Source organism: Centroberyx gerrardi, chromosome 2 (assembly GCF_048128805.1).
Source record: "Centroberyx gerrardi isolate f3 chromosome 2, fCenGer3.hap1.cur.20231027, whole genome shotgun sequence".
Classification (NCBI taxonomy): Eukaryota; Metazoa; Chordata; class Actinopteri; order Beryciformes; family Berycidae; genus Centroberyx; species Centroberyx gerrardi.
The window spans coordinates 32154979-32227067 of NC_135998.1; the positions used below are offsets into that span (position 1 = coordinate 32154979).

The following is a 72089-nucleotide window of genomic DNA, read 5'->3' on the forward strand; positions in this document are numbered from 1 at the left end:
ACACGGAGATCCCGCCGATTACACCTTAAACCATCTGTTTTGCCCACTCTGCCTTTAGTGAACTGCTTAATCAGCGTAATGCACTCAACTTGTTTTGTAGAGAAGCCCTATCTGATCTTGTTTGCCTCACTGGAGCCCTTTTCTCCACTCGACCTCGCCATCCAGCTGGTATCAGGTTGGCATCCGTCCCATTCCAGGACAAAACATGACAGGAGTTAAACCAGGACAACTGCATACACTTTATCTGTTTTCACTTTCTGGCAATCATTCTGTTCCATTATAATACTTTAGTTGCGTCAAATTATGCTTATCATCAGTAACTCAAGTATACTTTATTATTGGATGCCTTAATTTTCGTAGGGAATATATTGTAAAAAGTACATGCATTGAGGGAAAATTCATTTACATGTTTTGAAGAAATTGTCACAGCTTGGCTAAATTAAATAATGTACTGTTTCATATCATCTCTTGTGCACTGCTGAGGAATTATATTTATTTTATATAAATGTGAACAAATAATTAGGGTGCAGTAGGGGCATCCACCTGTCTGGTGTTCCAAATCTCTTTGAAAAACCCAACATACTACATATTTATGTAGTGAGTTATACTGGTTATTAGGGCTTTTCATAGTGTGTTTATGGCCAAAAGGCCGACATGTAGTTATTACTGGTTGATATATGGTCAATGTCCTGTAATCAGTCTGCAATCAGGACCGTTAATTTAGTACCCATTAGAGCCATGGACCCCAATTTGATGAGATTTTGTCTCTCGCACCCAAATCTGAGAATATTTTTATCGTTAGATATGATTTTGTCCAGAATTCCATGACGATCTGTATTGTAGGTAGAGAGATAACAGAGAAACTATGATCAAAACAGTCATTCTTCTACATTCTCTAATTGTGTTAACTTCTTGTAAATTAAATAATGGTGAAGTTTAACACTTCATTAATTGCTGGGGACCGCCTGGAATCCCCTCAAGGACCCCTGGTGGTCCCCGGACCCTACCTTGAGAACCACTGCTATAGATTATACTCCTACTTGCATTCAAATTATTCTTTCATTTTTATAAATGTAGGTCTGTATGTCAATGAGTCTCTGAGTAAATACAGCTTTGGCAATATCAGTTCTTGTGAAATTATCATTTCTTTGCTCAGACCAATGGCAATTCTCTCTGTTGGGATTTATTTAAGTCTTGAGGTGCAGAACTAAAGAGTAGGCAACAACAACTGCATATCAAGAAGTTTATTGATTTCAATGCATCAAGAGAGAGAACAACCTTGTAACTAGCATCAGCCTTCTCAGCCTGGCCAAGGCCAACAAGACTATTCTCTTTCTATGACAACATTGAGTTGCTTTGGTTTTCTCTATCTGTGTCATGTTGGCCCTCCTGGCCCTATCCTGTACACAACCGGTGCACTTTAAGCTGTAAGACTAGGTCAGAGGTACAGAGTGATACAACGTATAGCCATGCCTATGCATCAGATGGCCTTTGCCCTGCATCCATCTCTGATGTCCTAGAGCCTTTATTCTCCCTTCTTCTTTATTCTCTCTCTGTCTTCTATAATTTGGACCTTCCCAAGCCTTAAAGGGTAAAACCTACACCTTCCAACAGCATGAAATATTTTTTTTGTCAGTTTGGTTTATAAAATGACCCCATACCAATATGTGTCCTGTAAAAGTATCTTTTTACTCAGTATAATTTCAACACAATACGATGCAATAAAATATTATACAATACGATACAATGCAACACGATATGATACAAAACAATACAATTGGATATGATACAAAACAATAGGCTACGACACGACACACAATATACAATATGGTAAGATACAAATAGATAGATTAAATTAGATTTGACTCAGAATGTCAACCATTTAACATACAAAGGAAAAAGCAAACACACGTGCATTTAATACACATATGTTGTAAAAATGTAATTGCCGTGCACTGACTCTCAAGTAATTAAATCTTGAAGGATGATATTTCCATAGATGAAATGCTAATAATCCATGTGGGGAAATTTGCAGCAGTAAGTATTAATAGTACTCAACTGACCTAAATTTCTTCCTATAAGGGTAAATGGCTTTGACTGATATTAACAGTATTCCATTTAAGCTGCCATTTATGTTAGTGTTATTAGAGTGTAAATGCTGCTGTAGACTGCTTTGACAATCTGAACCAAGTCTTATCATGCCATTAAAGCAACAGAGACAAATAGAGATGGATACACATTCACTATAATATTCCAAAGGGAAAGAGGTTGATAACAACAAAGACAACAGCTCCCCCTGATGTTTCATTAAGACATTGCAGCCTCTCAGGCCTCCTGTGTTTAGGTTGCTCCGTTGATGGTGAATGGGAGATCGGCATTGTGGACTCAGAACCCAAAGTGATTTAATATTGATATGGACCCATACACTTCATAACTGGTAGCACTACAATGAAATAGAGCTCCATGCATGTAAAATATGTTTTACACTGAATTCAGTCATTTTATGCTATTTTACTGTCCTCACTCAGTTGCTGCTTTTATTTCTGCTACGTTTCCTTTTATTACCTGCTTGTTAATCACTTTATAAATTCTGATTTGAAAAATGCTATTAGTATTAGTGTTAGTGACTTTACCAATGACACATGGCGTGACTTCTAGACAAGATGGCTGTGTAGCACATAGAGATTCACATAGGCTACTCTTGCCATTCTATGCTGTTAGTGGCAGCATAGAATCAAATTACAGATGCTCACTTCTAGCATTGTTCCCATCAGTAACCCCAAAGCTAAAGCGCCTCCAGCCTGTGCCCCATCTCCTTCCCCCTCACTGCTATTCCTGCCAGGTTGTTGCTGCAAAAAAGAAAAATGATCTCAGTCAACTGACCAGGTTAAATAAAGGTAAAACTAAAAAGAAATTGACTCACCCCTGAATCAATCTGCTGCACAAACTCAGCCAATGTCTGTCCAACGCTTGGTGTGTTGCGGTCTAAGGAATCAAAAAAGTCCTTTTGCAGGTTTGTGGTGGCTATATCTGTTGAACTCTGCAAACACTTACAACATAGATGTCAACATACCATGACAATTGGACTGGTGTAAAAAAAAAAAACATCTTGAAGCAGCAGGTTCAGCCATCATTGGTGACTCCCTATAACACTTTAAATTAATTTGGGCAAATAGAGCAAATCTAGGTGTATAGGATGTTCTTCTCTGTTATAGTTCTGAAATGAATAATTCACTATACTTTACTGAAGGTATTTCCTAGTATTTACCAGCTGAAAACTATGAATTTCTAGGTGAGGTGAACCTAACAGTATTTTTTTTTTTTTAGTAGAATTTACTCTCTGAAAGCTGAGGTGAATGGTAGGTAGGCAGCTCGTATTGGGCGTATTTCCCATGTCACTTGAATGCAGCATAAGGTACGAGAATTGCTGAGATGTGTGACGCTTAGAGGTGGAGAGCATGGACCCTGTGTCAACAGGTTATGGCGATATATGATATAAAATCTGCTGCTGCAGCACATATATTTGTAAAATAACATAGCATCTTCAAATAACTTTTGTTGGGGGATCTACATTTTTGTATTTGAATGCGCTACAATACGATTTATGAGTTATTTGGATTTACGAAGAGCACTTGAAGGCAGCATCTTCTGCCATATATCAGCTTGTTGCCTCACTTCCCGGAAACAAACATTCATTCAGCAAAATGGCGACGTTGTCAGTGAGCCAGCCACCAGTCGCGGGTTTCAGTTTCGAAAATTGCAAGAGGTAAGCGTTCAGAGAGGATTTAAATCAGGGCAGGATACACCTCTGTGTGAAACAAGCTTTCAAATGTGGGAAATATATAAAATAAATGTATTTTGCGGTAGTTCAAGTGATGATAACTCTGCCGGCTTCCACACAGTGACTCAGGGATTTGGCCACGCTAGCAGAGAGCAGCATCGTTATTGAGCATAGGACATGTAACGGTTAGCTAATTTGCTTCTTCTGATATTGTAAGAAATTGTTATTTTCTTTAACCTAGACGGGGGCTTCAAATCAGTTTTGACGGTGAAAACGCAACAACAAAGCAAAGGAGCTGTGCCCCGCTGGAAAAGGAGCCTGCTAACGGTTAAATTAGCCATGTTAACGTTAGCTGTTGCTAATAATATATGGCATGGATTTACATTGAGTAGACGTTTAAAATAACTATTTTTATGTGTGCGAGCTCATATAATGATATCTACTCAGATTTTCTAGCACGTCACATTATCAGTAATTCATATTTAATTACTGCTAACTATGGTGACGTGAAATTACATGAAGTCTATGTTAATGCTGCACTCTATCTAACAAGACAAATGTGTGTTTCCCAGTTGTTTTTTGCAATACAGTCAACAACAGCTTAATAAACTAAAAACCGTTACTGTATTCTCATGCTTTTGTGAACAGAAGTAGTTTAGCAGCCCTGTGCTGCAGTGTTTGGCTTTACGGTTGTTGTTGCCATTGAATTCTCCACTGAGGGCTTCAGAAAAACGTAATAAATATGCCACTGGTGCCATTAATATTTTCATTTGGTGCTAACAACGTATGGGTAATTCTCTAATTGTGGGCTATTTAATGTCTGTGTAGGCAAGTGTAGAGGAGAGTTTTTTCTTTCATTAAAACTTTTAAAATGCTTTCATATTTTTATACATTATCATGTTTGAGCAATCACCATCATTATGTATCATAGCAACTATCATCTATTCATAAAAATAAGATTGATATCACTGAAAACCCTGTTTTTCCCGTCTGATTTTAATCCCAACAACTCTCTAATTAGCCAAACAAGAATAAAATAAGTTTATTTATGAATTCTTTTAATCTTTTCCCTTTAATGAACATGAGATTATCATGACAGGCAGGCATTCATTGCCTATACACTAGGGATGGGACAATAACTGGTATTACTATGTATTGCTGTAAAAACAGATAGGCACCCATCTGCTTGATTTCACAATATAATTTGTACTAGCCTACCTTTTTTATTGCCAAAAAGAAAATGAGACAGAAGTATTGTCATTCCAGTATTGCATGGTGATATATTGCCTCTTGACTGGACAAACTTCATAGTCAATGTAGTGCAAGTATAGAGGATTTAAGTGTCGGAGACTTGAATGGTTGACCTGAATTTGACTCTTGTTAATAGAATTAGCTACACCACCTGCATATTACATGGATATTGTTAAATTGTAGACAAATGACTGTGAACTGAACTGTTTAACAGTCTGTTTTACAGTTATCTGCTGACTTCTGTTTCTCCTTTATCTTATCGTCTTATATTATCTTATCTTATCAAAATTCATTGCAACCCCGTTATAGGCTATATGTAAAGTTCCAAAAATTATTTATTGTGTTTATAGAACACAACATTTTTTTTTTTCAGTTACACTTATACGAGTGGCTTTTTTTTGTTTTGTTTTTCAGAAATGCAGCTTTGCAAACTGAAGTTAACAAATTGGGATGCAGCTTGCCTGCAGCTCGCAAAACAGGCACTACTATCTGTGGCATTGTTTTCAAGGTAAGTAGCTGAAACTCAGTCCAACTACTGGGAGTAATGAGGGAGAAAAAACTGTGATGTGAACATCTGAGGGGGTTAGGGTTGTGCAGAAGTCCATTTTCTCATGGTTGACTGTTCAGTGAGTGGTTTAAATTAATATTTGAATATACAGTGTGTGTGCTGAAATTTCCAAAAGCTATAGCAGATTATGGACAAAAAGCTCTACTTCCATCACTGTCTACGGTTCTGATTGGTTCATATCTTTACCCATCATGTTGTCAGTGAGAGGAGAGTTTGTCTCAGTTCAAAAGTTGTCATACTAGTTTGGCTCGCTCCATCTTCCTGGCTGGTAGAAAAAGCTGAATGGAGCCATGCTGCCTTCCACTGAAGCAGACTGGCCTTTCATTTTGAGAAGTTTGTGTTTTAATAAAAACATAACACTGCCAGTGAAAGCAGCTAGTGGAGGATGAGAACGAAACAACACCAGAGAGAGATGGAGGGGTTTTAAATGACACCAGACGCCCTCTAGTGGCTGCTCCACGCCATAGCTCTTACTCAGCAGTTTAAGACCTGCTAATATTTTTTTCATGACCCATCCCAAGAGGGGATTCTATTCATTATGCATAATGGTTACAATTTTAAGTCAACTACATTGGGCTGTCTCAAACCTTGTTTTTTGTTTTGATTTGTTTTCTCTTGTGTATCAACTGTTCCTAAAATGTATGGTCCGAGGGTCTCCTCTTTGTGGGAAAAAAAAACAAAAAAACACATTGTGATTTTGATCTGTTGAGTTGTGTCTGGCCTGAACCCAACAGCTCTCATATGTTGTTGCTTTGCCATTCACAAATAAAGCTAACTGCATAAATGGGGACTGTGATTGGCTGTGAGAGGAAAGAAAAACTGGATTTCTCATCTGTTTTTCGGAAAAAAGGAGAGTATTGGAAGTTGGCACTGAATGCATTTAGATTTATCAGTAGTATTGACGCAATTTGGTCGGTATCTGAAATGCACTGACTATTGATGCCCAGCCCTACTCAATATATATATTTTGTTGGGCTTAAATGGTACGTTTACTCTAATCGTCTTTGTCTTTCCTTCTGAAGGATGGCATCGTCCTTGGAGCCGACACAAGAGCGACTGAGGGCATGATAGTGGCAGACAAGAACTGCTCCAAGATCCACTACATTTCCCCCAACATTTAGTAAGTGACAGTTGCTCAGGTTTTACTGCAGTTGTTTTGTTATTTAGGGTGGTAGATACATGCCAATTCAGACCATAACAGGATAAAATGAACACATTACAAGCAACCAAGACATGTGTTGCAGCCAGTCATTTTGGATACAGCCTTAAAAAGCCATTTTTGGCAAACATGGTGAATATATGGCTTCTTGATATAAGGGATTGGGACACTCCTCACTGTTGCAGCTTTACTTTGTGATGTAGACCGATAAGATGGCTGGATATTTACATTTTTACTGGATTTTTGCATAGAAATTCATCTTGCGTAGTGCAGCTTTTATATCTTGAATAAGCTTTATTTGTTAGACCCAGGATGTTGCATGATTCAAACACTACTGTGATCTGTTTGTCTCCAGTTGTTGTGGAGCAGGCACAGCTGCAGATACAGAGATGACCACTCAGATTATCTCCTCCAACCTGGAGCTGCACTCTCTCTCCACGGGCAGACTGCCTCGTGTGGCCACCGCCAACCGCATGCTCAAGCAAATGCTCTTCAGGTAAGGTTTGCCTCGTGAGCCGTATGATCTCACAAGGTGGTCACTGTGCAAGAAACATCTGACTGCCCCATCTTATTGCAGTGTAAGAATAAAAGGGACACAGGTTCAAATGGCTGGCTGGGAAAATGTGGGTGGGGAAAAGTCAATAAGTAACTTTTATTACCTAGGTTCATTCAGAAATAGTCTGGTTTTGCCAGCTTTGTTTCTTTAATTTGGTTTTAATGTTTTAATGAAACATTGTGAAAATGTTAATTAACAGTAGTGTCCTCTGTATTTCCTCAGGTACCAAGGCTACATTGGTGCTGCTCTGGTTCTGGGTGGAGTGGACTGTGTGGGTCCACACCTTTACAGCATTTACCCTCACGGCTCCACTGACAAGTTGCCCTACGTCACCATGGGTGAGTCCGCTGTCTCACACCAAACAGTCAACACAAATCTCTCTACGTATCAGTGTTTTCTACAACTTTATCACATTTCAATTAGAGGTCAACTGATTATGGATTTGACTATGGCAATATTTAAGATTTCTTAAGCCTACAAATTGAGATGTGTACAATTGCCCTTCAGCCATGTTTGTAATACTTGGCACAGTCATGTCATGCGTCCTTCAGTCAAGACAAAAACTAGGTGAGACACGTCCCTCGCTCGCACCTACCTACTGGGTCGTCAGGTTTCTGACATTAGTTAGTTTTAATTAGTTTTTGCGGATTGATGATGTCTCCAGGCCAGTCACATTCCCTTTAAGAGAAGCACTCGTCTTTATTTTTGAGAAATTAAACTCTGAAGACCTAAAGAGAAGCATGGCATAGATCAAATGGGTCTAAAAGCTAATATGGTTTCAATATCAAGTGCTATCATTTGGAAATGGCATGAGGCCTAAGACTTTGCCTATATTGAATATAATGTCAGACTAAATAAAATGAAGCTGTTGTCTTTTTATAGTGCGTACTGAATGCAAGCCTAATCAAAAACACACACAGTGGCTGCTGTACGTATTGCATCTTTTCTCCAGAGCAGACGTCACGCAATAGAAAAGAACAACCATTGCAAGTCAGAATCCCGGAGATGTCGGGAACAGCTCGTTTTGGGGAAACTCCGCCCCACACACACATAGCTGCTCCAGAGGCACCTAGCGAGACCTGCGGTGTGCGGACAAGGCCGAAGTCCGCATGCCGATATACACAACTTTGCGGATAAATCCCCACTATGGGGCGCCCCGGTGGCTCACCGAGTAGAGCGCGTACCATAAGGCTCAGTCCTTTCCGCAGCGACCCGGGTTCGAATCCGTGTGTCACCTGACTAACTGAAAGGGAACACTGTGTTTAATGTAATGCCAGTAATCCAAGTAACCAGTTATTTTCTATTCTCTTGTAAAGGCTCTGGGTCCCTTGCTGCCATGGCAGTGTTTGAGGACCGCTACAAGCCTGACATGGAGGTGAGTTTACCTGCCACGCAAATACAATTACATTCCCTGTCAGCAGTGGTGTCAGTACTGAGTAACACCTGAATTGCTATGGTGTATTCCACTGGCTGCTGACATACTGAACCGAAACAGCTTCTCCTCCTTCCAGACTTTTACTAAATATTTGAGTTGAAACGCCTGTGTTTCTAGAATGATAAAACAGTTACTTAAAAAGCTCCAGTCAACACATCTCTTGGTGTTGGTATCTGAAATTGTAAATGTCCGTCGAGCACTGAAGCAACACTTCAACAAGCTGAATTTATACATTGAGGCAGTAGTACCATTGAGACTCTCTTGAAACTATTTTCACACATAATTACTTTAATTCCTACTGAACAATAGTGTATGTGCGTGTGTGTATGCTCTTAAGGCTATAAAGTGAGTGAAAAATTGGGATAAGTAATCGTAGACCTAAATGTTTAAGTAAGATGGCAGCGATAGGCCACATTAAGAATAGAGATGGCACTGTTTGTATTAAACTGACAGGTGATGCACAAACAGGCATGCTGAGTTTACATGATATTCACACAGAAACATAAGGCCTGACTCGAGTAAAAATTGAAATCCCTGAACAACTCAACAGTCCATGCGACTAGGACATGTTGGCACAAATCTGGGAAAAAGCCACAGTGTCATCTCACTGACTGAGAAATTTCCACTGATTTCACATTTCACACAGTCATTAAAAAAAGACTGATTCAATTATGTCATAGTATTAATGGCAGGGAATAGTTTGACTGTTTAATTACAGAATGTATTGGACTAGGCCTTCTTGTGATGCTTGTGTCACACTAAGGGCTCATTCACACCAAGCATGTTTGGGAAGCCTATTCAAACTCTGTAAGGTTTATAGTTGGGTTCATTTGGCCAGGTGAGAACAGTATAATTCATTTGAGAATTCGTCAATGACTGCTTTGTTTCTTTCCATCAAAGGAGGAAGACGCCAAGCGGCTCGTGCGTGATGCCATTGCGGCGGGTATCTTCAATGATCTGGGCTCTGGCAGCAACATCGACCTGTGTGTTATCACCAAGGGCAAGGTGGACTACCTCAGGCCCCATGACGAGGCCAACAAGAAGGGTGTCAGGTAAGGAACTAAGCCAGTGATGTTACCACAGTGTCTATCAGTAGTGTTTTCTTCTTTTGCTGGATCGTAATGCTCCACAATGTTTTGCTGTGGTTCCTAGCATGTTCCAGCGGTCTCAACGTGTTCTTGTGATTTGGTGTCCAAATGGTGATCTACTGAGTTTTGCAGAGAATGCATGAGAGCTTAGCCAGTTTTCAGACCACCACGCAGTGTTTTAACCTATATTTCTCAAAAGGGATTAATAGTCCTTATGTTAGTTGATTAAACAGAGCTATCCTCTGTTTATCTTTATCCTGCAAGTATATTAAAATTCTTACTTATAGGCATAAGTTTAAACTGTCTCTGGTTTTGCCTTGTTGAGGCATTCATTGAATGGAAAACCATATTGGTTCAGTTTGGTGTTCATATGTCAATGACTTGCTTCTGATAAGTTATTGTAGCCTATATTTTTACTGTGACAGATTATTTTGGCCTATATTCTAAACCATAACAGATCTCCTGACCTCCTAAGTACAATAATCTTCAAAGTTTAAATAATATTTTAGTAAAAATGTTGTGTTAATCATCAACATCGATATTCATTATGACAAAAAAATGTTTTTTGCAATATTGCACTTCCCTGTCAATTATCCATGGACATTACATTTTGATCAATTGAACATTTATGGACATATAATCTCACATAGTCACACCTCCCTCTCAAACGACATGGGTCTGGAGAAATTCTCATCAGAAAACGTGCAATAAGGAGACCTTGCTAAGTAAAACACAGCATACTGATTGGCTCTGAGGTTTGGACTTTTCTACCTAGGTAGAACAAGTTTCCACATTTGTATTCACATTTTCATTAATAAAGGCTCTTATCCTGTCCCATCATCTGGTACTTCCATAATATTTTATTAAAAGACTTGCCGCATTTGGTACACACCGCTGCATGCCAATCATAGTGGTAGACTTGCTTACCAATGAGTGTGACTCCCATCTTTTAGCTTGCTAAATGCTGATGTGAGCAGCTGTTTTTAACAGCTTCTTAAAGAAAAGCACTAACTAAACATTTTTGTGCTATTTACAAGTGCCGTAGCAGTTAAATTACTTTGTATAATTTGTATAATTCATTCTGCAGCACTGCCAGAAAGTGCCATATGCTCTGAAACCATCCCTGTTTTTGTTTAAAAACTAGTTCAGCTCAATTCAGAGGTGCTTTATTGGCATGAAATATAAAAGTACTTATTGTCAAAGCCAGAATGATAACGGATTATAACCAGATTCAGAAATCAACCATGACAATGTGACAAAAATGACAAACAGTTGTTTAATATACTAAACTATCACTAAATCAATAGACAAGTTTAGCGAAGGACATACAATATACATCTTATATCTTTTTAGTTAATGTCCTCTCTGTTTGAAGTTGTGACAGCTTAATACTTTGCTGCTAGTGAGGCACCCTCTGTTTCTCCTAGAATACATTGTCATTTTGCAATTGGGGGAAAGGTTTTCAAAATTAGTAAATATAAAGAATGTAAGTAGATAGGTTTCTCTCTTTTTTTTTTTTTCATAGCTATTACAGTGCAGTGGGAAGTCTCCATGATGGAGAGATGTCTTCGGGAGCAGAGTTCACCATCTCATCTCACATTTTTCCAGTGCATGTTGTGACGGCATGATCATGATCTCAAACTTGGAAAGACTTATTTACTTATCTTTATTAACTGAATGACCAATTAATGAAATGGTGGATGATGGGTTTTTTTTTTGTTTGTTTTGTTTGTTTTTTTTGGTCTTGTTGCCTGTTTTGATAGAAGAGTAAATGAACTTGAAGCCTTGCACCCGTGAGTAAAGAAGTGTGTTTGTAGAATGCAGACCTAACAGCAGTGTGACTTATTTGACTACTAACCCACTTAACTCAGTTGTTTTCTTGTTATTTTGGCTGATACATTTCTTTCTGCTGAATTTCACACCGCACAACTTACCTAAATTGCATGGCTGTTTCTGTTGTAAACGTGTCCAGACTGGCTTGCTGTGATAATGAAGTTGAATCTCTTAGACATGTGGAATCTGTTAACCAACAAGGGCTTGTTAAATCCCACCGGGCGACTCTCAGTTTAATTGAAACTTATGGTCTCATGTCTTATATTTCTCCCCTATGCAGAACTGGTGACTACAAGTACAAAAGAGGAACAACCGCAGTCTTGACGAAGGCTACAACCCCATTGAACCTGGAGGTGGTGGAGGAAACTGTACAGACCATGGATACTTCCTAAAGCACTGCATTTGTTGTTTTTTCCTCGCTGTAACTTTCCCCCCCCCCCAGCTCCCCCATAATTCCTTAGCAGAAATAGCATGTTTTTCCATGGTTTTCAATAAACAGTTTGAGTTGGTAAGCATGTTTTGTCAATGACCATTTTTAAGTTTGTGAAGATGCCTTAAAATGACATGTTGGTCTATGAATAGACAACAGTTCAATCAGGAAAATGTAATGGACCACTTTCGTAAAAGCTTTTTGCTGCCTGTCCCAGAGTAAATTTTATCTGGAAGGGTCGTTGAGGTGTTAGAGAGCCAAAAATTGGAATGAGAATCTATCAGAATGCATATGAGAGAAACTGGCTTTGAGATTTTGAGATTCTTGACTTAATTTTTAGTCACTAGGCAATGTCAAAGCAGGCGGGAAAGCTCTTGATGCACATCGCCCAATATCGCAACACTACATGGTTCAGTACAAATTGATGGCCAAGGCCGAAAAGCATTTTGGCATCAACAATATCTTTCTGTTGCTTAACAGTGCAATTCAGATGGGTATTAGTACTAAGGACTTATTTTTTGAATATACCGGTATTATTTGAATACATTTTATTCACTAAGTAGGTATTTTCTTGAATATTTCATGGATTCTGTGAACTCAAATTCTTTTTTAGCATCAAATGAAAGCAGATAGTAACGGTTTACACAAACTCCAGTTCATAACATGTCAACAAAACCTTTATGACAGCTTCATGGCACATATATGAATACTGACTGAATCCCTGTCTGCTTTCACTTAGTGTTCATTACATTTTTCTTGTGGGTGTGCCCCGGTGGCTCACGGAGTAGAGCACGTACCATAAGGCTCAGTCTGTCCCGCAGCGATCCGGGTTCGAATCCGGCCCGCGGTCCTTTGCTGTATGTCCTCATCTCTCTCTCTCCCATGTCTTCCTGTCTCTCTCTCACTAACTCTGTAGCATAAAAATAAATCTTTAAAAAGATTGACATAGAATACTTATTTGGAGATTTTCCCTCAACAAATTTAGACACCTATCTTGCCACTGCTATGCCACAAGTGAAATAACCTCTTGAACACAACTAACACCTGTTGAAAGATACAAACAACTGTGAACCAGGCATTTCCAGGTTCTGTTTGACAGAGACGATGGATGCTGTGAAGTTGAGAACGCTGCAAAATTAACTATACAATACAAAAAGTTGTGTTAGGCTGCAAGCAAAAGTTCTCCAAAGCTAACAGATTGGGGATCTTTCAGTTTCCGGCAAGATGAAGTGATGGACGGAGTATCAACTCAACCATATTTCAACTGACAAGCTGCAAGATGCTCTTCTCTGTATGCTGAGAGCAGTGTTTCCTTACAAAAACAAAAACAAGCATGACTTCTGCTTCTCATGTTGATTAATGATGAGTTTATTTGAATGTGATCTCGGCTCTCTTGCTCCCTAGTTGATCAGCTGTCAAATTTCACAGTAGCAAACATGGCTGGCTACTTAATATAAGCAACTGAACCTTGAGCAAACAGCTTGTAGCAGATTGCATAGAAGCATGACTTAACAACAATGTGTTTTATTACAAAATTATATCCGTTTCATTACATAAGAAGATTTAGCCATATAGGGGAGACTGGGTATAGTTGTAACACTTTCAATTCCCAGGCTCACATATGAAAAGAAGAAGATGAAGAAGAAGAAGATTTTGATGACGTGGTTTGGATCCAGTTTATGATTTTACAAAAGGTGTTACATTTTACTCCAAGTGTTGTTACAACGAACCCAGGATGTGGGGTAGAATAACTCTTTTTCCCACGGCGCGCCATGCGGCCGGGGGCAGAAAGTGGCAAATTCAGGACACTCACTCGCTCAGGGACAGTTTGCACGGAGCCTGCGCTTCGTCAGGCGGCCTCTAGAGGACAGGATCTGTGCTTGTTCTGTGTACCATGGAGCTGTTGAAACTCCTCAGTTTTGTAACAGAATATCCACAATTAAAATCATCATAACTCACTGAATTTTCGACCGATTTTCAAGCGGTTTGGTTTGTTACAAATGCCAGACATGTATTTATGATACAGGATACTTGGTTAAATTAAAATGCGGGTTTTCATACCAAAATTATCTTTTGTAGATGGTAACAGTAATATTTCTATAATATAATAGGCTATTTAAGATTAACTTACCCTACGTAGTTTGGTTTTAAGTATATTCTTTTTTTCTTACTGCATGTAAAATGGCTGCCACTATGTAATTTTGTTTATAATTTTGGAAATAAATGAAGACTTAATTCTTAAAAAAGACCCTGAAGTAAGTTTCTGGCAGGCTTCATAGCGTTGTGGACTTTTACACATTGACAGCAAAACATTAGAGATCTGCTTTTTCTGGAAAACTAAATCTAATTAGGCATATATTAGCTTTAGTTCAGTTAATGGGTGTTGCATCTCACCTACTACTGTAAATAACCTGCATGCTGTGTGTGTGTGTGTGTGTGTGTGTGTGTGTGTGTGTGTGTGTGTGTGTGTGTGTGTCTATTTGTCAGCCAGCCAGGTCAGTTAAAATGGCAGAGAAAAGAAAAACAGACATCCGATCATTTTTCAGTGCACCGAAACGCCAAGTAGAAAGACCCCAGTAATATCAAAGGCAATTTGATAAAATCTTCATAAGAAAGGAATGAAGTGCTTATGGAAATGTTTCATAATGGACCTCTATATACATTTAATACAACAGTACTTTTGGTGTCCCCTTCAGGAATTGCTCTTGAGAAATTTTTCTGTTTATTGTCCCCCCCAACAGTGAAATGAAATATCCGCCCTTGTTACAGACAAATGTAAAAAGTTTACACCAGATTTTGAAAAATCCATCTCAAATGAGCAAGGAGATATGGACAGAAATAAAAGTGTTACAATCATCCCCGGTCTCCCCTACTGTATATTGCTTGTTTATTGCCATCAGCCATTCATCATTGCAGCGCTTCATATCAACAAACAGATGAAGAACCCAGAAGTTCTGCTGTCGTGAATTTTCCCAAAACAGTACATGGCACAAGCCATGCCAAGAAACCTGCAGTTTTTCCCATGGCAAATCCAGGTCAGTCTGTCAGCAATGAGACACTAAACTCCTCTACACCTGCACACTATCAAACTACAACACAGTTTACAGCACTTAGAAAATCAGTTTTTACAAATCATGTCTTTATTGAGCAGCCGCTACTTAACAAAAGGAAGTAAAAGAGAAATATTGTGAAATTTAATCTGCAGTATGAATCTTCACATCTCCAACAATCTTGTCTTATTCCTAAAGAGCTGTAAATCAGTGCTACACATGTACCATCGGACTGGAAACAATCTGTACCTGTTGTTGTTTAACCTGCCACATCAAAGCAGTAAGACTTTTTATTACATTAAAGGATATTGAGAATATTCCAATACCTCTACCTCTAGAAATCTGTTTGCTGGAGATTCCCACAACAAAAACATGAGATACAACAAAACATAAATAGCCATTCTTATTATGACATTTGACATGAGGTACTGTGGTTATCTTTAGATTATAGACATGTCATCAAATACATTTTGTCATCATAATTGCCTTAATTTGACCTTTCTTGCCTTGAAGTCTTATACCAGGTCCTTTCAATACATCTAAACTGGATTTTAGATGGTATTATGTTTTCTGCTTCATAATGATGGAGCAAAGTGTGAAATAGATGATGTTTGATTCCAGTTCCTGTGGTCTTGAAGGAAAAAAAAACTCCCTCCATCACTATATACACACATAGGCTGCGCTTTTCAGCAGTTGTGTTTTCTGTCTAGTCTCTTCATTAATTTCCATTGTAAAGTGCACTGATACCCTACTTGTAGATATAATTATGGAAGGATCATACTGATCATACCCTCTGATAGAAAAGAGTATTTCTAATAGATTTTAGATTAAAAAAAAAAAATTGAACCAATTTTATAGCACAAGAAAAGTGTTTTACATCTGCTGATTATTGTTAAGTTTTGTGATGGAATAGATGGGCGTACCTGATGTATCCTGGAATTATCCTGTATGGTTGTAATATGACTATTAATGCTAATTGCACTGGCTGGCTATTCCAATTAGATGCATTGTAATCTAACAAGCCAGACCGCTTTTTCTTGGAAGTTTTGTCATTGATATGAAGTGATGGTTTTGGAAAAAAAAAAAAAAAATAGGAGGCTGGAATGCTTTTCTAATGTTTCTAATAATGGCCCTCTGTTATACAACGAAGAGAGATCCATGACACTCCAAAAATATATTAAAAAGCCTTTGGCTATTTGGCTATTTGGCTAGTTGTAATTGTAAATTAAAACTAAGTTTTTTCAAATGATGTGATGTTTTTCCTGTTGTGTATGTATACTCACCTGCTTTCCTTCAGTACCGTGCTGTGCCTTGGATTCAGGACACATCAGGGCAGGGCATCAGTAATGATACTGGTCTGATGATATTGGTTTTCCTTGAGCAGGTTTTTTTTTTTTTTTTTTTTGCTTGGCAATGTGTTTGTATGCTATGGTATATGTGCTAGTAGAACAGGTCTGGTTTATTGATTTTAGTCATTACTCTTTTGCATTACCTTCTTTTTTTAAAAAAATATTTTTTATTTATTTATTTATTTTTTACTTTTAGTGATTTTGGGGCTGGTGTTTTGTGATGAGAGAGTGTAAATCATTTAATACAGTGTGCTACATCATAATTTGAAAAACAAGGGAACAAGACTCATTTGATAAAAGAAGAGAGCTTCATCTGCATCCACGATTTTTTCAACTTTAATTTTATAAACAGTTTTTTTTTTTTTTTTACCTACTACAAATGCACTTGAACGTGATTCCACACAAATCACCAAAGTCCATTTTATTCAGCACAGTAAAGTACATTTGGTAAAAATATAATTGCACAATACTTTGGAGTCACAATGCAATAACTACAGTAGATGGAAGCTCTAGATATTTGTACAAGACAGTTAATTAGTCCCGATATCTTTTGCAGATTTGTCTAAACTAAATGTGAACTCATATCTTTCCCCCTTCCTGTGTATATAATCCGTTTACCTTAAACTTTGATTTTGTCAAGAGGATGGAATATAAGTTGCCATAAAAACACTGAAATAAGATAATGATCAAATATGCTGTGTGGCAAGGCACTGTGCCATCAGATATGCTGTGTACATGACAAGTTTTTCCTTTTTTAAAACATTTTTTTCATGTTTAGTACGCCACCATCTCATTTCTACGCCCGTTTACAATTTCACAGTAAAAACTTGTCTATATTTGCAAATATAAACTCAACACTTTGAACAAAATAAATGGACATAAGGTTTTTTACATCACAGAAAATTGCAATCATATGCAACAGCTTCAGAACAAACACTAAGCAACACCCACCACCATAACTACTTTTATCAATAGAGCGTAACATACACACTCACATTTTGGCTAAATCTAGCTTGCTGGTTCATTTCCACTTTGTGTGTGTGTGTGTGTAGATTATATATAACACACAGACTCAACAAAAGATATTGTTGGCACAAAATATCGTGGCATTTCTTGGGTTTTCCAGGAATATTGATGATGAATCAAGTTGTAAGTTCCTCTTTAACAGGATTGTCTGTGCATTTAGTACTGACTCATTCTCCTCGATTCAGCACTTGAAGTTACTTTTACAACCGAGAGCAAATGACACCCGAGATGGTTTATGAAACTCTCTTTCCTTCTTAAGGCCACAAATGACATTGAAAACAATGATATGCAAAATATAAGAAAGATATTTTAGGCAACATAAAGGTAAACACTAGTTCTAAATATGAGTTAACTAATGAGCTAAAAGAAAACAGCATGAAGTCATCAGCAGAGTGTGTGAGTATTATCCAGGAGCAAGGACACCGAGTTAGTCTGCACACACTTTACCTGAAACACAGGTTATCAATTTGGAATGCAATCCCTGTGAAATGACACAAAATAAACGTAGAAAAGTCTGTGACACCACCATAGTGAGACACAGTTCACTACCTCCAGCCAGTGAAGACGCCATAAATGCAGTCACCTGAATCACTGCGGTTTAATCAGCTCCACTTCCCACGATGCAACTCTTCAGATCCTCCACGCAAAACAACAAGTGGTCGTTTGAAGTTGAAACACCGCAGTCCACTTGTGCCAAAGTCTTTCCACAGTCTCCTCCTGACCTCTGTGTAATACAATCTCAAGATGAGAACTAATCAAACACTTTACTGCGAGACCTGGCAGAGCAGTGGCCTTGTGGTTTGAAGTCCTCAGACTCAGCAGAATGGGGTTTTTTGTTGACTGGAATCGGAGCTCAGGTGCTGGCAGTCCACATGTGCATCTGTTTGGCGATCTGCAGCACGAAGACGATGTCCGGGCGCTGGTCTGGGTCTGGGTTGATGCACATGCTAACCAGGTCCCGTAGCTACGATGGGATGAAGAGAAGTTTCGATTAGGCATCAGCATTGAAAAGTTTGCTTTTTTTTTTTGCTTTATCACTAAAAGCGCTTTGCTCGAGTCCCAAGTCAGTCTCAAGTCTTGAGGCACAAGTCTCAAGTCAAGTCTCAAGTCTAAATGTAGAACAGCAAGTCAAGTCAGAACAAATCAAGAGCCCAGTATCAATTTAATATCTTAAAGAAAACTAAATATCTAGGACTTTTCAATGCAATATGGTTTTAATAGGATAAAAACTTGGTAAGAGCATCATGGGTTTGATTTCTATAATCAGTTTCAACTTCAATAAATTCAATCATTCCATACAAATTCAGAAAACAGAATTTAAATTCAGTCGTCTGCTGGAACAAATCTCATCACTTTCAATCTAAGTCATTTACACAAACACAAGATCTCAAGTCAAGACTTTAGAAACCTTTTCAAGTCATCAAAGTACAAGTCAGAGTCAAGTCCCAAGTCACCAGAACCCAAGTCAAGTCAAGTCTCAAGTCTACTCTTCATGCATCAAGTCAAGTCTCAAGCGATTAAAACTGTGACTCTAGTCCCCACCTCTGTTACTACTTGGTCTGTTTATGTCACACAATGTAAGACATTTCACTCACAGAGAATGGGCCAACTGAGCACTCGTGACAAAAAGTGAGTGAGGACTTACATTATGTTGTTTGTGAATTATAACAAGAAACATGCTGCATGTAAAAAGAAATGCATACACACATTACGTATGCACAAACGCACGAGTTATGAATCTACACAAAGTGTCAGAGATATTCAGATGAGCTCTGATCCACCTACTGTTGTGTCCTGTGTTTAGTGTGCTACAGTGCATAGTTAATACTTCCAGCATAACACTGAGTTAGACTGTACTGTCAACTAGGCCTACACAGTGTGCTGCTGAAGTGTTGCCATGCACTGTAATGAACCCAATAAATACTCAATACAGAGATGTAAAACTGCTACCACTCTTCTCATTCCATAGTGACAAGTGATCAAAGAGCCTATTTGCCTTATTCACATGGCAGCCATACTTAGATGTACGTCATACTCAGGGTGGGAAACCCTGCCCGGAAAAGCAGATAGAAACTGGTAAATCTACACCAAAATTATCTTTGGATATGGTGAAGAAATGAGCAGAACCGGAGAAGGTTCAAATCAAAGGATAAGGCAACTGGATTGATGTCGATTCATAATGTTAGCTAATGTTAGTAGTCAGCTACTTCATGTTAACATCCAGTGACTGGTTGAGTCTGCTTCATTTGGTTTCTCACCCCGAGTATGACATAAATCAAATATGGCCACCGTGTGAATACAGCAATCATGCCAAAAAAAAGTAGGTTCTTCTGTTGATGTACCTTCTCAGAGTAATGGTCAGGTGGGAGGGGAGGGTAGTCACACTGCTCAATCTTGTGGCATAGAGAGAGGAGGTTCATCTTGTCCCCATAAAATGGACTCTGCAGCGCCGCCATCTGTAGATGGAGATGGAGAGAGATGATATCCAGCAGGTGAAAAAAATAATTGAGAGGAGATGAACAAACGAGCATAAGTGTTGGTGAAGATTTTGACCATTTGCAAAAAAAACAAAACGGGTATTGTTAAATAGATGGTGCTCATCAGCTATCCAGACAGCTGATCAGTAAGGTTGTGACACACACAAACACACACACACACACACACACACAGGACCACTGATCAGCAGTATGTTAGAATTTTTGTAAAATAAATCGATTCTGGAGCAGGATGTTTTTATATTTATTTAAATCTGCACTTTTCCAAACAATATAGAGAGCGTTAGCAAATGTTGGTCTTTTCATAATTTGGCCTTGGTTATAAACCTGGATCATCTGCTCAACACATGTGAAACCTCAAATGACACCACAGTCTGAAGTTTTTCCCGCAAGAAAAAAAACCTCTACCTACCACCACAGCGAATTTAAACAGCAAAACAACACCGACTACACATCCTGCACATTAACCCAACACTGAGAACCGTTGCCACTTTATGAAACAACTGCAACTGTGACACCAACATATTTCACGTTAAGAGAAAACAAAGAGCGAAAAGTGAAGAAATAGTTGAGATGAAAACGGGAAAGAGAGCAGGGAAGACGAGAAGAAGGTAGATAGACGGAGGAAGCGGCTGGCATTCCGTGTGGGGGATCTGGTGATGCGGCCGGGGAATAAATGAGCCTGAGACATAATGCTGCCGATTCAGTCTCTGTTGGCCTGTCCAAACCTCTCATATCAAGAGACAATATCCAGATCATATCAGACTGAAGGAGCATTGTCTCTGCAGATAAACGCCCCAACAATGACTCAGCCTTCCAGTGAAAAAGAGAAAAAAAGACAGCATGAATAAGGGTTTTTATGCTTGCAGCAGTGGCAAGCATCTACATGTAGGGATGTTGGGTAAGTGATTATGGGTTTCTGTTGAAGTCGGTGTTGAGCTGCACGTCTAAATTAACTGGTAGTAAGCTTTAGTGGCGCTGTTTGATTTATTTAAAGGTGCTATGATTAGCGTTTTGTGTTTTATCAAAATGAAGACCACATTTCTCATAAATTCCGCCGCTGCCTGGCGCAAAAATGATGTTGCGGCGGATGTTATGGCTAACAGCCGATATGCAGCGGTATAAAGTAGAAGAATGGAACTGGAATGAAGTTGTGTTTTACTTGCAAAGTAAAAAAACATGTACCGCTTTGTGCCGTAAAGCAATCCAGCAGATTTCCCGCCAAATCTAGGTAGGTTTTAGCAGTTGACATTTTGTTTGCATTCAGTAAAAGAAATCTCCATGTTGGGTGAACATACAGTAAATGAGTAAGATAATGGTGATATTGATAGTGTCATTGCTCTGCTATTTGCTTTCATAGTAGATTTTCCTGGGCGGGCAATGGAGGGAAGGGGGGGCGAAGTGCGTTCATCTTCCTGGTTTCCTTCAAACTTACCCATCGTGGCTTTAAGATGTAAAATTGGATGGTTTGTACAATGTCTTTTGATAATAAAAGTTGCTGTCTTATTTGCATGATTTCATGATAAATAAAATAAAAAGGAGTTATTTTTTATTCCAGGTACTGGTAAAGATTAGAGGCGTTGTCTATATTCATGATTGTCATATAAAACACACCAAGACACTCATAGCGGCCAAACATTTAAACTAGCACTAAGATAGTTTTTATTTTATTTATTTTTATTTATTTTTCATATTTATTGGATACCGGTGTAGCTCTTTTGGAAACATCTTGCAGGTTTATGAAGCTATTGTTAAATTGCATAATCTATTGGAGTTTAAATGAGCTTACCTCATACAGGAGACATCCCAGGGACCAGATGTCAGATTTAAAGTTGTATCCATTCTCGTGGATCCTCTCCGGTGACATGTAGTATGGTGTCCCCACTGGGACAGAAAGACAGACACATAAATGAATAAAAGTCTAATTTTGGTCAACATATCGTTGCTCAAGTCATTGTGTTTTTTAACTTGCTTGCTACAATCATTTAACCCGTGTGGTGACTTGTATTGTAGCAAGGAAAAGTATGTGGTCTCTCTGAAATAACAAAACTAAACACTGAAATTTGTGTTATTATCTGAGTAATAACAGTAGTTATAGTACTTATAGCACATAATAGAAACATGATAAAATATTATTGACCTTATTATGACTTCCAGTTTCTTTGGACGTGGTTTCCTCATCAAGAGAGAACTCTAGCACTTTGGGTTGCTTTCACATTGCACTGGTAATGAAGACTGAGCCAGTAAGACGTTTTGGAATCAGCACTTCATGGAACTTAAAAGATTGTTCCGGCATCATTCATTTTTCTCCTCATCTCCAATTAGGTTGGGATTTAATGTAAAATGCAAAATGTAGGTCTTGACTTGTGAGAACCTGAATAAAAACTGACTTACACTGAGCTCCATAAGGTTTTTAATAGCAAGACATTTTTCTTAGCACCAAAGTGCATGTACAATAATAACAATAAATAATATTTTTCCGACCTTGTGAAAACAAAAACGATCATCCTACTGCCGCAATATCTTGTGTTTTAAAAAATGATAATGTATTGACTTGATCATCACAAAATAATGAAAATAATGCAATTTTATCCATTATGTTGCATAATCCAGTATTTGAACCCGAGTGATAACTAAATAATCAAACATAATTTACTGTATATTCTAACTATTCTATTATAACTAACTGGTACTGAGTGATCAGTCAGTGGTCAATGCATAAAATAATGATGTGTATGTGTTCCCGCTGCATAATATACCAATATACTATTGCATGTATGGTTAACCATAAACATTTTAGAGTTTCTTTGCCAATTTTCCAGCTACGCCTGACAACATGCCTACACTAAAAATTGTTACCAAAGAAACAAGTGCAATATGTATTTAAAAGAAAAAGAAAAGAAAGACCGAAGGAAAAGGCAACCACCTTCTCTACCTGCACAACATTATGTGTGTGCATGTGTTTTACCTAAGGAGTGCGCTGCAGTGGTTTTGGAGCTGAAGAAGCGTCCCAATCCCAGGTCACCCAGCTTCACTTCCCCTGTGGCTGTTATGAACACGTTGGCTGGTTTGATATCTGTTTCTCACACACACACACACACACACATACACACACTTAAATGCGATATTTCATCATCATCACATGGGGCCTTGGACATGGATTATACTGCCACCTTTGACTGCAGTCCTGACTATGTCATGTATGTCCTGCCAATGTAGGGGAGAGTGGGGATGATTGTAACACTTTTCGCATTTCTGTCCCTATCTCCTTGCTCATTTGAGATAGATTTTTTCAAATCTGGTGTAAACTTTTTACATCTGTCTGTTACCAAACATTGTAACAAGCATTTTCAACATCTCCATGGTACACAGAAAAAGAGTCATTCTGTCTCAAAGACAGGGAGAGAAATGTTACATTCTACCCCACATCCTGGGTTAGTTGCAACAACACTTAGGGTAAAATGTAACACCTTTTGTAAAATCTGTCAAATTAAAATGTGAAATGTGAATTGAAATGTGTCTATAAAATTGTTTTCCTCAGAGCTTCTTTTCTTTCCATATGTGGGCCTGGGACTAAATGGATCATCTACACATGTGATCACTTGCTCATCCCGTGTTACAACAATACTCGGTCTCCCCTACTATATGCATGCGTGCATGAATATGCTCACTTGGCCTGGCCTGTGACTGTGTGACCCATAATAATCATAAAAGTAAAAAGGGATTAAGGGAAAGAAGGAGAAAACAAGGCAGAAAAAAGTGATGAGGGGAGGATAAATTATTGGATGGGACAGAGGAAAGAGATGGGAAAGACAATAAAATAAGTTCGCAGGAAGAATGGGTCTCTGAAAGTATGTAAATCGGGTTTAAAATGGAGAGGCTCGAGGAGGTTGAGTAAACGGTGAGTGGTTGTTTACCACGGTGCATTACTCTGCGTGAATGCATGTGCTCCAGGGCACTGCACAGCTGGACAAAATATTTCCATATTGTCCTCTCTGGGATGAGCCGCCTCTTCTTCTTGAAGTACTAAGTAGAGAAATGAGGGAAAGGGAATGGTTAAAGGTACAACTCCTTGATATACCTTGATATGATTACCGTAAACAAATGAGACTATGGACGAGATAAAGGTTAGCCTCCATCTGCTAGTGCTAGTGTTTCTCTACGCTACTTGTCCCCTACCCCCAGCGTCACTCCATTTGTTTTAAAGAGCCAGAAGAAGGATAAGAGTCAATAACAGTCCTCAATAACAGCCAATATGCATTCTGACCAGGTAAGCAAATATCAAGTTGAAACTATGCAGTTAGAATAGAGAGGAACTGGAATTAAGCTTTGGATTAGTGCAAGTAAAACACTTCCTCTTTTGTGCTGTAAAGCAATCTGTCTTTGTGTCACCAAGCAATCCAGCAGATCGCCTGCCGAATCCAAGCCAGTGGCACACAATGTAAAATGGTTTATAGCAGCCGGCAATGTTCTTACTTGCTAAGGAACTCTATACCAACACAGGGTAAACTCATATTATGTCTTTAACGTTAGCTTAAGTTGTACCAATAAGTTAACTTTAAGACGCCAATGTAATGCTCCCAAAATAATCTGCTCTTCACTGTTCGCAATGTTGCTCTTGGCCAGCAGATGTCACGGTTAGACTCTGTGTTGAACATGGCTTTGCTCTCAATGAAAATGGTCATACAAATAATGGAGATTATTTACAGTCAAGGCAGGCTGTTCTTTTGTTAAGGCAGCTATCTATGCTAGTAAAGCACTGCGGGAAACACTGTATGTCTTGCACTAGGCTACATTTTAAATTATGAAATATCGGCAAGGGAATTTCTACCCGGGATGGATTCAGTCCATCACAGCTTCCAGATGTATTCATCCAATCGTTGATTGATGGTAATTATACAAAATTAATAATTATTGGTAATGATTTACTGATGTTAAAATGCTACATGGTGCACCTTCAATTGTAATAACTCCTGACCTTTATCATCTGGGACAGATCTCCAGCGTCTGCCAGCTCCAGGACAATGTTGAGCTCGTTGTCCTCGATGAAGGAGTCTAGATACTTGATTACGTTGGGGTGATTCAGCTGCTGCAGGGGGGAACACAAGAGAAAAGATTCAGATCGTCTCCTGGTCTGAATCTGTCATTTGTTCATTTTAACATGGCAATCAAAAAGTACTGCAGCTGAAAACAAGTAATGGTGCAGGTCAAATACTAATCTTGCGTACTTTTATTAACAAATGTCAAGTACCCTTAATGCTCATTCAATTTAAATGATTCACGTTTCCTAATTTGCATTAAAAAAAAAATATTTTTAGCATTATTATTGGCATGACAGAGTATTATTGTATTTGAGGCAAGGCACCCTATCAGAATTAAATTTGATATGTCACATATGGAAACAAATAACTCTTTTGCATTGTGACTTTTATTTATGTTGTTATTCACATATTCAAATTAGCTCATATTTCATAAATGTACAAATCTGCAAATCAGAACACTTTCTCAGTGGATAAAGTCAGAGTTGATTTTCCTGTTTCATGCTGATGAAAAACTCTGGTAATTTACAGAGGGATTTGCAAACCTTTTGCGTTTTTGATTTATTATTTACAAAATACTACATGGCAGAAATGTCAGTTATTTTTCATGTAAAATACCCCATAAAGCTCTTTCTCCTGCATGAGAAAGAGCTTACAAGCTTGAAACCATTGCATAGCTACATGTATTATAAAAGCCTTTTGTGTTAATTTGTGCTACCTGATGCACTTCTGTCATATTATTTTTTGGCACATATGAAGCATGAATAAATTCTCATATTGAGTACTAAACATATATCACACTCCTATTTTTTTTTTAACACAGTGCAGCTTTAAACTGTGTGTGCACAAACAGGCCTAAACGTTATCATAATTCTTATTTTTGCCCTAAAATTTTTGAGAATCACAAGGAGGATCAGGCTTGAACCAGTGTGAATGAAGTTTGTTTGTTTGTATTAAGATTGTGTTCGTCAGGGACGGGGCCATGTATGTCAGTAGGCACACCCACTTCAAAAGTGTTTTGCATACAGGGAATATATCATTTTGAGAAAATGGCAATGTATATATATTTTTTTTAGCAAATGTTGTACTGGTTATACTTGATGCAGCTGGTACAACACATACATTAACTATTTATAGTTGTTTTTGATGATTGTTTTGCATATTTTATGAAATAGAAAAGTTAAAAAAAAAGTTAAAAAAAAAAAGTTATAAAAGTGAAATATCTCAAAATTGTTGAAAATCACCATTTTCATCTGTGGTGACTGAATGGAAAGTAACCTCCCATCGCTTTGAAACTCAACCTGCTCTACTACAGCACTCAAAGCCATAACAAGTTCTAACAAGTCGTTCTGTGGCTCTTTATGCTTGACTTCCCCATACATTAATGGGTCATCAGAGTCCCATGACAAGAGTTACTAGTTTTCAGACCAGTCTAATTTGAGAGAAAAGGAAACCTGACTTCTTACTAAAAGTAAAATCTTGTATTACATCCTCAAGAATATTTCAGGAAAAAAGGGGAAGTAGTTTTAGGTTTACTTCCCTCTAATTCCTTATGAGTCATATTGACTTCTGTATATGTTGGAACACAATGAAAGTTTGTCTTGCAAACTCCGATGACTTGAATGATTCAATGAAAAATATGGCTGTTGTTGAAAAACCTTACCTTAAGTAGATCTATCTCTTTGATACAGTCCTGACGAGCCTTGGCGTCCATCATCTCAAAGATCTACAACAAAGCAGTGAAAACGTGAAAAAAAAAAAAGAACATAAGTCCTGCTTATGGTCATTAGGGGTTTTCAGGTGGTCCTGAAACCACATGCAAAGAGAAAATCAATTTAATAACATATTGAATGATACAGTGACAAATTCACCAGTTAATGAATTTCTTTGCCAGTTTACAAGGAACATGAATATGTCAAAAAATCTGGACAGGCTTTACTGCATCTCATTCCACAAATATGGGATTTAACTCGTTTGAAGGTAAGAATATTAAATATTAGATACATATCCACTGACATGCAACCTCAAGAGGTGTCAGACATGCTGGTGCGTACCTGGACTTTCTTGAGTGCAACCAGCTGTCCCTCCAGCAGGTATGTGGCTTTATAGACCTCGCTGAACTGGCCCCGGCCGATCTTTTTCTCAATCCGGAAGTTTGCCAACGTGCAGCAGTACTGATAGCTTGGCATGTTTCTCTGTACAAGACAACACAGCATTAAAAGCTTTAGCAGAGCGTTATCTAATGAATCTCACTATCTAGCAAATGATTGCGGCATGATACGCCTCGAGAACCGTGGTTTTCGGTCATGAGTCATCGTGACCCAAGAGTCTGCAGGTTTACATTCCAGCCAAACACTACAGCAACGATTCATTTGTCTTCTCTGATTGAAGGTGCGCTAATCAGCAAACTCAGCTGCAGAGATGGAACTTGGGCTAACTGGCTCTACGTTTGCTAAGTTTGTACGAACTTCAATGGAGCTTTGATCGACATGGGGAGTAGATGATGAGTAGATAATGACAAAATTTTCCATTTTTGGGTGAACTATTCCTGTATGTGCTGAGAACATAGAAAGTAAAATCATCCATGTGTCCCTGCTAGATGATTGGCTCATGTGCTCCATGCTAACATTTTAGCATACACTATGTTGAGTGATAGTAGGCAACTAGCATTGAGAAAAGTGACCTTTTAGTAATAAAAAGTAGTCTGTGTGTTATATGGCCTGTAGATTCATACATTTTAAAAATGAAATATCATTAACTCAATATAGCTGATGTAGCTATTTCAGGTGAGTAACCACATATTCATCTTCTGCGCAGTGATTTTTAGCCGTCTAAGTCTCCCATCACCCACCATCTTCACTTCCTATGGAAAGAGAGAAAGAAGTTCTTCTGATAGTTCAAAACGGAACCAAATTTTTCTATCATATTTACCAATCTACACAGAACTGTAAGACTGAGCTGCATATGATTTAAAGGATAAGGCTGGTGTTTTTTAATGAATTTCTTACCGTCAACAAATCCTATGAAAATAACAAAATCAGCAATGAATTTATTTTGCTAACAAGTCTCGTCCATGTAGCCGGTGCCCACTAAAGCCATGTCTCAGTAGCCACAGAACTCCATTGTATTAAAAAACTATTAAAAACACGTCACAGAGCCATGCAGCTGCTCTGGGCAACATATTTCATCATTGCGATGCACCGGGCCAGCCTCAAACTCAACTTAATAAGCCAACCGTAAACACGTTTGTGATCTCAGGAAAGTAGTTCCGTAGCACCGAAAATAGTCCCCGGCGTAATGAAGAATCTGTTCCCATTTGAATTTGATTTGGTAATAACTACAACAGTCTGACTTTTCGTGGTAACAGCGATTTTTAAAATGGAAACTATGTCTTTGTGAGTTGTATTTCAAGGTTTTTAGCTTACAATTGGAGCCAATGACTTCCGGTTTGAAGGCTAAAAAAGGAACATGGGAAGTCGGAAAGTAATGGGAGTAGAGCAAACGCATTGTTGATTTTGTTATTTGTTGACGATAAGAAATGTATTTAAAAACACCAGCCGTATCCTTTAAGATTATTTACCATTCAGCTTTAGAGCTGCTATAGCTTCTCATTTTATCACGTTTGAGATAATGCTAACTACTTTCATTCATCATAGTGTATGCCAAATTGTTAGCTCATTCCTCCAGCTATTTCAGTTGTGTGCAAACCCTGGACTTCAGCTACTGTACTGTACTGTACATGGCCCCTCAACCATTAAGCACCTTGCAGCTAAATATAATATTGGGGAAAACTGAATGAAGCCAGCATAGCGGACATTCACTTTTTAAACTGTTATTTTTCACAGGAGGGTTGGAAACATTTTTTTTATCCCTCAAATTGAATAGCAGAAGTGCAGAAGACTGTGGGCAGCCAAAATAGAGCATGGCAGCAATTGTCTGGTGGTATCTTTGCTTATTATTGCTCCAAAACAGTGTGCTCTCTGTTTTCAAAGCCTCATACTGATCCCCGCCAAAATAGAAAATTGCATTTACCTGAGGCATTTTTATTTAGTATGGGATCATACAACATAAATATTACAAAAATTAGGATATGGTAGGCAGTAAATGGTTTAGAGCATGTCTGACATTTCCATTTCATTTTCATCTGACATTTTATCTTTTTTGCTTTTTCTGTAAAGCATTTTGAAGCCCTGTCTCAAAACATGCCATGCAAATAAAGTAAACTATTATTCATGTTTTTAAAGAAGAAATGAATGTTTACTATTCACTCATGAATGCATCAGGAAACGGCACCTTATGACGTATATGGCACCTTTTAAGAATGTGCTACTTAAACCCTCTATAAAGAATATGAAAACTCACATGCATGAACACACACAACACACACACACTGCAGGTTAGATGCCCCACCTGATCCTCTTGGCCAGGTGTCTTGTAGAGTTTGTTGTGGTTGTCTAGGGTGGGCTGGTGGTTGTCCTGTGCCTCCATATCACGCACCGCTCACCACTGTAACATAGAAAATAATAATAACAGTAATAATCTTCATTTGTATAGCACTTTTGAAAACACAGTTACTAAGAACTTTACAAAGGACAGAAAAAAAAACCCAAATCAACAGCGAAAGTGATAAAAAAGCAAGGCAAGAGTCATAAAAGGGAGTTCAAAAACAATCAATAAATGGTCATTACATAAAAGCAAGTCTATAAAAATGCCGAAACATTTTTAACTGTCCCAAAGTGGACTAGCCAGTGAAAAAAGGATTTTTAATAATTAATCACAAGAAGAGTTGCCTTGGTATTTTTCTTGAACATACATGTGCCGTTTTTTTTCCCAGCCAAATTTTGTGAATACCCACTGGAGCACTTTTTTTCATCACTGATGTCTAAAAATCAGTTTTAAGAAATTATTTTAAAGATGATACAGATTTAGTCTGCCTGAGCAGAACAGGTCAGCAGGAGGGCCGGCTCCATCTTGGACTGCCCTGATCATCCACTCCACAAGGAGTTTGAACTTGGGTTGACCTACTTTGTGTTGTGGTCCTCTTTTGCGATGGAGCCAAGGCTTTGACACAAACTAGATTCCTAAAAATGCACATCTATGTGTCCTAATATCACTGTCACATACTGTCAGGCCTTGTACCAAAAACCACAAATTAATCCAATGAATTCCAAACAAATCAAAACAGCAAAGCCAGTAGTGGGGCAACAATTTTTAACAGAGGACACTATAATGCTAGCCTGGTTCCAGACTCCTGAATCTCGTCCAATCAGCGCCTTTGTGGGCGGGACTAAAGTTTGAATAGTTTGTGCAACGGTGTTTCATTGGCGTTTCGGCAGAATAATATTTGTTGAAATCACCTCCTTAACCAACATATTGTCTTTGCAAAGACGATATTTTTGTCAAAAACGGCCAACATTCTTGGTAAAGTTGGTAAATATGCCCAGCATCAGTGTAACTGAAAATAACGTCAGAGTGGCCGAATACATCAGTCACTAATGATTGGTTTGGCGAAAATCAACCCCCCCACAACACAGAAAATGGCTAACAAGGAGACAATCTCAGACTGAATAATGGAGTGGGAACGAAATGGCCATTCAGTTTCTCTTAAAGGTCCCATATTCTACACGTTCCAGTGTTTTATTTTGTGTCTTGAGGTCCATTCAAAGCTGTGTGTGTGGTGTCATGTACCAAAAACACTCTCAATCCATTTTTACACGTTCATTTTCCAGCATCTCTCTGAGCCTTACCAAGAACAGGCTGTTTCTGTCACTGTGTCTTTAAGGCTCATTAATATTAACGACCCCTCTGTTCTGATTGGCTAACCGTTTCAAGAGTGAAACGTGAGACACTGCAGCCCGGGAGCTACAGGTAGGGAAAACTCTCCGGTAATAAACAATGACAACCGCTCAACCGCTTTGAAAAAAACACTTTGTTAGTCTATTATTTCTTACAAAAATGATAATGAGCGAACCTTTGTGACGCCACAAAGCTACGGAAGTCCAAACGGCTCGTTTAGAGGCTCGCTTTTCTAATATGGATTGTGTGGATTTAGTTGGCGACCGTGCGTTTTGATACTTTCACCATGTTTAGATAGACCATCCAACTCCTTTATGATCACAGAGGCAAGGGGAATCCTATTTTACATGATATGGGACCTTTAAATCTGGTCAAAACCATTTCAACTGTAATTGAAACCAATCCCCCTTTGTTGGCCCTGTAATGCAGACTATTTCTGAGAGAGAATACTGTAAAAGGTGCAATGTGCACGTGGCTCATGGTGTGTAATTTGAAAGAAGAGGAATTGAGCCGTTTTATTCAGCACTCTTATGAAAACTTCCTGCGCATATGACTAAAAGACCAAGACACAACAAGGCGGCACCAAACCACAAAGAAGGATGTGAGAAGTGTGTGACTCACCGAAGAACTCTCAGCTTTGTCCTATGGGCCCCGGGTCTTCTGCTCTTCCTTCTGGAAAAACGACAGTATGAAATTCAGTTTCGTGTCGACACCAACCGTATAACCCAGGAAATGAGAGTGATAGTCACAGGAAAACCTTCAAAGTGGTCCTCGTGTTAGAAGTTGAATAGTGAGTATCAAAGTCTGAGTGAATGCTGGCCTCACAAGAGTATCTCTGGTTAACCTAAACCCCAGGAAGCCGCTTCAGACAGGAGAAGTGGTGAAGCTCTCACTTAAGAACCAAACCATCTTCATTCACATAAGCCTTACACACACACACACACACACACACACACACACACACACACACACAAACATTACTCTCAGTTTACTAGTTCCTTTTTAGAACTGCGGGACTACACAAGCAGTACTTCATTTCGTACTTTAGAGATTTGTTAAACCAACTTTGCATGTTGGCGGCTCGAAATGGCAGCGAGAGGTAACTGAAAAATTTCAACTGCAATCATGAGAAATCCCGCAATGTGACGTCAGTGAACTGCACACAGCACGCTCGTGTTTACCAACCCGGCCGCTCTGTGACCAAAATGATACCAAAGAGACGAGGGATGATAAAGAACGTCGGTGAGTCCAGCTTCACGTGGACCCAGCGCTCATTCACTGCTGTATAGGAGATAGCTTGTATTTCACCCTTAAGTTTAGATTCATCACTTCCCGTGGGTGAGTCATCTCTTCCTGTGGGTGAGTCATCACTTCCTGTGTAAGTAAGTACGTAAACTTTATTTATAAAGCGCCTTTCGAAACCAGAGTTACAAGGTGCTGTACAATGAAAACATTAAAAATAGAAATAAAAAAGAAAGATTAGAAACAGAAAAGCAGAAAATAACAAATAAAAACAGTGAAACTGCACAGAAGGCAAACACGCATTACAAAACAAAGTGCTTACGAAACAAGTGAGTTTTTAAAAGCTTCTTAAAACTATCCACTGACTCTGCGTTATTTATGACTAAAGGAAGACGGTTCCAGAGAGTGGGAGCTACAACTGAAAAAGCTCTGGATTTTGGGACAGCCAGAAGGCCTTGGTCAGAAGACCTGAGAGATCTCAGGGACACAATAATTCTGAAATATAAAGTGGGGCCAGCCCATGTAGTGCTTTATATGTGATTAAGAGAATTTTAAAATCAATTCTGCAGTCGATGGGTAACCGATGTAGAGTGGCCAACACTGGTGTAATGTGTGACCTACGACGTGTATTGGTTAAAAGACTAGCGGCCGCATTTTGGACCACCTGGAGCCGAGACACAGAAGAGCGACTCAGGGTGGTGAACAATGAATTGCAATAATCAAGACGGGAGGAGACAAAAACATGAATGATTTTTTCACCCTGTGGGTATCTGTATGAATGTGAAGCAGGGTGTTGCAGGGAAAAGAGCACACTGCTTAGTCAACTTTCCTTGGATCACTAAAAGTAAAAAAAATAAATAAAGGCTAAATTCTTGAATAGTCTTTTAGTACAAAATGTCAGCTGAGTCAAATTCCTAGGGATCACCAACACCAATAAATGAGATTAGAACATAATTATCTTCTGCTTATTTAATAAGGCCCAGTAAAGATGTTTTTTTCTGCAGTAATTGAGCGATCTCAATATTATGCTGCTAATCTAAATCTACAGTTCAATTATTGAACTTTTCCCGGTATCCTCCATCACAGTCTGGCTCTCCAAGCCCACGCTGCAACATTGTCATCACGGCTGAGTGGATGATTGCCTGTCTTGAAGGAATGCAAAGAAGAAATGAAGAGGATGAGGATGTTGAAGAAGAGGGCAGCAAGGATTGCTGCCAATCTTTCAGATCTAGGCGACTACATCTTCCAACCATATTTGTTGTAATCCCACTACTCTTACGATTTGCTCCACTCAGTTTTCTTTGCACATGCTTGCACTATGTATAATAATGGATGGGTCATAAATTAAAAAGAAAAATGGTTGTTTGCAGGGATTAGCATTATGATTTGTAATTTGGCCGTTAACATATTTCTTAAATATTGAGGTACGTCATTAAAATAATTTCAATAGAGTGAACTATGTGGAGCTATGGCGTGCAGCAGCCACTAGAGGACGTCTGGTGTCATTTAAAACCCCTCCATCTCTCTCTGGTGTTGTTTCGTTCTCATCCTCCACTAGCTGCTTTCACTGGCAGTGTTATGTTTTTATTAAAACACAAACTTCTCAAAATGAAAGGCCAGTCTGCTTCAGTGGAAGGCAGCATGGCTCCATTCAGCTTTTTCTACCAGCCAGGAAGATGGAGCGAGCCAAACTAGTATGACAACTTTTGAACTGAGACAAACTCTCCTCTCACTGACAACATGATGGGTAAAGATATGAACCAATCAGAACCGTAGACAGTGATGGAAGTGGAGATTTTTGTCCATAATCTGCTATAGCCTTTGGAAATTTCAGCACGCACTGTATATTCAAATATTCATAAAGGCCACTCACTGAACAGTCAACCACGAGAAAATGGACTTGTGCACAGTTGTATTTGCCTGCCTTATTTTGTGCATTTCCATCCTACTCAGTACAGCTATATCATTTTTGCTGTCAGGTGTATGGCAGCCCATTTAGTAATTTATTCCCTAAAATGTACCAGTCACTAAAAATGTGCCACTAGTACTTAAAGCAATATTCCACTTAGTTTTAACATGGGGGTTATTTGGCTCTTGACCACCATGAAAACCAGAATATAAACTATTCACCAAGATCAGATGCAGCTGGACGAGTTTGTAGCGTTCAGATTTTTACTTCCCATTCATTTGAATGAGGCCACGAAAATAGACTGAAAACTGACATTTAACACGTTGGTGAACAGATTCAACAACAGATGCTGCTGCTGTGATTTTCAACTGACTGTGGGTCCAACGTTTTAGAACATAATTTCGCCAAATAGCATTTTTATTGATAGAAGAGAACATAGAGGAGGGATACCATTTAGGAGAGATAGTTCCTGTTTGGGAGACCGGATCTACTTTTTTGTATTTTTTCATGAGTCTGCACCGATGTCACCAAGGCAAATTCTTCTACAATTATTGTACTTGGCGAACACAGTGATTCTGCATCTTATTCGTTCCCAAATTTGGGTCTGAGCAATAACAATTCTGATATACGGATTTACTGTATTTTTAGTGTTGTTGTTTTTTTTTCATATATAGGCTATATACTGTATTAGTGAGCAATATATATTGTGAGTAAAAATATAGTGAGCAAAAAGCAAAAATGAACAAATAATGCTCAGGATCTTAGACCTTGTGTCCTGTGATACATGTGTGCCAGTTTCTGCAACCATTTCTTAAATGCAGATGAGAAAGAACAGCTAAAGATGTCTTATGTCTTGACCAGATAATTAAGGGCCAACAGAATAGAAGCAGTCCCCGGTGATAACAGACAGCAAGTGTTGGTCTTGAAGAGTAGGCTAATGGTATCTGTTTTCAACTCTTCCCCATTTAAGCTGTTTTGGAAAATTTTGCGAACAAAACACCTAAAATGCCACAAAATGCTGTTGATGTTTTGTTCAACTCTTCCCCATTTAAGCTGTTTTGGAAAATTTTGCGAACAAAACAGCTAAAATGCCACAAAATGCTGTTGATGTTTTTACAGACATTTGGATGGGTGGTGGGGCAGTGGGATTGTCCTGCTGTTACACACACACCCATTTAACCGTTGTTCTGCAAAAAAAACAGTGCAGTTTGTCAAGTTTTACTGTGAAAGGTCCATACATCATTCTCTCCATTTCTGAAAGGCACCAGACTTAAAGACAATGTGGAATGTGCTTTGAGGACATTGGCATTTTTATGTGGAGGCTATAACTGTGATTTTGGCATTGGCAGACATGAATTTCAACAGAACAACCCAGGAAACTAAAGAGCAGCAAGCTGGCCCCCTAACCTACTTTTTCACTTCAATGTCATTCTACCTTTAATCCTACAGAGTTTTTTTTTGTGATTTTCAGTCTTTGCCAAGAGCAGGCTCATCCCTTCCCTCAACACTACTGACACACCCAAACGTGTATAAAAATTAGCTTGCTCTAAGGCTACATTTACACTGCTGCAGCTGAGTGTCCCAATTACCAGTATTAAACAATAATTTTTTCCCCTCACATCTGACACAAATATGATGTTTTCTAATAATAAAGCTGCATGGAGTCACATTTTTTAAATTCTAATCTGGACCACATAGATATGTGGTACAAAATTGGATCAAGGTTCATTCTACTGAAATGTGTTTTGAGTGTGTCGAGTGAAATGAATATTGGAGTCCCTTCCATGTTAGCTAGAAGACTAACCTGTTAGGTAGAAGACCAGTCTGTTAGCTAGAAGACTAACCTGTTAGCTAGAAGACCAGCATGTTAGCTAGAAAACCAGCCTGTGCAGAACAGATGTGACGTCTTTTGTTATTGTTACTGTGCACATGTGTGTCTTTTCTACATCGCTGTCAGTTTACATTGATATGGGATATGGGTCACATCCTAGAATAGATATCAACAGTCATTCCAAAAAAAAAAAATCACATATGCGCAGCAGTAGTGTGAACGTAGCCAAAGAGTATGTGCAGGGAAGCATGTGCAAGCACACTGAATGTAAACACTATTTTTGCCAACACACTGTAAACACAGGCAATCTCTACAGACCAGATGAGAACAAAACAGTGTGAGAGAGAGAGAGAGAGAGGGAGAAAGAGAGAGAGAAAGAGAGAGAGAGAGAGAGAGAGTCACACAGCCACCATTTACCAGGAAACATTTCCACATGGATCTTGTTAGTCTGCCTCTGCTGAACGAGTGCCAAAAAGCCCTGAGGTGGAAAGACAAAACCTCTTATTTCTCTCTCCCTCTCTGACTCATGTTTTGGGGCTGACTAACACATGATCCTTATATGAGAATGCAATGGCCTGTTTCACTTCAAACATCTGACAACAGCGAAACAGTTGGAATGTCGGACCTCACTGCTTGCAATATAGTCACTTGAAGTCGGGCCATTGATAATTGTGAAACAGCAACAGCAACTCGAACAGCGGGCAGGCAGTTGTGCAGCAGGCTAGGCAACTATGTAAAAGAGCTTTTCCTTTGCTTTTCTTCTGTGTCTCCACTCATTTTACTGCTTGTGATTTAGATGAGTGGATATATCAAAAATATATATAAAGAACACACCTGAATAAATTTGAATGTTTGAAACCACTTTTTATAATCTGAAACACTAAGGTACAGGTCCAAAACTAGAGCCTGAATATAGGTCCAGGGTGCAATATTGGGGGAACAGAAAGCCTTAAAGTAGGGGCATATCAAGGCAATGCCAGGCTAAATTAGGGTAGTGGTGTTAGAAAGAATACCCAATACTAATACTACCATTAAAAACTGTTAAGAGTGCCCTATCTCTTCTATACAATACTGTCTCTGAGCTAACTACTAGATATCAGTCAAAATGTGCAGTTTGACTAAGCTCATTTTCACTTTTGAGAGCTGACTATTATATAGTAGCATGAAGCACTGGAGCCAATTATCTACTTGGGACACTTAGTTGACCAATGGGACAATCTCCCAAAAACTCGGTTTATGCCGCTACGATAGTAAACACACACAAAGTAGTAATAAGGACTACAAACACATTCAGGAAAAAAAGGATATAAGCAAACAAACAAGCTGAGTTTTGCAGTGAAGGAGGCAAAGAGGGCTGTGGTCGGTTAGGACAAGATGGCTTTTGTCATGAAAACAACAGGTGTATTGTTCAATGCCCCATTGAACTATATCTCTGAAAAGAAGATGGATATGAGCCAGCACTGTACAGTCACAGGAGGCAGAGACACAAAGAGAGATCAAATGTGCCATTTTATCCGCCTCAGTTACAGCTGAATTTTCCCTGAACTGTCATCCTCTTTTCTGGCAGCGTAGCCCAGTGAAGTGTGTACGGTTACTTGGCGCTCTTGATGACTCATGGCGCAATGCTAGAGAGAGACCTTGTTCTGGTTTTTCACTGGAAACGAGAATCAGTCCCTGTTCTTGGTCAGCTTACTACGTGACATGGTGGGGTTAAAACTGAGGCCATACTGAGAACCCATGCACACACACACACACACACACACACAGACCACAGAAAAGGCCACTGCAAATGCTGTTCAGACAGGTGACATATCACCAAATGGTCACACATACACACACACACACACACAAATACACATACACACAATTACAATACTTTGAATATATTGAACACAGGCTATTAGTGCAGCACAGTATACTAGTTATACACACACGCATACAGTAAAACACTGTTAAATAAAGGGCCTAATTAATAACTATAACCCATATTAATTGTGACTACCATACTAATATGAGCATCTCATGTACTGCCTTTGTTTGCTTCCCTCCCTCAGCTGCATGGCAGAGTTTTATTCAAATAAACAGGAACTAAAGGAGAGAGACAAGTCAAAACATTGTTTGGAATGCCACATTCACAACATTCAAATTTGCTGAAGAAACAACTTTGCAAACAGCTTCGAGTCACCGTTGCGCAGTATTGAAGTATTAATTACTTGTTTTGACCACACATGGCATCTAAAGCAGTCTAGGCAGAGGCTTGCTGAAACTTGCTCCCTGTCTTTACCAAACATGAAAAGCATTATTCTTCTTTGCATGTCTTCCCCCCCCCCCCCCCAAAATCTCTGATGAGTCAGCCTTAAGTGTTTAGCAGCATGTACAACCTGTGCTAACTTGCACCCACCTTAACCTCCTCTGCCTTACCCAACTGTACTAATAACTGTTAAAAAGTTAGCAATGCCAACTCGGCCTGGTGCCATGACCTAGTCTGCACATGAGGAGAGACAAGAGCTGTACAAGTTAGAATGGTGGCATTGCACCCGTTTGTATTAAGAGAGCTATCAAGCTAGACCTGCCTTTACAGGAAAATATAGCAAAGAGATTTCCATCATTGTGCACAACTGTACTGCACTCAGAGCTTGAGCTTGAACTATATCAATGAAACATATACGTATATATATGTAAACATATCAAGAAACATGCCCTGTGATTGTTTTAAAGGTAACCCTACAGCCTATGACAAAGTACTTTCCTGGACTCTTTGGTAAAAGACTCCATACTCCATGTGTGACACTTAAAATGCAACATATTCTCCTGTCTAGCAGGATTGTATGTAACAATTGTAACTTTCTCCATTTCTTTTCAGCCTGTAAATTCAGAAACAGACCAAGAAACAATAATGACAACAACCAGGCCCCACTGAGGTGCTTTCCAGGGATGTTACTTGAGTCCTTTCATCTCCAGCTAAGAGAAAGTAGTGTTTGAAAGCAATGAAGAGCTAGTGACATTAATATGGGACATGTCAGCTCCAACCCATGCAGCTGTTTCCCCTTCCCTTGTTCACAATGAAAAACAATGCTGAGCCTCTCAAGAATGCCCGGGAAATTTCTGAGGGAAGAGCGCATATACAAGGGAGATTCTCCAAATTACAAAGGCCCCACCAGAGAAAATGCTTCTACTGCACTTGTTTTTTTTTTCCTTCCAAAGACCTGTCTTGACTGGCCTTGCATTTAAATTTGGAGGCCTAATTTACCTGGGCAAGGATTTAAATGTATCAGTTCTTCACAACCACAAGCATGTTAAATGTCTCACAAAAGAGATGCATCTTTTGGTCTCTTTGTGCAATCTTTCACTGGTATCAATCAGTGATTGCTATCAGTGTAGGATCCACCTTACAATGTCACTCCAGCTCAAAACGGACCAGGTGTGTAAAGATCGTAGCCGATTATGATGATCTTTTTTTTCTTTTTTCTGAGGACTCACACGTCAACATTTTTATGCACCGGATGCATTGGTAAAAGCAAGTCTAGCTAACTAGCAAACATACAGTAGTGTTTATGATGATATTAATCAAATCTTTGCCCTTTGTTAAATCAGCAATAAAGGGGTAAATCAGCTGGTACTCTGGCTAGGGCTCAACTGATAGGGTTTTTTTATATTTTGTGCCGATATTCAATATCTATAAATTTGACCGTTATCATGGCAAAACAACCTTAAGTTTTATTTTTGTCAGAAAAAAAGCCCCTCTCCATTGAAACCCAGGATAATAACATTTTTACTATTACTACTACTACTACCACTATTAATAATTCTAATAAAAATAAGCATTCATGCATACTTGTGTGGAATCAAAATCCAAGACAAGGAACTTGTGTAGATTAAAATGTCATTAGACTCAATATAAGTTAAGGTCTTCCTATAGACAGACAACTAGTGTAGTATTGATCAATTCTATATCAACTATGTAATCAATCAAACTGCATCATATCCATCATATCAGAGGTGGACCACACTGACTGGACCAGATCTGATTTTTAATAAAAGGCCAATATATCAGCAAACTGTCCAACCCTAATTATAGATGTACACGCATAGGTTTCAAAAGCACCAAAATACAAACAGCACTGGCTCAAATTTGCACATTTTAACTGGCCAACTCTTTCTCCAGACATTCAAGACCTTGTTGATCCATTTGTCAAAGACCACATTTGTTTTGTCCGTCTGAGTTCATTGGCCAAAATTGTATCTCGCTGGTATCAGGGCTCTGACTAGGCCCTAATTACATCAATCATACATAAGGCCAGTGTCCTACCTAGAGTTTACTTAAGTGTTGTGAGTGACGATGGGATTCCTTTACCACCGAATTTGAATGGCAGCAGCTTCCAGAAATGGTATGTTCCATTTAAAGAGCACTGGATTCACTACCCCTCAGGACCTGAGTAGGGCGAGCCATGCAAGGGGAGGAGAAACTGAAGTTAAGTGAAGGCAGCAGGGAGGTGGTGTTGGGGCTGGGTGGGGGGTGCTGGGTATCCAGTTACCAAAGAGGTGCAGGACAGACATCAGCTTAAGTATGGACCAGATAACCTAAAAATACAGGCAGCGTGGCTATATCAGGCTTTTGGGTCACTCATTTTGCATTATATAGTGTCCCAGGTGACAGCTGCATTTCAACAGATTAAAGAACTGAAACAACATGTGCAGTATCTCTATGAAAGAGAACCTGGAGAATGACAGCTAAGAGAGCTACAAGAAGGTTTAGGGAGTTGAAAGAGAAGATATATTCAGGTTTCACAAAATGTGACGCAACACCTCCCACAACTCTGCTAATTTATGGTTATTGGTGTCTGCATTTTACTAGTAAGACTTCCAATCCTAGCGATGATTTACAAAAGATTTTATGGTAGGTTTGCGTCACTGAAACTGGAAACATGTGATATCATCAATCAGCATCTTAAATCAATCAAGGTTTCTTTTGCTGAACTCTCAGCGCTTTGAGAATGTTTCCATTCCCTCCTGTCTGGCTAGCGCATATTTTTGTTTGTCACAAAATGTGCTGATCAATAAGAAATTCTTGTGGTTCCAAGATATTGAATAATCACCATGTGATTTTTGGAATATTTTGAACTCTATGCACCCAGCAAGTGAGCTGGTAAGGAACAAGGGGAATCTATTACTTACATTTTTATCATTTTAGGTATACATGACAATTTGCATAATGATGGTCTACCCAAAGAGACAGAATTTATACTTCAAGGTTCAAGGTTAAAGGTGATGATTAATATAACATTTCTGAGGTTTTCCATGCTTGATTAATTCTGGTAGTAAAGAGTCATTCCTTTCAAGATTGGTAGATCTCGTCACAGTTATGGAAACCACTGTGCCAAAGACAGAACCCCTGGCTCATACTGATACCAATCCAAAGAAATGTGATTCAATTCAAACTCTTTTGATTTGTCTCAAAGTTGTTTTGCTAACTATATCCAATTTCATGCATTTTTTACATTGTTTGGCATGACTCGTGGCACCTCTAGTATTAACTTAACACTTAAATAAGTAGTTCACCCAAAAATGAACATTTTGTCATTATCTACTCGCCATTTTATTCAGTGTTGATGCGTCCAACGGAAGCAGGTGCAGGCTCGGCTTTGGAGCCGGACGGGAGCCACGCAGCATTTTCTGCTGGTCTGTTCTTTTTTCTGCTTCTGGTCTACATCTACCGGACCCACCTGCGTCTGTGAAGCTTGGAAATATACCATTTATCCAACTCCTTGAGCAGTGGAATGAGCAAATCCCATTTCGTGCAGTAAAGGCTCTCTTCTTCTGTTGGCATTGCCTGACATATCCCGCAATTACACCACCAGATTCCCAGCTGCTGTCGACGCTGCTCTGTCCATCGGTCTGCGTTCCTCGTCCGTATATTCAGGTTCAAATAAATACAGTTGGGCTGGGGGGATGACATGCGACAAAGGTCCTGGGTCAGTTTCGAACCCAGGACGTCGCAATTACATGGTACACGCCTTAAACCACTGAGCCACTAGGACACCCTTTTTTTCTTTGTATTCATCCAGGCCATTAATATTTAAAGAGTAACTACTCGCCCTCTACAAGTGGTGACATCACCTGGCACAAAGATCAGCCAATAGCATATGGCCAGTTCAGTACCCTACTTTTCACCATTAGGTGTAAGGCTTCACCACAGATTTGGGTTTGGGGTTTAGTTCCCCTTAATATACAGTGGCCTGGAAAAGTACTTGATTCTGATTGGCTGGAGGGATGTTGATTAATTTTGCATAACCACATGGCTCTGACACAGTAGTCCTTATCACTGCTAGAAATTAATGCACCACATTGAGACTTTCTTTTGAATATTACTGATTATTAGGAGATGACTATAGCTTTTATATGATGTCACCAACAACGGCTTTGCCTTTGTCCTAAGGAAAATCAGGAATACAATTATTTTAGCTTTGTTAACTTTTTTCATCATCTATCTTTCATCATTGATCCTCCTGCCTCCATTTGGCTATGTCAGAATAGAGCAGTACATGTATTCATGACATATAGGATTGATGGCTGTCTTAAGGCAACTAGTAACATTGGCTGGCACATTATACCACTTGCACTGGTGCAACCAGTTATATTTTTTGGTGGCACTGCCAACAAAAATGATCGCAAAATGCGACCAAATGGTCACAGTCTGGAGCCCTGTCCTTGGCTGCTAGCTCAGTGTAACTAAGCCTCTTCCTTTCCTTTCCAACACATCTTCCCATGGTACAGTGAGTTCTATGAAGTAAACTGAGTATTGGACCACAAAACCAGGTTAGGTACTAGATTGATGCTGACTATTGCTGGCAGTTGGTGGTTTATGTCTGCTCACATTTCCCAATCCCTCGCTTCCCCTAGCTACCGTAACTGACTTATTCACCTTCATGTACAAAGCCATCACAAGCTGTTTATGAGGACCTGTTTGGTCTTCATTTTGGGATGATGGCAGCACGTTATAGGTTGCTCCAATTGATCCACATTTTAAAGGTCTTAACTACGCTTCCTCTTTTCTACCCTTTCCCAGTTCAACCATTGTCCCTGCTTTGGCACATCTTGCCGTTTCTTCCTGGTGATGCATTTGCTCCGTTACCCATTTCCTATTTTCTAAGGGTGTTGCTTTGTTCCAAGAAGTTTTGCTCGTGCCAAGACCAAGGCCTCCACAACCCTGTTGCATTTGCCCTACAATGTCCCTATGTCTAAGAGCCAATTATGCTTGCTGAACTGCTTCTTTCATTCATTTCCGCCCACTTGGTACAGCAGGCATTATACTTTTACGTTTTTCTCTTGCGCCTCTGATAGCGTTGACTCCAGCATTTCTTTTGTGCATTGGAATTCCTGTTAGACTAGACAGAGGTAACTCGAGGACCTTCCTATAGTGAATCCTTGCCATTTCCTAACATATCCACAGTATGAGCTAATCATTATTACTAATTTTTCTGGTATGGTTATGGTCTGTTATGGTACTGTAGACAACTTTAGCTTGTGTGGTAGCATTGACCTCTCTGTGGAGTCTAAACTTCTCATCACATGCTGTGTTAACCCCTGAACCTGTCTGTCTGTAAGGTTTGTGTTATAAACCATCTTCCTAAAGTTTAGACCGGCTTCTGTGATATTGTCAGAATTGCCTCTTCATCAATGTTGAATCTTTTGTCCGTACTATAACAATGCTTCTCTATTTGCATGGTTTTACTTTTTAGCCCATTTTAGTTTATCATTCATCTTGACAAACAGCCTTTTTGTACAGGTTTCTGTTGGTTGCCATATCGTCCATATATCACCTTGATGTGCGAGAGGCCAATCCTTCCCTGCTACCTTTCCCCACGTAAAACCCACTTTGATGGCCTGATGATTACCTCCATCAATGTCAGAATAAAACCTGGAAAGCACATTGGAGTTAGAAGGTTTCTGAAGGACACAGTAGAAAAGTTGGTATAAGAAATGGAGACGCTACAGCCAGTTCAAATAACAACACTGCCTCACTTTAAACCCTTTTTCAACTAAATTAATGGTGTCACACACCGATAGAAAAGATTTTCATTTTTTCACATGTGCTTCCTGCTGGTATAATAATCTCCAATTCTTGGTAGAGATTACATTTCTTGGTATCAATATTGAGAAGTTCTTGGTACTATACTCGCTGCACTCTCACCTCTAGGTCTGTGGCTTCTCTTCTTCCCTCTTTCTATGTCTTTCCTGCAAGTTGACACATGCAGTACTTGCAGACCCTTAGTTTTCAGATGCTATCATATGTGTAATAATTTTAACTGGATGTGTAAGAAATCTAACAGCACAAAGACATGCATTCATCACTGACTCTGTCTGTCTCTCTCCCTCATTTCTGTGTCTTAGAATAACAGACTTGTGTTTGCACACATAGCAGATGTGTACATAGTCATGTGTGATCATTCAAATTCAACATGCAAGTAGCCTCATAATTCAAAGCAACCAGACAGAGGCATCTGTAGTATGCAAAAAAAAATCACATTTATTTTATGCACAGAAACTATACACATCAGTTATGATGCTTTTTTTTTTTTGCATTGCATTGCAGTAATTCTCCTGCATCCTCTTACTTAACCTACCCATGCTGAGCCATTACAGCCCACAAACCATCTGCAATGGCCATGATATTAGCTATCCCTAGACTAGACTATCCCTACTAGTCTACCAATAGCTTTCATGTACGGCTGGGCGATATGGACAAAATGAATATCACAATAATCATAAAAAAATATTTTGATATAGATATATGCCAATAGTTGCTCACACATGTAAAATCACATGCTAAATAATCAAATTGATGTACATCGCATTGAACTGCATGGTAATATAAAGTGTGATAAAACTCTGTAAAATTCAAATAATATGCCAGAATTTGTTTCAGCTCTCATTTTATGAGTAGTAGAAGTATTTGCTTTATATCATTAATTTGGACAACAGAATTGTGAATCCCGATAGCGCCATATCATTCTATTGAAAGACGATAAAGGATTACATTGAATTATTGCCCAGCCCTTCTTCCATCTGTCAATCCAATAATCTGTAGCCTACCCAAGATTATGGGTCCCTAGATTGCATTAGAATGAACACAATAATATTTCAACTTCAACAACTTGCTACAAATTGGTTTCCCACTGTAATAATTTATAACTGGTGTCCTCTCTTTGGTTTCCTGCAGCTATCCAAATTGCAGCACATTTTATCCTCATTATAAAAGGCACCATAGCTTGCCAAAATTCTTATATCTATTAACAAAATAAATCAACTTAGTCTACCTTGAACTGTATCTTGGCCAGCTGTGAAAGCTTCGATTCTATGAAGACTATAGTCCAATTACAAATAGCTACTACCCAGTGACCAGCCTATTTTATGAACTTGCTGGTGATTTGTAATCTTCCTCCTTCCTCCATTGAGCTCAGAGGAACAAATAAGGGTGCATGCCTACATCCTGTGCCTGCTTTCTGCACATACACCACGCACTGCACGTACCCAGGCAGACCATTCATGCAATCAGTTTGCTTTACAAACCCATGCGGCCTCTATCAGGGCAACATTCGTCTCATTGGATTGTAGAGCCTTTGCATCAAATCTATTCAAGCATAACTCAGTTCCTTGTTCTAGAAACTAAACAGACCTCTAGTTAAGTTTAGTCATCTCTTGGTCCTTCAACTTCCTTTCATATGCTTTCAGATCAGTTTTGTTCCAACAACACTGAGAGGCCTATATGTACAGGATATGTACATTGTGTCTGGAACTTAAAGCTGCGGTAGGCAACTTCATTTTTGTATCATTTGGTGAAAATTTCATAACACCTTTTCATCTATCAGTAATTCATATGGTCTGAGAGAAGATCAAGCCTCTGTGATCGCCTCTGCCTCTGCTGTCAGCTCTCCAACATCTCACCGCTCCCGGTAGGCCTCAACCAATCAGACGAGCTCTCTGTGTTTTGCATAAAAGATTTGGAATTTATCAAGTTTGCTCGAGACAGCGCTCTCTCTCTCCAGTGTACAATGAACTTTGCTTGACCAATGTCCGTATCACAATGTGTGTTTGCAACCGCAGTGGCTAATCTACGCTGGAGAGCTTTAAGCGTTTAGGAAATATGCCTCCCTTCCTGTTTGTTTGTCTTTGCTGTCAACTTCTTTTGTGTGTCGCTGCCAAACGGTTACAAGTATCAAAATTCTGTGATAAAAAGATGATACAGGCAGTTGAAATATGCCGTGTGTAAAATTTTGTGGTGGTTAAGGCCACTTTGTATGAGGAATTTTAAAAAATAAAATGGGAACGAAAAGCCGTTTGTGCAACGGTCCAGAGGTTATTGGCCAAAACATTACAGCGCCACCCTCTGGCCGATGTATCAATGTATTTCTGTTGCCTGCGTAGTGGGGGAGATTTGAAACCAAATTTGGTTGCTCTATGACTTATGGTCTCTGAGTTAGAGATTGTTTTAGGGCAGAAAAAGAAGAAGAGGAAGAATCTGAACAAAAACAATAGGGTTGGTTGGTTGAACAAATATAGATACAAATACAAATAGTAGGACCTCCACACGCAAATTCAACAAACCCATGTAATAAATACTTTTATATCATACCATCTTTACTACTGCACTGCCTCGTTCTCCTGTCTCAAGCATCAAGCCATCAACTGCAAGCCATCTAAACATCTGACCAGGCAACCAAGGTAGTTCAGTCCTATTAGCTAGCATGACCGACATTTGCAACAACAGCTTATGAGACATATGTGTCAGAATAGTATCCATACTTAGAGTCACTGTTTAAAACCTGCATCCAAGCTCTCTGAGGTCTAGAATCAGGCCAAATATAACTGAATTGCATACAACTTTTCCAAGTGTGCCCTGCAGCTTGCCATGCCAAACCTCAAATAGCTGAAATGGCACAGAATAAAGCAGAGCAGCAGAGATATTCAGTGAGGGCTTGTGAAGATATGGCAGCGTGCTGGGCGGATGCTCGTCAGCCCTCCCTGTCATACGGGACACTGGCTCCCTGTCACAGCTGACACGTGACTAATTTTAGCGAGTTATTCGACCTTGTACGCCCAGGCATCCTCGCAACCTCCAGCAAACCACCCTGCACCCCCCCCCCCCCCCCTCCCAACAGTCAGTATTCACCCCTGCTCCCATTTGACCTCGATATGCAGGCAATGTTCATTTATACACACACACACATCTGTGACAGATCAACCGAAGACCACAATGACACACATCGGGCTCACATTTCACCCTGCGTGTCTCGCACAACAAAACTTATCATGTTAACATGCTGCTTGAAGGGGGATGTGGGGGGTGGGGGTCCTGTAACATTGCTAACAGTGATACAATAAAGCCACATTAGCTACTTATACTTTTACTCTGAATATTGTTCCACATTGCATGTGATAAAACACCCTCAAGTGTGTTAAGCAAAGCAATAAAAGAGTAATCCGAGTTAAAAATGTGTTGTTTTTTAATTTCACAATGTAGCCTATTCAGTACTCTATTACACCATTTCCACTGAATCAAAAAGTGACCCAATAACCCAGACACTGCAAAAGTTAGCACTGCAATGGTTTCCTGTTATGAAAGAATACATCAGTGAGAGGAAATAAATATCTCAATGGCTTGACTTAGTTTAGATAAACACCAGTTTAGGCATATTACTGCAAAGACTGACAGGCAGCCCACCACTACATTAACTTGGCAGTGGCTACACCATATCTAATATTTAAAATCAAGCACAGACTGGCCAAGTCTAAATTTCAATCAGGTTTTTTAATATATATATTTGTTAAGCTTGTATATTAGGTTTCTGAATTTGGCAGCAGTTGTCTGGGCCTAACTTAGCCCAGGCTACATCTATTTGGCTCTTTGTTGAAAACAGCGATTAAACATGTTAAACCAGCGTAGAATCAATGCAACGTTGTTCCCGTCCGAAGCTGCACATCAACATAATCTCCATATGGTCGGTCATAGAATAGTAGGCTAGATGTATGCTAAGTGAGTTTCGCAGCTTTCCCAAATGAGTAAACAGACAGTAAGTTCGTCAGTGAGGCGATTTCGTGCGACACAACCCCTCTAGCATGTCAACAGCGTTGTTTTTGCATAAATTTGGCATGCGAGCGGTGTTTTTCAAAGCGTCAGCGACGGGAATGCGTAGAGGCCGGCGGTTATCATCTGCGAGTTTTATCTTACCTGCTTTAGAAGAGTAATGTCCTGCTAACTTTGGAGCTATGCAATGTTTCGACAAGTTACATTAGTCCGTGTTGTTGTGCAACTCCCCACATCGACAGACCCCCTCCCCGTCTCTCTATCTCTCTCTCTCTCTCTCTCGCTCTCTCTCTCGCGCGCGCGCTCGCTCTCGCGCTGTGGTTTCTCGTGCTGCTCTATGCCACGCAGGCTGCTCTCTACTGATTTAACTGGGTTTCTGACAATTACTGAATGAGAGGAGAGCAGGGAAACTGCTCAAGTTGAAGAGCTACATTGTATAGCAGAGGTGAGGTTGGGAGAAGTTTTTCCTTGTTGAAAATTAGGTCAAACGTCACGTGCCTGAACTCAACCCACTGCAGCTGAATAATAGGACAGAGCCATTATATTATATTATATTATATTATATTATATTATATTATATTAATGATAGATAGTGAGAGAATTAATATCTCGATCCTGAAGGTGAGGAAAACGAATGAGGAATTTAATCAAATTATGTTGCATTCAAAGCCAGGGTCATCATGAAAAGTTCTATGTTATTAGAACTAATGAGATCTTGACAAGTAAACATTCATTAATTTAATACAGACCAATGCATTAAATATGTCAAACTTAATTGACTTGTTTTAGACAAGAGTTTGAGGCACAGGCAAGGTTGTTAACATGTGGCCTGATTTTAACAGTCAAAACTTTTAACACACCTTGAAGTGACATTAACAGGAATTACAAAAAAGGGCAAAAACAGTTTGATACTGAGTTTGACAGTCCATGCCACTGCCTAGATATTCAATGTTTGATGCCAGCATCTGGTCTGAGGTTAGGATGTAGTCCACCTCTTTTGTAGAATTGTTTGCAGTTCTCGAAAAGATTTAATATAAAACTGTCAAAGTCAGAATCCTGTCCAAGGCTCTTGTAGGATTTGTCTCTTGATGATGACAAGAGAAATTTCTAGCTTTGGAGAGACTTAATCATGTTGATAAATCTGGACTTAATTGTCAGAGGTAATAAACTATGACGATAAACAAGTCAATTGCACATATTGCTTTTCCAGTTGCCACTGAGCCATAACTTCTACAACCGATTATGTGTATTGGACCTCCATTTGAGAGGGATGAGCCATCTGGCTTAAAGTGATAAAATGCTAAAGCGTCAGATTGAGCAATATAGAGCTTCACCCCAGAAATTGCAATTGCAGTGAGAGTAGTTTTTTTTTGTATGTACAAAACATATGAAAAAAAGTAGCTTTATAATTATGCTGACTACTTTTAAGGCACTCATGGGTCCTGCATACATTTCTGATCTTTTAACTCCCTATGAGCCAGTGCCCAGCCTGAGATCCTCGGACCAGGCCCTCCTCGTTGTTCCAAAGTCTAGGCTGAAAACTAAGGGTGATCCGGCCTTTGCCATTAGGACTCCCAGGGTCTCAGGTTAGCACCTTTATGTACGTACTGAAACTCTAAAACCTGAATGAATGGCTCGCTCAACAATGTACTACTTCCTTAAAGAGCGAGTAGTACATTGTTGAGTAAGCCGTTCATTCTGGTTTTAGAGTTTCAGTACGTACGTAAAGGTGCTAACCTGAGGCCCTTGAGTTTCAGTACGTACGTAACCCGTATACTGAATACTCAAACTCGACTTGACATGGCAGTAGTATCGAACGCTCGAGATGCTGTTCATCTCGGACAGCTTGCAGATAGTGCAGATTTGAAAGTGAAACTCAAAAACCCGAATGAACGGTTCACTCAACAATGTACTACTTCCTCAAAAAGCGGGTTTGAAAGTGCGATGTCTTTGTTTGTAAAGGTACGTGGTGATGTTGACAGTGGTACTGTGGCTCACTGTAGCATGTACTGATAATTTACAGAAGCCATTTGTCTCAGTGCATAGGCTTGAAAGAGAGCGGGTGGGGAGAAAGGTAACTAGCCGGACTTCAATGAGCTTTAATGGAAACTCGAGGTGGGAGGAACCAGTACGTACCACTACAGACGGTATGGTACAGGCTCGGTATGTTTCGAGCTTGAGAATAATTTGTTCAAAAAGATTTGTTTGTTCTTTTTGGCCGGGCACTAGTGTTGCTCTATGTATGCCCATATGCCCTATGTTGGTCCATTTCTTTCATGATATATAGAGGGCCAATAAGATAATTTAAGAATGTTGGCAGCGCAGTGTAAGAGATTAAATTTGGAAGTGCTAAGCCTCCATCCTCTGCAACATTCTGAAAATGCGTTCCTTATCTGTGATATACTGTTATTCCAAATGATGGTACTGTACTATTGCATTTATCTAATTCCTTGAAGAATGATCTTGGGATAAAGACAGGGACTGTCTTGCATAATTGTCATCTTGATAGAATTTATCCTCCCTGCCAGTGATGGGGGGATGTTGACCAATGGTTAAGATCCAACTTGGCCCTCTCTAGTACAGGCTTACAGTTGTGTCTAAACAGATCCCCATACTTATGAGTAACCGTAACCTCTAGATAAGTAAAGCTGTCTCAAGTCTCTTTGGATGGATATGTTTCATATGTGAAGCAGCCAGGCCTGGTAGTTCACTGGAAATAGCATACTCTTAGGATAATTTTATATCCTGATATATCCCTGGAGTCATAAATAATACTTAACGTCCTAGGAATAGAGGTGTCAGGGTCAGATAGATACAGTATAAGGTCATCTGCATACAAGAAGCGCTTGTGAATCTGGCCACCTCTACCTATTTCTGAAAGACCCACCTTGTCTTGTTCCCCTGTGTAGGGGGAAATACATCCCTGTAACGTTTATATCAATTCAATTTGCAATGCAACTCTTTCTGGGTCATGTTTTGGGACAGTCATTCTTCTTTTGTTCATCGGGCAGTATGCAATTTTACCTCTTAAGGATGCCTTTATAGGTTCACATACCATTTAGTTGTGCCTGGGTTCTGATTCATTTAAAAAAGAAAAAAAAAAGATAAGATACAGTAAGAGATAAAGTTTTCAACTGTCACAGGCTATCTCACCATAGAAAATGTGGGAGTTCATTATCTGGAAAACATAATGACATTCACTGCGCTGTGAGTTGAGATAACAATAACCTCACACCCACCAATTCAGGAGGGAGCTAGTTTTTGTACAGGAGAAAGAGGTCTACCCTGGAGTACAACTGGTGTACTGGGGAAAGCCCTCTCTTTGTGTTAGGCCCATAATTTCACAAACAGAGTGGACTGCTGGTCCTATGATGACAATATGATGCAGAAAGAGAATGAGAAAAACACTTCTAAATATGGCTTGTTAATCTTACAAATGGAAATTAATTTGTCACCAATTAATTTGATCTCGTACCTGGTAAACTTCAGTGCTGCTACTATGACATTCTATGAGAAAAATGCCTTGCTAATCTGTTTGCTGGGCCACATACAAATAAATTTAATGTGAGGTTGATAATATCCTTTCTTTGCACTTGTTCCACTCCAAAGGAACGCCAACAAGAAAGTGCCAACATTCAATTAGTAGTAAAAATTAAATACAGTAGTTTTAGTTGTGTAAGCTAGTGTATGCTTGTGGGGATTACAATATCTTTACAGTAAAAATATGTATGTACAACACATTTACATTTAAGTAATTATTATTTCTTTGCAGATATTCTTTACTCATATGTCTTTATCCTTGTAATTTTTACATTTTCAGCATCTTAACCATTGTAATAGGGGTTTTAAATACATACTAAATACTAAACTAATACTAACACTAGAATATATATCCTATTTTTATGTAGTAGTCTTTATTAATGTAATTGTCTAATGTAATAATGATGTCTTACCCTCAAATTTACTTGTTTTTGGCTTGTGGTGTTGTTCACCCTGCAGACCAGCAGAGGTCATCGCCACACAAGCTACAATCATGTTGCAGCCTCTGTACACACCACAGATATGAAAGAAACCTCATTCAGGATCAACCCTTGATTGTATGTCCTCAATGAAATGATATTTGTTTGGAAAAGTGATGATAATATTATAAATATTATTAAAGATTTGAGGTTCCTTTACTGTTACCAATAATGTTCTTATCATTCCTGTTTGCAAACCAAATTTCCCTTACAGGACAATAAAGTTTGAATTGAATTGAATTGAATTGAATTGAATTGAATTGAATTGAATTGAATTGAATCTATCCCATTGCATTTATTTTTATCTCACACCCATTTCTTATCTCAAGTCTTGTTGATTGTGTTTATGATCTGTTTTTGTGTTTGTGTTTATGTTTTTTGAGATGCTTTTGCACATTTCTCTTTTTTCTTCTTACTGCATAATGTCCTTCCTATTTAATAATTTTTTTGCCACCATGTCTTTTATATTGTGTTATGCTGCCTTTTACTTTTTTTTTTACACTGCATGGTTTTGTCTAGCATTTGTTTGAATGCTTTTGTCTACTTGAAATTTGCACACAATGTATTTTGTGTCTCTCTACATTGAGTTCATGGTCCATGATGCCGCAAAAAATTGTGACGCCAATACAGCAGTACTGGAGAGGTTAAGTTAATACATCATACACCACAAGTTAGCTTTGTGTATGTCAACAGAATACATTTCCTGAACAAATGCTCTGTGCATGAGACTACAAGCTGTCTATGATTTTCAATATTATTCAAACAGTTCAAAACTTCTAGCAAGACCTTGAACTTCTAACCAGCTGTGCAGAATTCAATTTCTACCACTAAGTTTATATTCAGTTTATATCCAGGTTGTATTCACTCCTGTCCACTGTTATATATCTTTATATATATATATGTATATAGATATATAGATGTATGTCAGACATTATCAAAAATATTGCCTGACAAGTCCAGTCCCATGTAAAACAACATCCACTGAAATATTGCTATTCCATTTGAAGGTGCTATGACAAACGGTCACATGTCCCAACTTGGGCAAGGCAGAACTCCTACTCCACCTTTTGACCAACTGCTGTCACCACACCCTGCATAGAAGTCAAGTAAAATAATAAATATAAATGTGCTCTACATTGCCTCAAGGAATACAATTGGCCTTCTGTGTAAATTTAGGTAATTATCATTTTAATTTTTAAACAATATACAATGTATTATTTGCTGACCAATCTCCACTAAACTATTTCATGTTTAGACTTTTTTTTACACCAGCAATTTATGCAGTTATTCATATCTCAAGAAATGAAGCTCACAGTCAAACACATTTTTTATTTCTATTCTATTAATTGTCACTGTGCCTTGAATTACTATACATAAACAAGTCAAATGATGTCATAGAGTCAAGTTGCAGGCAATCAGATATTCATTCAATCAGCTATGACCGCACATTTTATGGGACCTAGCAGCATTTTCTAAAGCATATCATCCAAACATCTTTTGTAAAAGTTGCACTAAGCAACTTCACACATTGCCTAAAGCAGCTTTAAACTGGGTGAATAGTTCATTTAAATGTTGTCATCCTTCTTTTTGACTTTTTTTCTCTCCTGGATTATATTTATTTTCATATTTCATATTGGACCTGATGAGTTGAGGGGCTCGGACCCTCCCATTCCGCCTCCTACAATTGCAGCGTAGCAAATAAGATAGGAGGAAAGCATGAGAGAGTCGTAGGGCAAGTATCCTACCACAACAATACCAACCTCCCCATGTCTCTCTCCACCCCCTCTACCCTCCTGGAGTAGTTACCCACAGTGGCTTGCTCTTGGCGACCCATTAAGCTCAGTCCAAATGTCACATCAATGCACCGGAGCCCTGATGTTCCCTGAAAGGCCTGAGGGGGGAGAGCGGACACACCTCATATCCCATCTGACAGATATTTTTTCATAATCCACTGGCATTGTGTGGCGCGTGTAGCGCTGGGTTATATAGGGTAAATGGAGTTGGCATAGTGATAATTACAACCGCAGATTGCTCCATCGCCCGCGGGTGCCAGACACCGATCCACCTTGAACAGCCAGCAGGGAATAATGGAAGTGACAGCGCTGTTGAGCAAAATGTGCTGTGATACTTCTCTCTGCAAGTGCGCACACACTATTCATCTTGCGGTGGAATAATACACCACCATCCGCATGCCCAGAGGGGAGGGTGTTTTGATGGAATGGGCCAGAGGAGGGGCAAAAGAGTCTCAAAGGGCTGTTATGTTTGTCATCCATCTCCCCCTGTGTGTGGGTGTATCCATGCCATGCTTGTGGTTGTGTACTGTACATGCACTATTTGCTGCCATGCTGACATTTGACTTCGTTAGAGATAAAGTGTCATCGAAAATTTGAGGACCCAGAAATGACGTTTTATTTTAGCCCCGAGGCCCTGCCAAGTTTCACTAATCTACTGTCAGCCAACCTGGATGTGGATTGTGCCCCCTAGTGTCCAGAGTGTTGCTAAATCTCCCAGTTTGCAGGCTCATACAGCCGGTCCAAGTTCCCTGGAACAATCATCAATATGGAATTAACTGTGGGTATGGGAGGACTGATCAGGTCTGTTAGGGTGGTGCTTGACGGGCTCAGGGAAGCATTGGAGAGTTCAGATGGGGGTCTGGAAGGTGAAGCTCCTGGTAAAGCGACGGTGGCGAAGTCTAGCACTTGGTCCAACCCTGTGCTTTCCTGATGCGGGAGGTTTCGCCGAAACTTGGCGCGGGCATTCTGAAACCACACCTGGGAAAAAGCAGATTAAATGACCATTCAGCCAAAAGTAATAACAACTCTGTATCAGTCCTCATTGTTCTTGACTGCCTTGATATTGTTGGTCATGGCATTCTGGCCCTCTGTTGTGTCTCTTGCAAACACCTTGGGACAATAAATGGTATTGTGTCATGTGATTTCATCAAATGCAAAGGTAAGAGAGTAAAATAGGCTAATATTTTGTGCTTAGATGAGTTATTTGAAATTGTCACCTGCAGTACCCTCTTGGTGAGGCCAGTCTTCTGTGCCAGCTGCTTGAGGTCCTTGGCACCAGGGTTGTGGTTGATGGCAAAGTATGACTTCATGGTCCTCAGCTGGTGGTGCTTGAAGGAGGTACGCATTCGCTTGGACTTCTGTTTGGATGAGTAGTGCGAGTCCCTGTCCATGTAGTCCCCATTCTCGTCACAGCTCCCCGCTAGAGGAGACACAACGCATTATCTGTCAAAAATACATTCTGCTCAACACTGAACAGCAGCAAGCCACTGATAAAAAAGATTCAGCGTTGTGCCTTTTGTCACTGACGTACCTTGACAACAAGTACCAGTTTATTTTTTTTCTCTTAGTTTTGTCATTTTTAATGTCTTACATCATTCTCTATGTTGCTTTGTGATTTAATGTAATGAACTGCAATAAGACTGACAGCCATAGCACCAGTTGATGGGGATCACTTAAATAAATGCATGTAGTTGACTTTACAATGTTTGGGCAGCGTCGCCAAACTATCAGATATGGTCAGCTAATTTTATTCAGCTACTTCACCTGCTATATTTACCAATATAAATAATCTGATTTAACCATTCCTTGTGCTATACAGGGCAAACACCTGTGTAGAAACTTGGCCGAGATGTTAAATGAAAGTGAGAATAGGCATGTCATTGATCAGGTGTCCTCAAGTGGGCACCTCCCATCACAGATGGTCCATTGAACTAGGCCAACGACATCTCCAGAAGGCTTAACAGTATTCCAGCATCTCAGAGCCACACCCCTCCATACCCAAATTACACTGACACTCTTAACCTGACACTTAGCACATAACATCTCACCCTGTAATTTCCAACCTGTCCATAAATCTTAACAGTAAAACACTAATGGGACAGCTGACCTCGCTGGCTTGAAACGGCCCAATCAGCAATTTATAAACGAAAATAATGCACCTAACCCTAACCATAACCCTAATCCAGCTGACACTACTGGCTTGAAAAAAAACAATAAACAATAAACTTATGTACAAACAATTATACAAGAAGCTGTAGATGTTGAATGGCTACTCACTTCTGATAAACAATGCAACATATTAGGACTCCTATCTTAGGCATAAAATAGAGTTTCATGCCTTTGGCACCAACTGGTGCCCATTCTTTTGTGATTTGTAACCATACCAAAGGATGGAAATCTACCTCAGGACTAAGATGGGAGTTTATGTATCCTATGATGGCATGAGAGGGAGTCATACACTGTTCTCAGCTCCTGTTAAACCTGCATTCCACAATTAAGAGTACTGAACTGCTGAGTGGACTGTGGACAACCAGTAGAATTTGAAACTTTGATGACTTTGGTGACCCCTTGAGTCCCTTAGTGGTAGCATTTTACATCAAAGACAGGTTACACATACAATAGAGAACCTAAGTCCCTCCCCTTCCGGTGGACCACCAAGGGACCTTATTTCGGAAAAATATGTACGGTAGTCAATGGCGAGAGACAAAAAATTGTTTGATCCCGTTTGAATTGTGCCATGAATTACACATATGATGTTTTGTCAATTTAAAACATAATTTTGCAAGTCAAGAAAGTCGCAGTTTGTTGTAAAACTGTTGAAGTATAAGACTGTGAAAATACGTAATTAGAAAGACTACACACCCAAAAGTCGCGTAAGTGATGTCATAACTTTCTCTCTCCACAAGCTACCCAGAGCCGCTGAAGCTAAGTCCCTCTCAGATAGCAGTAGTATTATAAACAACCTGGAAGGTAGACAGTAAGAACGGATTTAAACTGGTTTAGGATAGTTTTAGTACAGTGGGGGCTAACGTTAACGTGATGCCTGTGTGTTTCGTATGTTTCGTTCCATGTTGGTGTTGGTGACGTATATTGTGCGAGACGAGAGATGTAGTTCACTGAGCGGTTTCACACAAAACTAAACGTTACTTTACTGTTTTACGACAAACTGCGACTTTCTTGACTTGCAAAATTATCTTTTAAATTGACAAAACATTATATGTGTAATTCATGGCACAATTCAAACGGGATCAAACAATTATTTGTCTCTCGCCGTTGACTACCGTACATATTTTTTCCGAAATAAGGTCCCATGGGGGACAGCGGAAGGGGAGGGACTTAGGCTCTCTATATAAAGAAGTATCTTCTAGGTTTACTGTTGGTTCACCAAAGCAAGTTATTGTTTAGTTACATTGCTGGATTGTACAAATGATTGAGTCATTTTTAAACAAAACTACACAGTGCAGCTTTACATGAATCCTTTTTTATAGTAAGCATTGTATTAACCAGCAATTACAATATTCTACTAGCATGTGAGTCTCCTATTTCTTGTGTGGATTAGGCTATGGCAGACACAAAACTCATCTTACCAGCATTATAAGCCACAAGACCTGCTCCAGGACTGGGGCTTTTTCTATTCTTTGGTCTCTCTTTCTGCACCATCTCTATGCCGTTAGAGCAGGACAGTCGAAGCAACTTCCCTGCTGCCATACTAAGTCCTTTGCCCAAGGGTAGATCTCCATGATATGCGTAACGCCCTTGCATAACAGTCTCCAAATGGAGCTGGCAGTACACAAGGCTGTCCCTCACGACAAAGTGATCCCCAGTTGTGAGCCTTTTGTTGCAGGAGGTGCAGGTGAAACAGTTCAAGTGGTAGACGAAGTCCCTCGCCCGCATGACCATCTCTGATGCCGAGATTCCCAGATTGCACATGGCACACCTCTGAAGCGAAAACCTCCTACTTGAGAGAGAACATACGACACAAATACAGAAAATTTAGTGTCATCATGGGATCATTGTGAGTTTGTATCAGACATTTCTGCGTTCAATAACATAAAGGCTGACTTGGCCGATAAAATGAACCTATTAAAGGAATAGTTCACCCAAAAATGAAAATTCTGTCATCATCTACTCACCCTCATGCCAGTTGAAACACAGGTGAAGTTTGTCCATATAACACACAGGGAGGCTGCCAGCACAGCTCCATAGCAGCCTTCTCCAAAACAACTGAAGTCAGTGGGGACCAGTTCTTCAGAGTTCCAAAAAGACTATTTACACCATAATTTAGTGCAAATCGTAACTACAGCTGATTGATTTGCAACAAATAATGGTGTATAGGTCTTTCTATTCACAGTGTGATTGTTTGGATGTTTTTGTTTTGGAACTCTAAAGAACTGGTCCCCATTGACTTCAGTTGTTTTGGAGTAGGCTGCTACCAAGTTGTGCTGGCAACCTCCCTGTGTGTTACATGGACTAACAAATTTCACCTGTGTTTCATTTGGCATGAGGGTGAGTAGATGATGACAGAATTTTCATTTTTGGGTGAACTATTCCTTTAGTAGTTATCGGTCCCTCAGAGTCTTTACCACCCAAATGCCAACAGTCTGTTCTGCATTTCAAAAAACTGTTTGGTTCCTATCAGCTAAACAAATATCTTAATTCTAGTACTATAGATTAGTGTTTCTTAATTATGTGCCATGGAGACTATACATATTTTAATTCCAACCAAACAGTATGACAGCTTTTTTCACTGATTAGCACCTTCAACTAGAGTCATCAGTGAAATCATCTGCTGTAGTGTTTGGTTGGAATGAAAACCTGCTCTTGGGCCTCCATGGACCATGACTGAAAACCACTGCTGTAGATGAGTTATTGCCTCTGGATATTACATGAAAAAAGAATGCACTGTCAACATTTAGGCCCAACCTTAACCTCCCTTTTGCAATAATATCAGTGTGACATTATAGTATGAATAAATATATAATATAATAAATAGCTAATGCAGGCCCATGGGATATGTGGCTCTTTCTAGTTAGAATTACATAGTTTATAGCTAGGCCTGGTCCCACCCAAATCTGTGGTAAAGCCTGACACCTAATGGTGAAAAGTAGGGTACTGAACTGGCCATCTGCTATTGGCTAGTCTTTGTGCCAGGTGATGTCACCTTCTATAGAGTACAACAGGTGGTGACATCACCTGGCACCAAAGACCAGCCAATAGCAGATGACCAGTTCAGTACCCTACTTTTCACCATTAGGTGTCAGGCTTCACCACAGATTTAGGTGGGGTTTAGTTACTTTTTAAGTAGTATTAGACCAACCTGTAGTAATCTTCTTTGCAATAGACGCTCCCATCTTTACAGAAGCAGGTCACCTCAGATTCAAGATTGAGTTTGCACTCGCAGCACTTGAGACAGTCCATATGCCAATGCTTGTCCACCGCCAGCAGGTAGTAGCGATCTGCTATCTTCTCCTTGCAGCCTGCACACACATTGTCGCTGCCTATGGATTCCATACTCTGATGATGAAAGTAAAATGACTCCTGTGTCACGTTTAAAGGTGCATTACTAAGATTTTCACTGTCACATGGCACAAAATGACCATAATACAGTTTATCTGTGGGGGTTGATAGGGACTCAACTCAATGACCAGGTGGCCAGGTGCTGATATTTCTGGCTTTCAAAACTCACTTTCTGGCCCGTACTAAACTAACATGATATTATCTCACACATAACGATCTTCTTCCCCTTCTACTCTAAAAAAAAAAAATAAAATTCTACAAATACTGATTCTACAAATTCTACTTATTCCTATTAAAATGCTACACAGTTGGTTTCACTACTGTTGACAAAATGCTGCTTTGGACAAAGGCGTCTGCTAAATCAGTGATTCTCAACCTTTTTTATATCAAGGACCCTTATTTAGTCCACACTAGGGCCATGGACCCCAATTTGATGAGATTTTGTCTCTCAGACCCAAAGCTGAGAATTTTTTTTTTAGATATGATTTTATCCAGAATTCCATGACTATCTGTGTTGTAGGTAGAGAGATAACAGTGAAACGATGACAAAAATAATTGTGTGTCTAAATGAAGTAATGGTGAAGTTTAACACTTCATCAATTTGCTGGGGACCCCCTGGAACTGCCTCAAGGACCCTTGGTGGTCCCCGGACCCCACGTTGAGAACCACTAAATTACTTAATATAACATAATGTAAGCCTTAGTCCACCCACTTTCCTTTTCAATCACAATTAGGCTTAATTTCAAGAAAACTCTTGGTGCACCATATACTATACACCAGAAAGCATTTATAGCCTCTACGCAGAAGAGATGTCAAGTTTAGTTAAAATACCCAGTTAAATTCCTTTAGTCTACTAAATAAGACATATCAATCCAACAGATTTATCAAGGAATGCTGCTTCAAAGGCCAACATATTTTTTACAAGAAACATATCTGACGCACCATCTGCGCATCACCCATATCTACTGCAGAGCTGACGGTGGTGGAGTTGCCTCTGGTACTCTGATGCACCTCTTTAATAAGCTCTTGCATCTCTCCTCCAGGGACGCCATGGAAAAGCATTTTTAAGACTGGAGACTCCCCCTTTAAATCTGCAAACCAAAACATTCACATCCATAGCCAAAACCTGGCCTGTTAAATTCAATAATCCATCATATTACTAATAAGACATGGATGTAGTGGAGGGTAAACCCATATAAACGCTAAATGTATACACCTTCATATTTGTGGGATAGAATTTACCACCTTTTAAAACTAACATCTCAATGAGGTAGATTTGTACAAATCATTAAAAAAGTAAAAAAAAAAATAAAAAAAACCATTAGATATAATTCATAAATGTATGGTGTACATCATCAAACTGAGTATAGGGTCTTAAAAAAAGCATACATTCATTATTTTCTGAAGATATATTTTTAAATGCGTAGTAGCCTAGCTACATATCATAATAACTCGTGTCAAACAGATATATTCATATAAAGAAAAGATCTTTGAAGAAAAAACATATTAATGGCTTCTGAAAATAAGTTCATATTGGTGGTTGTCTGCCGTAGGCTATATTGATTACTGACTGCAGTAGCTACTATTACCATTAATGCAAATAACTTTAACCATGTCTTGCATAGAATAATTGTTTCATAGGCTAGAACAGCGACTTGTCAAAGTAAAAGTCCCATTTAGGCTACAGCCAGTATTTTTAGGGACATTGATAGAAAGATACCTGCACCGAAGCAATATTTTCAACTTTCAAATTATGGTCCAAAAAATAGTCCAAGAGCTATTGTTGATAGTAAACTTAGATGAAAAGAAATTTCCTGTGCAACATTCCAAAATGTAGAAGTAAAAACCATTTGCGGTCCGTGTCTGCATTGCATTGAGTCTTCCATCACATCACTTGGATAAAAAAAAAAAAAAGAAAAAGAAAAAGAAAGAAAGCGAATCCTGGTGCTGGTGGTGGAAAATAGCTCTGGAAACGTGTTTATGGAAAATTAATTAAATAACATCATGCCTGAAGTGTGATGTTAAAAAGGGGAAAAAAAGAGGCACTTAGCGAATTATTGGTGTCCGCTGGATGACGCATTGAATAGAATACATCCCCTTGCATATAATGAAATCGCGATCGATAGGTAGTTACTCAGGCTCCTCTCCCCTTCCCACCTTCTACCCACCTTAAGCCTCTCTGCGCCTTTTATACGGAAGCCTGAACATCACCCATGGGCGTCAATTGGGTCTGGCAAGGTGTGGTGCTCTCCATAACCTAAATGTGATAATTGTCGTTTGTAATGTGTCAAATCGTTTTTATCATTATAATGGAGAGCAAAGAAACCAAAGATCAAGTAAAAATCACCAGAAATATATTTGGAAACAAAATAAAAAACACATTCAGGACAAATGTTTCTTGTAGGATGATAGTTTGATAACCTGCAACTAATAGTTTAGGCTATCACATTGACCAAATAATAATATTTAGTCGTTGAATGGCTCGTTGAATGATTGTTGGTCAATTATATAACTTTTAATCTTATCTCCCATCTTTTAATAATTTTAAAATTGCCTTACAAGCTTGCCATACAGGCAATTAGGGCCAATTCAAAGTAGGTAACCCACTTTTAAATGGGTCTGATTCTTCAAAACCAACAATAAAGGGTGTGTGCATCTGCCAGAGTGCATGGTGTTACAACGCAAGACTGCTGGCGATCCAAGGCCTCGTTCCCCAATAACAATAGTTCAGAGGTAAAGAGTGTTGTGCGATCCTATGAAGGCTCGATCATTAATTACATGCATTATAGAGCGGGAGCGCGCCCACTTGAGAGTATCTTAAAGCCGCTGTGACGCTGTCCTTTTGACAGGTGCTGAAGTTTGTTGATTTGGTTTCATAATTGCTGATTAATCTAACTGTAATTTATTGGATGTTGTGTAAATCCATCAAATACTAAACACAAATAAATCACACAACAGAAACAATTATATAGCTAGCCTACGCTTAGCTGTGCAGAGCTTACAGCCAACTGTTAGGTTCTCTCATACAATGCATTAGGTATTATATAGGCCTATATACTGTATGTGCCCTTAAGCAAAAATGAATAACTAATATCAGATTTAGGAGTGACGATTCATATTAAATACTCTCTGATCAAGAGAGCTTCAATGACATTTTGTTTGTTCACTCTACGAACCAGTAATCCCTTAAATTAACCTTACATTTACATTAATTAACCCCTTAATTCATGCAAAATCCTCTTAAAATGAGTCGAGGGAGTTATTAATGGAGGAGACCATTATCTAGGCCTACGGTCATTTTTAAGAGCATCTTAAGTTGAGATCCGTTTCGGAAACACCTCACTACTAAAACTAAAGAGGTTCCATAAGATGGATGTTACGATCATTTTGGCCTTAAGACGCTTTTGGGAAATGAAAAAAGAAAAAGGACAGAAAAGAGAGGCTGCCGTGGTGTCTCACAGGTGGATAAAAATGACAGTTCCTCCCATTACACCTCTCAGCAGCATCTGTTATGTTTAGTCTCTATTCAGTCAGGCCGCACCACATGGGACAAATGCAGCTCCTTTGCAACAGGGACGGACCAACAACAGCAGGGGAGCTGTCGGCACAAAAACTTAATAAACCTAAAAAAAAGAAAAAAGAAGAAAAACAAAAAGAAGAAGAAGAAGAAGCTGGATCAACATTTTTTTAATGGAGCGCAGAGGTCAAGCAGAAATCTCCAGAAATTTATTTGGAAGTCAGATAAAAAAAAAAAATAAAAAAAAATCACATCAAGGAGCATTGGCAACCAATGTTCTCAATAATACTGTCAGTGATCATTCAGGTTCTAAGCAGGTTTGGAGGTTTTGGCGGTAAATGTCATTAGACCATGCAGGGACTTTGCCATATAGTTTGAAGTTTAGTAAGTTGATGTCCCATGTTTTTTGTTATTCTGTAAAGCAACCCTTTTTACGCTTTTATTTTGAAGACAACATCACTTATCATACCTTAGGTTTTATTGAACTGACCCATGCCCATAATAGCCCATGATAGGTGAATGACAAATACCTTGTAGCTCATAGTATGTGAGTTATGTTGTAAGCTTCAGTAAAGTTATGGAAAAGATTTACGTTTCATAATGGCTCTATTTAAGAATTTATTTTTCTCCTCAGTGTGACTTGAATGCATGTTGAAATGGAATTGGTCAAATCACATGTGTCTTCAGATGTGGATGAGATAGGCTATCAGTTGTCATGTCTTGTATTCTTCAGTACAACATTTGCTCTTTTCTTCTCAAAATAAATTAACACCTGAAGATAAGGGAGTAAATCTTTCCACATTCACCAACTGATATCCACAGTGAAAGAGCTTTAGTAGCAGCTTGTGTCAAACCTCACATTTTGTGAACAAAAAATTGTTGCACTAGGCACCCAAAACCTACCTTCAAAGTTAATTACAATTGTACATACTGGCTTTATTCAATATCTGTGACTAGTCAACAATATCTCTTCAATGTAAAATGACTCTACTATAGGCTGCATTTATTTTATACCTCTTAGTAATATATATATATTTTTTTACAAAAAAGTTACTGCTATTTAGTAGCAAAACCCAAGATGAGACCAAGGGAAATTCAGTCTTCAGTATTCAGTCTTAATGGTTTTGCCAGTAGACCAAGTGTAAACTGATGTTGACAGAGTCTTTTAAATAGTGTCAGTTCATGGCCAGATTTTGAGGGACACAAATGGTGTAATGTGGATCTGCTGTATGCACCATTTATTGTTTTGTATCAGGATCAAATCAATTCTTTCACATTCATTTTTTGTAGGGACATTTAATTTCATTAAGATTTTGAATGCTTGTAGCAATGTAATAATTTATAAAAGAAAAAACCTGTAAATGTCATAAATTGCTGAATAATAACATCACATTCTTACATTATCCTGCATTTATTACTTCATAATGAGTGTGACAGATTTTTAACTAATGACTAACAGTGTAAGAACTTGAGTTATGACATATTCTTACAATTTATTACAATTAAGCAATATCACACTCAATAGGCATGAGGCTGCAGATAGTCCTTTGCCTTTGTGCCTTTCATATAAAGAGTGCTTACTTATGGGAAGGCCAAGATCACTGTGCAGCATGAAGGAAGAGCAACTTTGTAGTGTTGTGTCTAACCTGATAGGCAGCGTGTGGGTGGCGCACCTAAAAATAGTTTGTGTGGTTCATTGGATACATGAGGTCAAACAGATGACATGACAGGACATATTTACCAAAAATCAGAATGTGTTCAAGGAGGAACTCGCAACATTCAGTTGGCCCCCAACCAAGATTTTTTGTGGACAAAGATAAAGAAGCAGGATTTTTTTAATCCCAGACCTGTGCTATATGCACTGAAACTAAAGACTTGAGTAAGAGTTACAGAGGTTCTAGAAAGATAACATTATCAAGCCAGTCAAATATCCTGAATCTGTAGCACCAATAGCACCTGTACTGGAACTGTGATTAGATCTGCATTGGACTAGATGTAAGCTGCAGTTCCGTTTAACTGCCAATAGATGTCGCCATAAACACAGTAAGTCTATTGAGCCGGTCAACAACCGGCACAGCTGCTGGGGCAAAACTTAACTTATTAACAGTGGTGGAAAGACTAGTAGAATGTCCTACTCAAGTACAAGTACTGTTACTTTGCCGATATTTTACCTAAGTAGAAGTAAAAGTACTGGTGTAAAAATCTACTTAAGTAAAAGTAAAAAGCAACTCATTTAAAATGTACTCAGACTAAAAGTTACTTTTTACAAAAGAGAACGATTACTCTTCTCTTAGCTGACTGACCGTTCACTGTGAATGGCTCCACAATTTGTCAATTTACAATTGTTCAGTTTCTGTTGCTTATGAGAGCCACAAAATGTGTACTATGTAATGGATGTGATATAAAATGTAGTGAAGTGCAGTACTTAAGTAAAAACGTACTTCAGTAAAAGTAAAATTATTGACTTTGAAAAATACTCCAAGTACAAGTACACAAAAAAGCTGCTCAATTACAGTAAAGAGTATTTTTATTCATACCACATTCAGTCAGAAGTTGGAGGCAAGCGCTCTGTCACCTGAGAAAAAGCAAGTGGTCTTAACACGCTGTGCGGACTTCTTGAAAGAACTCCTGGTCCAGTACCAAATGCGTTTGCCAGCATCCATGGAGTTGCTGTGGAAGCTGGAGCTCCTGTGTCCCGCTTCTGTTGTGTCCAACAGGTCACCGGTCCAAGAGTTGCCTAAGGAGTTCTTTTCAGGCTCACCAGATTCACTTGAGACTCAGTGGAGAAATGTTGCCTCAGCAGGTTTCTCTCCTCACCTGAACCATTGACGCATTTTGACTGGAGGTAGAATCTTTTCAAGATGCCGGAGGAAACCACTGCTTTCAGGATTTAGCACTTGGTGCAATTAAATTGCTCACTCTCCCCAGATCCAACGCTCCCGTTGAAAGAGCATTTTCTCAAGTCACACTGCTTAAAGATGACACCAGAAATCGAATGGGATTGCCACTCCTTTCAAGTTTGATGGATGTGCGCTCAGGGCTGACACGGAATGGATGGACATCGGCTACATTCCGTCCTCCCCGACAGCTGTTGGGGAGTTTTGACTCATCCATGTACTAGATAGCTCAGCCAGACTGTACATAGTTCTACAAAGTTACGTTCATTTGTTCAGCGGTGTTCTTCAGCAGCCTGTTCAAGTTACAACCAACAGCCTGTTCTGCATTTAAAGGTAAGATCTCATGCACACACCTGTCTGTCTGGAGTAAAATCGAATAATTATAATAATTATTAATTAATCATTGTGTATGTAAATAATTATCTTAAATCTTTAAAATAATTTAAATCTACACTGTAAAAGTGCGTTGTGTGTGTGCGCGTGGGCGCACTGAATGTGCTCTGAGTGTGTTTGTGCTTGTGCAAAGAGGAGCATAGATGTGAACGGATTATATTGTCATTCTTAGGCTGCTTTCACATGACAAGCGGTAGTTGTTTGTAGTTGTTTTGTTCAGCTCTCGGTCTGAGCTGCCGCTTTCCGAGGCGTAGTGAGAAGCGCACCATATCAATAAATGATGTCATCAAATGGCTTCGTCGTTAGTTAGCTTTAGCCTCAGCTAACCTCACAGTAAAATGCAAATATACTCCACACACTCGTTTAGAAGTTGGCAGTCCTTGGTGATTACTGTCTTCATGCAAACCCGGTCCAGAAGGTGGCGGTAATGCACCTAAAAGCTGTTTGCCAACTGCCAATAAACAACAGAAGAAGAGCGCTTCTCTCTACTTTACGGCAGAGCTGAACAAAACTACAAATAAATAAGGCTTATCATGTGAAAGCAGCCTTACGTTGTCGGGGTTTTTGCTGTGGTGGTTGGCTGCTGCTGTTGTTTGTCGCTATATATTTTTTTTATGTATGCTTCGGCTGCCGGTGTGCATTGCTTTTAAGTATGGTACAGTAAGTAATAATTATTAGTAACAAATATTTTGGGCGGTGTTGTGTGCGTTTTGGCGGTTTTTGAACAGTTTTTGGGCTGGAAATCATCAGCTGTACCTGGCAACACTGTTTCCGGGGAAATGTAGCAGTCAAACTTCACATTTTACAGTCACACTGACAAAAATCTATGTTCTTGCCAAAATATTTCACCAAGGTTTATGTTATTTTCGCCAAAAACGGCAGATTTTAGTTACTTACGTTTCCACCGTAACTTTGGACCGTTAGGGAGGTTTCACCAGCCATTTTAGTCCAGCCAGACTGAATCCCTATGGTGGGAGCTCTGGCTCTTCATCGCCATCTGGTGGCTGTATCGAAGTACTGACACCAATGAGCCTTATACCATTCTATTCCTCTGACTGAGACGAAACTGAGGATACCTCATAAAGCACTGAGGACCCTTATCTCCATTAATCTGCCTGTATAGCACGGAGCTCTTCAGTCATATATGAATATTGATCAATATTCATTGTGTTTATTACTATTTAAATGTTTTTGGGAGATCTATGTTATTTGTAACATGTCTATATGGAAATAAATAGTGTTTTGAAGTAAAACTCCCAGTAAACAGTCAACATGTAAACAGTAAACATGGCCAAAACATGGAGACCACCTGAGAATATCTTTATAAATTGTATCATAAATGTTGTATTTTAGTGTATTTTCATCAAATTTACAGTTACAGTTGTAGTCAAAGATCAGGAGAAGACATTCAGTTGCATCATTATCCATGGGATCTTGGTTATAATGGTGATACTGCCTTTGAAATTTAGATTATATACTAGGCGAGGATGAAAACCTTATTTTTTCCTTTATTGCATCTCCATTTACTCTGGAATGGTAATAGATATAGGTTTACTTACAATGGATTCATATTCCTTAGCTTCTTACCTATCAAAGGATACCAGAAATATGCATATAAGCCTTATGGTTGAGGAGCTATTCCTGATTAAATTTGGGTATGTTATTTTAGGCATTTTTTCCTAGGGCTAGGGCTTAACGGGTTAAAATCACAAATTAAAAATTGCCTATTGAAAAATTTCAACTGGAATTTTGCAAAACCATATTCAAAGTGCAGCGAAATTCCCCAAGCAATGCATACAGGGCTGAACTTGGTATGTATCCCCTGAGCATTCAAAAAGAGCAATTCAGTTTTGGTCCCATCTAAATGAGGCAGAACATACAAAGCTCTCCTCAGCAATCAACACAGCCCAGAGGTCCAGCCTCTAGATGGGCTGGCTGTGAAGTTCACTGAACTGAACAACACAGTCAGCGGACCAGACTCAGAGCCTCCTCTCTGTCTGCACCTATTGCCACAAGGACTGAAATGCATTTCCTCTGTACATGTCCCAAACACAAAGACATGAGGACTAAATATTTCCACAACTTTGGAAAAGTTATTCCAGGCTTCATGACCTACCAAATGAAAATAAACTTCCTTCTCTGTAGGAAGATCACAGCACTTAGCAGCTAAATGTGTCTGCTGCTGCCACAATACCAGGAACAATGCACAATTTTATATAGAGAGAGACAGTGAGTGAGAGAGAGAGAGAGAGAGAGAGAGAGAGAGAAAGAGAGAGAGCTGCAAGTGTAAACCTAACAAGAACAGAGCTCTTCTACCATCTAGTGGAGGAACCCTGCTATTACAGCCTGTTTCCTGACCCCACTGACTACAATTTGACGATGTTCACTCATAGTCAGGGGGAAAACATGCAAAATCAGGTGGGACCCCTTCAAAAAACAAGTAATTGAGGTTTTTGCATTTTTGGCATCCTTAGGATGTCTAGTCAACATTTCTGGATGACAACATGAAATTTGGGCTGTGACAATTTTTTTATTTGCATATTTTCAAGATGGCTGCCACCCACGTCCACCGAAAACAAAGAGTAGTATATCTCAGCAACTAATGGGTCGATTTTGATGATTTTGCTATTAAATTATACGTTTTCTGAGGTGCTGAGTCAATTTCTGAGGTGACTGAAGAGGTTAGATATTTCTGGAAATATATCTGGTCAGATATTTCTTCTACCCGAAGTTGCTTGTTATTATTCGGGGGGAAAAAAGCTATGATTGACATGTCCGTGCGTCAGCCACTATGTTTCTTCAAATCGATTCATATCATTGTGGATGGCCACAAAAAAATTCTGTTTGCAACATAGGACTTTGATTTCACTAACTAGTCCGCACTGTAACGCGCTTGGTCGTGTCTTAGCTTACATTAGCTTTGTGCTTGTTAGCTTTAGGGAAGTAGGCTAACGTTACTCATTAAACGTTTTTTTTTTTTTTAATTTTTACATCTTTATTGACAATAGAAATCACATACAAACTAGGCTAACGTTACTCCTGGATAACATGACAGAGGGAGACGACGTCAGTATTGGGTAGACTGGGAGTAGTTGGTAGTAGCCTACTCAACCTGTTGCTGTAACTCAGTCTCAGTAAAAAACAAGGAGCGCCACCCAGTGACTTAATCTGTTACTGCAACCAAACAATGTTACAAAAGCATAGTAGGCATATTTGCGACTGTTACAACTGTATGTCGGGCTCGGTTGTTTTTTTTTCATGCGTGGAAAAAAGCACAATGTTTTATGCTCCTCGCTTTCTCCTGAAGCTCTGTGTCACACAGGCTGTGTGTCACACATCAAACACGAGTTATTGTGTTATACTGTGTTATAGTTATTGTGTTATATATTGTGTTATATGTCAAGTTATTGTTATACACTGTGTCACAAGCTCTGTGTCACACATCAAACACGAGTTTAACACTATCATTTGTCAAAAAACACAAATTTTATTGGGGATCCACTCAATTTCCCTGGGACCCACTCAAATTACCACCTGTGGGTCCCGGGGACTCACTACATTGAAAACCTATTTACATCACTACTATAATACAAAGATCAAATAGCCTACCTCACTCTCAAGCTCCCTGTTTGGTGCCTGCCTTTCCAAGTCAAAGGTATAGAGCCTATAAGGCCCTATGTGGCTGCACAAGACTATGCCACTTTTTCCTGCCCAGATGTTGCCAAGCCACAAGAATTAGAATAGTTGGCTGTTATGACCCTGGGTCATAATTTGTATTTGAGAGTGTATTTGTATTTGTGCTGTTCTCCCTCCCTGCCTGAGGGTGGTGTTGTTCACCCTGTTTGTGTGTTTTCCCCAGTATGTTGAGTTGCAGGTGGCGGCTGGTGATTGGACAGGAGACTGATGGCGCCTACTTTAAAAGGGCGTCTGTCCGATGTCGGCTCACTCCTTCTCCTTCCTGGCTCCCAACCAGACCGTGCTGTGTTGTACCAAGTGAACGCCGTATTGACCTAGTGCTGTAGATTGATCTTTGTTGTTCATAGTGTAAATAACTTCTAAAAGAGCAGTCCCGGTAGCCGTAGGGGTGAGAAACCTTTTCCTTTGTCTTCTTTTCTCCTGTTTATGTTAGGGAGGCAGGTAAGCTGCTTGTACTTTTTGTTTTCTTTTGCTGAAGTTAGGAAAGTTAGCTGTCATTATCATAGGTTGTTATGTTTGTTATTTTGGCTGTGCTCCCCCCGACGCTTTTGCTGCCGTATTAAGAAATGCACCTGCTGTGGCACTGGTCATCCTTGGGAGTGGGGAAGGAGGGGAGTCACTTTTTGTGCTATGCCCGCTTTTCTTTCCCCTAGGCCGGGCGTAACATGGCTTTGATAGTCAAAATAATGTCACTGAAACGCCTTAAATACAAACTCACAAGTCTCAGGATCTGCTTCAATTGTAGGATGCCTGCCATCAGGGTCTGAGTCCTCTGAATCAGATGCGTCTTCACTGTCAGATAGAGTCACATAGTGTGGAACAGAAGCTGATGGATGGTCAACAGAGGCAGCAGAGGAAGCCAATGGAGAGGAGGAGTTGCAGGGAGAGAGGCAGCAGAGGGCAGAGAAGCAGCTGATACTGTCGACAAATCTGAGGCAACATCAACATTTACCCTTTTGAACACCTTTCCATTTTTCTCCAGCTCTGCACTCTTTCCCTCCAGCCTTATAATTGTAAAAGGAGCATCCCTCTCCTTCCCAAGTTTCCCTCCAACCCTCTGCTTGGCCCGCCTGTTCTCTCTTTGCACTCTGTCACCCATTTGGATGCCAGGTCCCTCAGCCAACTTCCTCTTTAAAGTTTTCTGTTAGAGTTTAGAGACATTTTCTTGAAAACTTCAGGCCTTCAAAGATGACCTCCTCCATCAGGGAATCCTCAATGGCACTGCTCAGCTAGATTAGAACGCACCTTCCAAGAAACCAAGTGAGAAATAATCTTACTATACATTGGAAAAAATGACTTCTTACAGTAGAGCAACACTTACTGCATAATCTTTTGGTACCTCAATTGGGTAGCATGCCTCTCTCCCAAACATTGAAATATAAATATAAATATAAATATAAATATAAATATAAATAGGGGGAGTGTTTGGTGGTGAGCTGCTTCTTGGTCCTCAAATTATACATTGAGTCCAAGTAGTCAGCCTACCTAGTTGTCCTTGTATTCACCATCTTAGTCAGTCAAGAAAAATACAGTACTTTTGCAATACCAAGTGCATGTTTTTAAAACTTCACTGTACAATAGCATAAATACAGGAGGTCAAGTCATTAATGCTGAAGCCCTCAATCCAATATGCACATTCTTGGTTTAATTCTTACAGACAAGACCTTTTGCATCATCAGAACAATACAAGTGTAAGAAGTCTATACCTCTGAATTGTCCCATTAAGACGCTCGACCAAACCCTTTGTTTGTGGGTGGTAGGGTGCACACAAGCTCCTCTTTTTTTCAAGTTTGTCGCATACTGCTTTGTTGAGCTAAGGATTGAAAGGGAAAGACAAACATTTACTTTTGAATTACGAGGTCAGTCCTGTTAATGTTGTAAAGGTTCAATGATTAAAAACTGCTTCTCACATTGTTCACAAATTCACGCCCCTAGTCTGTCAAGATGCGCGTGGGTGCGCCCAACTTGTAGAACAGTTGAATTATGTAGTTGGTCACTTCATCTGCCCTCTTGATCCACCGTGGGACAGCCTCAATCCACCTTGTAAAGTAGTCCACCATTACACATATGTACTGGTAGCCTTCAGTAGTTGGTGTGAGTGGCCCAAATCAGGTCCATGCCAACCAATTCCCATGGTTCAGTGACCTGCAAAGGTTCATATATGTGAATACTTAAAGAATGCAAAAATGGATCTGTAAACCACTTTGAACATGTTTAGTTAGCCAATCATCTGTTACAACCACAACCTATAGGAGTATGTGGTGTTGGCTTTTTTAGCCCAGGTAGGACACTGTCTTGTCTGTAAAGACATAAAAGATGGTGATGGTCAAATGG

At 39.3% G+C, this 72089-nt stretch overlaps 3 protein-coding genes across 5 annotated transcripts; 1 reads left to right on the forward strand and 2 right to left on the reverse strand.

Moving 5' to 3' along the window:
* Positions 1–3693: 3693 nt before the first annotated feature.
* On the forward strand, positions 3694–12183 carry psmb7 (proteasome 20S subunit beta 7). Of its 2 annotated transcripts, XM_078288774.1 has the most exons (9): positions 3694–3766; positions 5447–5540; positions 6623–6720; positions 7115–7255; positions 7538–7653; positions 8632–8690; positions 9651–9802; positions 11602–11631; positions 11952–12183. In XM_078288774.1, exons 1-9 carry the CDS (start codon positions 3705–3707, stop codon positions 12061–12063), a joined length of 864 nt encoding a protein of 287 aa, XP_078144900.1. In that variant the 5' UTR covers positions 3694–3704; the 3' UTR covers positions 12064–12183. The 2 variants fall into 2 exon arrangements, with proteins under 2 accessions (XP_078144900.1, XP_071766444.1); XM_071910343.2 differs by lacking the exon at positions 11602–11631.
* A 4636-nt stretch (positions 12184–16819) lies between these two features.
* On the reverse strand, positions 16820–48218 carry nek6 (NIMA-related kinase 6). Of its 2 annotated transcripts, none has more exons than XM_078288343.1 (11): positions 48068–48218; positions 31478–31528; positions 29471–29566; positions 27115–27255; positions 26724–26786; positions 25000–25110; positions 23939–24047; positions 22990–23097; positions 21811–21905; positions 19869–19982; positions 16820–18490 (listed from the first exon to the last, which is right to left on the reverse strand). In XM_078288343.1, exons 3-11 carry the CDS (start codon positions 29546–29548, stop codon positions 18380–18382), a joined length of 930 nt encoding a protein of 309 aa, XP_078144469.1. In that variant the 5' UTR covers positions 29549–29566; positions 31478–31528; positions 48068–48218; the 3' UTR covers positions 16820–18379. The 2 variants fall into 2 exon arrangements, with proteins under 2 accessions (XP_078144469.1, XP_078144472.1); XM_078288346.1 differs by lacking the exon at positions 48068–48218 and adding an exon at positions 45156–45216.
* Positions 48219–54440: 6222 nt separating this feature from the next.
* On the reverse strand, positions 54441–60314 carry LOC139916638 (LIM/homeobox protein Lhx2-like). The gene is made up of 5 exons (XM_071905573.2): positions 60195–60314; positions 59053–59249; positions 57323–57690; positions 54953–55155; positions 54441–54713 (listed from the first exon to the last, which is right to left on the reverse strand). The coding sequence occupies exons 1-5, from the start codon at positions 60312–60314 to the stop codon at positions 54441–54443; spliced, it is 1161 nt and encodes a 386-aa protein (XP_071761674.2).
* Between the last annotated feature and the right edge of the window lie 11775 nt (positions 60315–72089).

Bases quoted from the DNA above. Each gene is read 5' to 3' on its own strand.
- psmb7 (XM_078288774.1), top strand. From the start codon at position 3,705: ATGGCGACGTTGTCAGTGAGCCAGCCACCAGTCGCGGGTTTCAGTTTC. The intron at 6,721-7,114 runs GTAAGTGACAGT...GTTTGTCTCCAG, and splicing joins TACATTTCCCCCAACATTTA to TTGTTGTGGAGCAGGCACAG. The intron at 7,654-8,631 runs GTGAGTCCGCTG...TCTCTTGTAAAG, and splicing joins GTTGCCCTACGTCACCATGG to GCTCTGGGTCCCTTGCTGCC.
- nek6 (XM_078288343.1), bottom strand. From the start codon at position 29,548: ATGGAGGCACAGGACAACCACCAGCCCACCCTAGACAACCACAACAAA. The intron at 24,048-24,999 runs GTCAGGAGTTAT...TTCTCTACTTAG, and splicing joins ATCTGTCCCAGATGATAAAG to TACTTCAAGAAGAAGAGGCG. The intron at 19,983-21,810 runs GTAAGCTCATTT...CTCCATCTACAG, and splicing joins TGGGATGTCTCCTGTATGAG to ATGGCGGCGCTGCAGAGTCC.
- LOC139916638 (XM_071905573.2), bottom strand. From the start codon at position 60,314: ATGCTTTTCCATGGCGTCCCTGGAGGAGAGATGCAAGAGCTTATTAAA. The intron at 59,250-60,194 runs GTGCGTCAGATA...TTTCATCATCAG, and splicing joins ATATGGGTGATGCGCAGATG to AGTATGGAATCCATAGGCAG. The intron at 54,714-54,952 runs GTGACAATTTCA...GCTTTTTCCCAG, and splicing joins TCACCAAGAGGGTACTGCAG to GTGTGGTTTCAGAATGCCCG.